This window comes from Podarcis cretensis (assembly GCF_951804945.1).
Source record: "Podarcis cretensis genome assembly, chromosome: 8".
Classification (NCBI taxonomy): Eukaryota; Metazoa; Chordata; class Lepidosauria; order Squamata; family Lacertidae; genus Podarcis; species Podarcis cretensis.
In genome coordinates, this window is record NC_137177.1 from 12757880 (window position 1) to 12812151 (window position 54272).

At 44.3% G+C, this 54272-nt stretch overlaps 1 protein-coding gene across 1 annotated transcript; it reads right to left on the reverse strand.

Moving 5' to 3' along the window:
• Positions 1–247: 247 nt before the first annotated feature.
• On the reverse strand, positions 248–31594 carry LOC307223399 (phospholipase A2 inhibitor NAI-like; the record flags this gene model as incomplete). The annotated part of the gene is made up of 5 exons (XM_079989369.1): positions 31394–31594; positions 23127–23249; positions 15830–15982; positions 1042–1188; positions 248–405 (listed from the first exon to the last, which is right to left on the reverse strand). Exons 1-5 carry the CDS (start codon positions 31443–31445, stop codon positions 248–250), a joined length of 633 nt encoding a protein of 210 aa, XP_079845495.1. The 5' UTR covers positions 31446–31594.
• Between the last annotated feature and the right edge of the window lie 22678 nt (positions 31595–54272).

The window sequence follows — 54272 nt, forward strand, 5'->3', positions numbered from 1 at the left end:
AAATGTTGCATTTGGATAAATGATACAACACACATTACTTGCCATATATATTTATTTTGGACATGATTCAATGACTTCATTTGCACATGAAAGTCAAATACAGCCTGTCTTTGAGGAGGAGCTTCTAGACTTCTAGAAAGAAAGCCTGGGAGTCCTCAGGTTGAGACCTCCCCTGCTTCAACTACTAGGCCGCCAATTTCCATTAATGGTGGGTTCTTTTGGGCGGTGGAGGTTTGCCTTCCCTCAGCTACAGCTCATTGGCATCATTGTCCGTTGCTTCAGTGCACTCTAATTGAGTGATCTCATATCCCAATGATTTAAGATAAGTCACCAGCATCCCCTGACCGTAGTCACACATACTAGCTGTTGCACAGCCTCGGAGAGCACCCGTCAGCGTGGTTTCCCCTGTTGGAAAAAAAAAAACACATACATATTTTTGAATTCCAAAACCCTCTCCCTCAAACAGAAGGGCCAGAGAAAGAGAGAGAGTCCTAGAGGAATGCCTTTGGCTCCTGGGCCTGTGGGTCTCCATCCTGCCCCCTCCAATTTAAAGTGCAAATTTTAAGATGTATTTTTATTTAACAAAATCTATATACCGCTTGCTTGCAGTAAAAACTGCTAAGGGTTTACAAGAAATATTTACATTAGCAATAAAAGCAGCTAAAATCATTAAAACATTTAAAACTCAATCGAATGAACAGCAAAAGGGAATAGAGCATGTCCCTATCTGAATAGGCATTTAAGGTTCTGCTGGGGAAAAAATGGAATAAAGTGGTGCAGGGTTCCAGGCAAGAACCCCAGAAATCACTAGCCCTTCCCTGTATTCTCCTCCTCCCACCTCCCTGTCCACACATCCCTCCTCCTTGGGCTCTTGCCCATCCCAGACAGTCTGTGAGGGCAACGTGGATCTCCTAATAACTTTCAGCACCCTTAATAAACAAAGTATCCTAGCGTCTTTTAGCAGAAACCATGACTGCTCAAAGTAGCATGATACTTCCTCAAAGATGGGGCCCTAGCTGCACTCCATCATACAAGACTCACCGAACTTCACGAGACCCCCAGCGTAGAAGCATTGATCCTCCTCATTTCTGCAGCTGACGGTCTTATTGCCCTCACACTCATCTGTCAAGATGGTGAGGCAACTCGGGCACTTCAGCCCATTGAGCTCCCTCATTTCACTCTCAGGCACTGGAAAACAATCACCACACCACACCAACATTGCAATTAGTTAATGTATTTCTTTTGCAGATGCAAACCACAACTTGCTGTATGTGAGGGGTGGGAATTATGCTTCCCCTTCCAAGATGGATGCGTAGCACCTTCCAACACTTCTCTAAGCGGTGTGCTTCAGCCATGCTCCACTCATCCAGGGCTACATTAAGGCATGGTGCAAGAGATTTCTGACTGGGGCCACATTCACAGCATACATTTCAAGCACAGGGATACCACTTTAAGCAATTTGGCTTAGCACTGAGCAGCATTGGGGCATTCTGAGAGATAAAATGGTAGCTACGAATGGACACAAATGATGATAAAAGTCTACAAAATGGCCCTCTTCATGAGAGCGGGAAAGAGAAATAAAGCTTTTAGTAGTTTTATCCTTAAAAACTCACTTCTGGAAAATATGTGCTTAGTTTTGGCAAAAGAATGATTTCACCTAAGAAGAAATGGTAGCTAATAAGAACTATTGTGTGGGGTTTGTTTGTTAATCCATAGCTCTGTGAGGGGAATTGGGGTTTCCCAATTAACTCTCAGCACCCTTAAGAAACTACCACTCCCAGAATTCTTGGTCCTAGTGTTGCTATAGTGTTTACAATAAAAACATACCCCAGGGTGTTGGGAATACTAAGGCGAACCACAAAATGGTGCCGCCTCCCATCAAGAAGCGACGGGTGAGTGAAGGTCTACATCAGGAACAAGGGAATGTGAATGTCTACATCAGGAACAAGGGTGGGAGGAGACCAGAGTTCAAATCTATACTTGAGCCATGACACTTTCTGGGTGACCTGGGGCTAGACACTGCCCCTTAGCCTGACTTATTTCACACGGGTGTTTGAGGCTAAAATGGTGAGCAGGAGAGCCAGAAATTCCACCTCAAGCTCTTTGGACAAAAGAGTAGGGTTGTAAATATCAGAAGCTGCTGCAGGAGAGGGGCTGTGAGTAACATCATGTGAGGAATGTTTCTAGGACTAAGGTAAAACTGTGAAGCTCCCTTGTAATTTTTGCTCATGAATGCTGCATGTTGTTCAAGTAATCTTGTTATTGATACATGGTTTTTGGTTTTGTTCTATGTGCAGTTTTTCTTTTACTATGTTATTAAATAATGCAGATATCCTCTTAGAAAGCACTGTTCTGTTGGCGAAGGCAGGAGCCCACGTTGCAGATGTTTGTGTGAGGAGAATCAGAACTTACAGGGTTAAACGGTTCTGTGTGACACCTCAGATTCTGAGGCGTGGTTATGTTCACATACGGGAATCTTTGTGTGTGAGTTCCTTTCGTTTTTGGCTGAGAGAGGAAAGAATGCCTGCTCTCTCGCCGGGCTGATTTATGATGTTTGTCTTCTCATTAAAGGCTGTTAGAGATTAGCAAGAAGCCTGCAAACAGTCTGATTTATTATCCACACACAAGGCAACATTTTCTGCCGCTGCAGATCTCTGCTAAGAGCTGCAAAGAGAGCTCAAGTTTTTTCTATCGGCACAGGCGTCCATCGGCACAGGGGAAGTGTGCCGGGCACCATCTTATCTCAGCAGGTCATGGAACCAGCCAAGCTTTGGAAGCTGTTGCCACGTCGTGCCTGTGTGTGTGGGAGAAGCCAGCTGGAGCTCCTGCCTAACGTTTGAGGCAGCGAAGCTTGCTGGGGAGGATCTCATCTTCAGGACCGGGTGCCAAGAGGAGCTGCTGGTGACGTGAGTAGGCTCAGCCCCTGGGGAGAAGATGGCAGATGGCCAGGGGTCATTCTCAGTCCCTTTTGAAAAATTAAATGGGAGCAACTGGGAGGAGTGGTCAAGGAAGCTGAAGGTCTGGCTGGTAGCCAAGGGTCTGTGGGAGCTGACCCAAGGGCCCCCACTGCAAGCTCCAGCTGGAACTGCAGCAGCGGTTGTTGCAGCTGCCCATGCCTCACAGAGGAAAGACCAGAAAGCCCTAGGAGCTATAGTGCTCAGTTTGGAGGGCTCACAGCTACCTTTGGTGGAGGGTCTTGAGACTGCCCAGGAGGCCTACCAGGCACTAGAGAGAGTGCACCACAGGACCACAGCTGGGGCAAAGATCCACACCACCAGAAGCTTGTTTGAGCTGAAGCTGCGTCCTGGTGATAGCATCAGACAGCATGTGACTAAGATGTTCTCTGTTTTCAACAAGCTGAGACTGTTGCAAGTCAACTTTACTGAGGAACTGAAAGTTTATATTTTGCTCAGCTCTCTGGACAAAAGTTATGACAATTTGTGTCTAACTTTGGAATCGATGAATCCATCGGATCTTACTCTGCAGTATGTGACTGGGCATTTATGTGATGAGGAAGAACGCCGTCTCAGAGAGGGCCGAGCTGGCGCAGGGTGCCCTGCCGGTAGCAGAGGGGGGGATTCACTATTTTTTGGTGTTGAAAAATTAGTCCTTTCGCTCCGAAGCGAAGTGGGGTGAGCAGCGCGGTGCTGTGAATCGACTGCTTTTTTCACGGAGCGAAGCCGCACAGCCGTTGCCGGAGAGCGCTGAATTTTTCCTGTGGACAATTTGATTCTAAAAGCAACTACCCATGAGTAGAACAAATTGGAAACTTTTAAAGAAAAAAAAAAAGACTTAATTTGGTACTGAAGCAGGGAGGCATAAACAGGAAGTCCACCTTCCGCTTTTGTAAATAGATCAAAGCAAAGAGGCTGCAAGCTAAAGTCTTGGAAAGCCAATCGGAAAGGACTAATTTTTCAACACCAAAAAATAGTGAATCCCCCCCTTGGAAGCAGGAGAAGGGGGGGGAGTTTTGGACCATATATACCTGCAAGAGAGAGGGAAAGAAGCTAAAATTCCACCGCTCAGAACCTGGGAACAGGCTGCCAATAGGACAATAAGACTGCCGTACTTTGAAATGTGCATTGACTGTGAATAGACCATCCACTGACAGCTAGCTGAGTAAGAGAGATACATTGTTTTTAGCTGTCCCCCTCTGATCTTAAAAAGGAGGAAAAGTAACTGAAAATTGAAACTAACTTTCTTGCTCGAGCTGTGTTTTAAAAGGTGCCATTTTGGATTAATACAAGTACAGATAGCAACTGTTTCCCCCTAGAGGAAGTTTCTGAAACTGTTACAAGAGTTGGATCAGGGGAATTTTCCACTTGTAAGATAAAACTGTGTGACTGTGGGACTGACCTTGGACTTTTTAAGTGTTATGGCAGATGGGAAAAAAAAAGTAGATTGGTCACTCCCAGACAAAACAACAAGATCTGGGAAGTCTTGGCAGTGAAGAGCATCAGCATCTGGTCCTTCTGCCTCACCTGCGGCTGTACCAACACAATCCAAACCAAGAGGAATGTCATCAGAAGAAGCTCTAGCGCTTGCATTAAGTAAGATAAATGAATCTTTGGAGCAGCTTAATAAGAAGGTAGATGTGACAAATGTGAAAGTGGATGCTCCAAGTACTAAAATTGATTTAAATACAGACTTCCTGTCCCCAAGAGATGCCCAATTGCTGTCACTCCAGCATGTAAGCCGTGCGTCACCTTCAGCTGACAACGTGAGGCAAAACTCTTTGGTATCCTGCAAATACCTCAACACTCTCTTGATGCCTTGCCAGGTGTTCACACTGGGCTTTGTAGCCTCCCTGCTGAGCAGATTCACAGCAAATGCTATGTCTAGTCTGCTCCACTGAGAGAGATACAACAGACTCCCTAGCGCTGACTGAAACACCTCAGGGTTTTGGAACTCAGAACGCTCCCCAAGCTGACAGTCCTTCACGAGGTTGGTCTCCATGGGCGTTCTGACCCCTGCACAGTCAGACATCCGGAACTTCTCAAGCAACTGCTCAATCTTGCCTTTCTGACTGAGCAAGAAACCCCCATTCTCAGACCTAATGCCTAGATAAACTTGAATGGGACCAAGTTTTTTGAGCTTAAACTTCTTACCAAGCTCTTTGGCAAAACCTTGCACCTTTCTACCTGTCTGTGCCACGTACAGAATAGCATCTATGAACACCAGAATTGCTTCTTGTGTCTCTCCTGACCCCTTCAGGTACAGGCAACTGTCTGCAAGACTCTTCCGGAAACCCAAACTTTCCAGAGCTTCATTCAGGCACATGTTCCAATTTCTGGCTGACTGTTTCAAACCATAAATTGACTTGTGTAGCTTCCACACAACACCTGGCTTATTGCCCTCAAACCCTGGAGGAGGTAACATGTACAGATCCTCCTTCAGATCCGAGTTCAAATAAGTCACATCCACATCAAAGTGGTGCACTTGGTGCCCTCTTTGAGCAGCTACTGCTAAAAGCACGCGCAGAGTCTCACTCCAGCACAGGGGAAGTGTGCCGGGCACCATCTTATCTCAGCAGTTTGTAGAAGGCCTGGCCAATCCAGAGGTATCATACTGCCTTATCACCCACTGGATCACCACCTTGTTCTGGTGAGTGGGTTTGCATGTTCCTATGACTTGAGTGAGTGAAGCCGTCAGGAATCTCGTACTCCCAGCAGGAATCCTGTACTCCTAACAGGGTCACCCAAGGCGGTAAGGTTAAAGGGAAGGAGCTAGACAAAGAATGATCCCAAAAGTCCTCAACGGCAGAACAGGCGGGTGATAACAAGCGGTATGTTACAACAGCTGTGAAGGTGGATAAGGGCTGCAGCAGACAGGAATCTACCGGTTCATTGTGACTACTCATGCCATCAGAACAGAGCCCTACTGCGAAGATTGTGCCTTGGTCAGCATGCACTGATCTACACACATAAAACAAAGTCACGTACTGGTGTCTTCCAAAAACCCATTCCAAACCCAAACCGCAAAAGTCACCTGGCAATCGGCAAATGGTAACGGGGGCAGGATCATGAAATCTGGAAGCCCCTACTCATGAACCAGCACGTGGGCGGTGCATACTGATTCAGTCACTCTGACCCAAGGAATGAGGCAGTTGAGCAGCTCAGAAGCTGTATCCATGACTGAGCAGCCCTTTTTAGGATCCACTCTGCTCACCCTGGAAAGGAGCAGGGGCTAGAACAGGTGCCCTAAACATAGTCTGCCTCCCTTTCCCCCTGACTGGATGACCTCGCCCAGTGGGGTCACCACCTAGCGGTTGTAAAACACAATTGAATTTTGGAACATTGAATATACAGACTTTGTCAGATAACACAGATAGTGAATGTTCTGAATGCAGAACATTGCAAGAGAGCTGCAACGTTTTAACATCAATATTGCAGCGCTTCAAGAGACTCAAGGAGCAGGCGAGGGACAACTGAAGGAAGAAAAAGGAGACTACACTTTCTTCTGGAAAGGTCTATCTGAACAAGAACTTTGGGTACATAGGGTATGCTTCGCTATAAAAAATGATCTTCTGAAGCTCCCGTCAGAAGACCCTACTGGCATTAATGAGTGACTCTTAACCCCCCAAATAAAGCTTACCAAAAACCAACAGGCTACTCTTATAAGTGCTTATGCACCAACACTGGATGCCGATGAAGACATTAAAGAATTTTTTTTACTCTCAGCTGGAGATGCCTACGGAAGATAAACTCATCTTCCTGGGTGATTTTAATGCAGGAGTTGGGTGAGATTTCGATCGGTGGCCTGGGACTATTGGGAAAGAAGGAATTGGCAACAGCAACCAGAACGGAATCTTACTTTTGACGATATGTGCAGCGCACAACCTTGTTACTACCAACACACTCTTTTGACAGAAAAATAAATTTAAAACAAGAAAAAAGTTACAAGACGATAAACAAAAAACACAAGAAAAATACAAAAACCAAAATTTAACATAGAAAGAAAAATAAAAAATAAAAAATAAAAATCCCTCTTTTTAATTTCTCATCGTTCATTTACTTATTTTCCTGACTTCCTCACACCTCCCTTTTTTTGTATTCCATTTAAAAATTGGTTCAGGAAATTCATACCCTCTTAGTTTACCCTTAATTATTTATCCTCACATATTGTAGCTTCAAATTTTCGTTTAATATCAATCCATTCTTGCATATTCTTATTTTACCTTATTACTAGAACCACTTCATTTCATTTCAATGTCATTAACATTCAAAAATTTTACAGTGTTTCTGTAGATAGATTTTAAATTTCTTCCAATCTTCTTCCACCAACTCTTCTCCCTGGTCTCGGATTCTGCCAGTCATTTCCGCCATTTCCATATAGTCCATTACTTGCATCTGCCATTCTTCCAAGGTGGGTAGGTCTTGTGTCTTCCAATGCTTTGCGATGAGTATTCTTGCTGCTGCTATAGCGTACATAAAGAAAGTTCTATCCTTCTTTGGCACCAATTGGCCGACCATGCCCAGGAGAAAGGCCTCTGGTTTCTTCAGGAAAGTATACTTAAATACCTTTTTCATTTCATTATAGATCATCCCCCAGAAAGCTTTAATCCTTGGGCACGTCCACCAAAGGTGAAAGAATGTACCTTCAGTTTCTTTACATTTCCAGCATTTATTATTGGGCAAATGATAAATTTTTGCAAGCTTGACTGGGGTCATGTACCACCTGTACATCATTTTCATAATATTCTCTCTTAGGGCATTACATGTCGTAAATTTCACACCTGTGGTCCACAACTGCTCCCAGTCAGCAAACATAATGTTATGTCCAATATCTTGTGCCCATTTAATCATAGCAGATTTTATCGTTTCATCCTCAGTATTCCATTTCAACAGCAAGTTATACATTCTTGATAGTGTCTTAGCTTTGGGTTATAAAAGTTCTGTTTCTAATTTTGATTTTTCCACCTGGAAGCCAATTTTTTTATCCAAATTGTAAGCCTCCCTTATTTGAAAATAATGAAGCCAGTCTCGCACCTTATCTTTAAGCTTCTCATAACTCTGCAATTTCAGTTTGTCACCCTCCTGTTCCAGAATTTCCCAATATTTTGGCCAGTTGGCCTCCATATTGAGTTTTTTCAGAGCCTTCGCTTCCATAGGTGATAGCCACCTTGGGGTTTTATTTTCAAGTAAGTCTTTGTATTTTATCCAGACATTAAACAGTGCTTTTCTGACAATATGATTTTTAAATGCCTTATGTGTTTTAACCTTGCCATACCACAGATATGCATGCCACCCAAAAACATTATCAAAACCTTCTATGTCTAAAATGTCTGTGTTCTCAAGAAGCAGCCATTCTTTCAGCTGGCAAAAAGCTGCTGATTCATAATACAACTTAAGGTCTGGCAGGGCAAATCCACCTCTATGTTTTACATCAGTTAATATCTTAAATTTTATTCTAGGCTTCTTGCCCTTCCAGACAAATCTAGAAATGTCTCTTTGCCACTTCTTGAAACAGTCCATCTTGTCTATAATTTGCAATGATTGAAACAAAAACAGCATTCTTGGCAATACATTCATCTTGATAACAGCAATTCGGCCAAGCAAGGAAAGCTTCAGGCTTGACCATATTTCAAGATCTTTTTTCACTTCTGACCAGCATTTCTCATAGTTATCTTTAAACAAATTCACATTCTTAGCAGTCATGTTCACCCCCAGGTATTTTACTTTCTTTACCAATGTTAAACATGTCTCCTTCTGAAACCTCTCTCTCTCAATTGGTGTTAAATTTTTCTCCAAAACCTTGGTTTTTAACTTATTCAACTTAAAACCTGCCACCTGACCAAATTCCTGGATTAATTCCAAAACCCTTTTAGTACTAGTTTCTAGCTCCTGTAATGTCAATACGAAGTCATCTGCGAAAGCTTTAAGTTTGTATTGTTTAGCTCCAACCTGAATACCTTTAATCAGATGGTCCCTTCTAATCATATTTAACAGGACCTCCAGGACCGAAATAAAAAGCAATGGGGAAATTGGGCAGCCTTGTCGTGTCCCTTTCTCCATCTTAAATTCTTCTGTCACCACATTATTGACTATCAGTTTAGCCTTTTGTTCTGAGTAGATTGCACCTATACCATTTTCGAAACCTTGACCAACCCCCATCCCCTGAAGATTTTTCTTCATGAAACTCCAAGAAATATTATCGAAGGCTTTCTCCGCGTCTACAAATATCAAAACTGCTTTGGTATTGATATTCATTTGAAGCTTTTCTAAAATGTTAATTATATTCCTCGTATTATCAGACAAATGTTCTACCCAGGAGAAAGCCAGCTTGGTCTTTATGTATCTCCTCCGTTAATACTTTTTTTCAATCTTTTAGCCAAAATATCTGCAAAAAATTTATAATCCACATTAAGCAGAGATATGGGGCGGTAGTTCTTAAGTTGTGTCTTTTCAGACTCAGTTTTCGGTATAAGTGTAATGTAGGCTTCTTTCCACGACTCTGGCGCTTTCCCCCCCTCCAAAATTTCATTACAAACCTCCTTTAGTGGTTGAATTAACCAATCTTTCAAAGATCTATAATACTTAGAGGTTAAACCGTCCGACCCTGGAGATTTACCCAACTGCATGTTCTGAATGGCACCTTCCACCTCCTGTTCAGATATTTTATAATTCAGCAATAACTTATTTTCTTGAGAAATTTTTTGTAATCCATTGGTTTTCAAAAAGTGGTCTATTTCAGTCTCTTTCTGTGGCCCTTGTGTATACAGTTGTTCGAAGTATCTCTGGAAGCAATTTCTAATCTCCTGTGGATTCTGTATGTTCTTACCTTCCACTTCGAGATTTATAACAGTGTTTAACTTTTGTCTTTTCTTCATCTGCCACACTAGCAGTTTCCCACATTTATTATCCGATTCAAAAGTCTTTTGTCTCATCTGTTTAATTTTCCATTCTATGTCCTGATTTATCATTTTCATATATTGTACTTGATATAGCTTTATTTCTCTCAGAATCTCCTGCGACTTTGGTTTCACTCTAAGTTTCTTCTCACCTTCTCTTATTTTCTCCAAGATCTTTTCTTTTTTCTCATTTTGGGTTCTCCTTTTTATTGCATTCTGTTGAATCAGAAACCCTCTCATTACGGCTTTGCTTGCATCCCAGATTACTCTTTTTTCAATGGTGGTTTTCATATTTATCTCAAAATAGTCTTTCATGATTTTTTGGGCCTTCTTGGTGATTTCTGAATCTCTAAACAAGGTGTCATTCATCCTCCATCTGAAGGAACCAGTCGGTATTAGTTACCACTGGCACCTCTTAGACCAGGGGTCAGCCACCTTTTTCAGCCATGGGTTGGTCCACCATCCCTCAGAGCATGTGGTGGGCCAGACTATATTTTGATAAAAAATATGACCGGATTCCTATGCTCCACAAATAACCCAGAGATGCATTTTAAATAAAAGGACACATTCTACTCATGTAAAAACATGCTGGTTTCTGGACCGTCCATGGGCCGGATTGAGAAGGTGATTGGGCCACATCCGGCCCATGGTCCTTAGGTTGCCTGCCGCTGACTTAGACTATGTTATTGTCTGTGCTAAAGATCGCCGTGATCTGCTCCTTACCAGAACTATGACGAGTGCCGACGACTGCTGGACAGATCACTGACTAATATGCTCCACAATGGCTATCAATATTATACCTTAACGCAGGCTTCAAGGAAGGAAAACAAGGCACAAAATGAACACCCAAGCCCTTCAAGATCCCGTTAAGTGGGATTGCTCCCAAATGACTCTTAAGGGCCATCTGCTTTCAGAATTCCCTGAAAACATCGAGGAACACCGGACCAAGCTAAAAACATCCATTATTGCAGCCTGTGAACCAAGCCACAAAGACCATCTATGGGCGAATAAATCATGGCATATGCCCCCTACGCTCAGCAGATAGTATCACACGTCTAAAAGATAAAGAAGCTATTGCACTGTGCTGGAAAGAACATTACCAACATCTCCTTAAGTGCAACTCCCCCGTAGCTGCTGAGGTCCTCTCACAAATTGTTACACAATATCTTCACAAGCTCATAAAAAAAATCCGGGAAAGAGAAGAGATCCCAGCAGACTTTAAGGATGCCAAAATTATCAATTTTTTTTTAAAAAAGGTGACAGAACTGATTGCGGAAACTATCAAGGCACCTCTCTATTAGCTGCAGGTGGCAAAATTTTTGCAAGGATCTTAGCAAACCATCTCTTAACAATATCCGAGGTGACTCTTCCTGAATCCTAAAATGGTTTTTGGCCTTCTAGGGGGACAGTGGACATGATTTTCACTGCTCAACAGCTTCAAGAAAAATGCAGAGATCAAAACCAACCCCCGTATATGTTGTTTTTTGACCTAAGGCTTTAGACACTGTAAATCATAATGGACTGCCCTTCTGAGAATTGGCTGCCCAGATAAATTTGTAAACATCATCCGACTCCTCCATGATAATATGACAGCAACAATCACAGATAACAATGGCTTTCAAAGTGAACCATTCACAGTGGGATCAGGTGTTAAACAGGGTTGTGTTATTGCCCCAACTCTAGTCATTATTTTCATTGCCATGATCCTACACTTTGTCAAAGGAAAACTGCCCACCGGAGTAGAAATCATATATTGAACAGATGGAAAGTTCTTCAATCTGAGCAGGCTGAAAGCAAAGAGTAAGGTTACAGTAACTTTCATCATAGAGCTTCAGTATGCTAATGACAACGTAGTGTGTGCACACTCATGGGATGACCTCCAAACCATCCTAAATATCTTCCCAGAAGCTTACGAAAAGTTTGGCCTGTCGCTCAACATCCAAAAAAACCAAAGTACTGCACCAACAAGTACAAAATAACCCCTCTGCAGCTCCACAAATCCAACTCAATGGTGTAACGTTGGAAAATGTCAATCACTTCTCCTACCTAGGCAGTTATCTTTCCACAAGGGCTAACACTTATGCCAAAATCCAGCATCCCTGAGCTCTGCGAGTGCAGCTTTCTGTCGATTGAAGTGCAGAGTGTTTGAGGACTGGGACATTCACAGGGAAACAAAAATGCTTGTTTACAAAGCTATTGTACTAACATCCTTACTGTATGCTTGTGAAACATGCACCACTTATAAACACCATTTCTAACTCCTCGAAAGATTTCATCAACGGTGTCTCTGAAAATTTTTACACATCACTTGGGAAGACAGGCGAACTAATATCAGTGTACTAGAAGAAGCAAATATCACCAGTGTTGAAGCAATGATTCTTCAACATAATCTTCGTTGGACTGGTCATGTTGTGCTGATGCCTGATGATCGTCTTCCAAAGTAACTACTCTATTCTGAACTTAAAAATGGAAAGCGTAATGCTGGTGGTCAACAAAAGAGGGTTAAAGACTGTCTCAAGGCAAATCTTTTAAAATGAAGTTTAAACACCGACAACAGGGAAACCCTGGCCTGCGAGCACTTCAATTGAAGAACAGCCTTTACCAAAGGTGTCATGGGCTTTGAAGAGACTCAAACTCAGGATATAAGGGAGAAACGTGCTAAGAGGAAGGCATGGTTGGCAAATCCACACCATGATCAACTCCCGCCCAGAAACCAATGTCCCCACTGTGGAAGGACGTGTGGTTCCAGAATTGGCCTCCACAGTCACTTACAGACTGATTGTTAAAACTGTGTTTATGAAAGACAATCTTAATTGGCTACGAGTGATCACGAAAGAAGAAGAATAATGATACTGCATTACCAGTCGCACTGCCTGGTGTGCTGTTATTCCTATCTTCCTCTCCACCTGAGGGTCTCAGTATGCAATTCATGGTAGCTCACCAAGCCACGCTCCAGCTGAGTGCAGCTTTCAGGTTTGGGGTTCTTGGTTCAAATCCCAACCCCAGCTTCTGTCTCTAGTTTGAAAAGGATGGTGGTACAGGCCTGTATCAGCAGCTGGTGTACGCCAGGAGCCTAGCCGGGACTTAAAGATGGAACGTTCATATTAATTGTTTCAGTGACGGCCACATTTCCTTCTAGGCAAGTTTCTCCGGGACACATGCCAGTGGTAGGGCCTGTTGCGAAAGTGAGTGGAGCAACAAATGTAATTTTTTTAACCTTTTTTTTTTTTTAGCTAATGGGGCCTCCTGCTGCCGCTGTGCTGCCGGAGCACGATTTCTGTTCTCATCCTGAAGCAAAGTTCTTAAACTGAAGCGCTATTTCTGGGTTAGCGGAGTATGTAACCTGAAGCGTATGTAACCTGAAGTGTAAGTAACCCGAGGTACCACTGTTAGAATCATAGAATCGTAGAATCATAGAGTTGGAAGAGACCACAAGGGCCATCGACTCCAACTCCCTGCCAAGCAGGAAACACCATCAGAGCACTCCTGACATATGGTTGTCAAGCCTCTGCTTAAAGACCTCCAAAGAAGGAGACTCCACCACACTCCTTGGCAGCAAATTCCACTGTCGAACAGCTCTTACTGTCAGGAAGTTCTTCCTAATGTTTAGGTGGAATCTTCTTTCTTGTAGTTTGGAACCATTGCTCCGTGTCCACTTCTCTGGAGCAGCAGAAAACAACCTTTCTTCCTCCTCTGTGTGACATCCTTTTATATATTTGAACATGGCTATCATATCACCCCTTAACCTTCTCTTCTCCAGGCTAAACATGCCCAGCTCCCTTAGCCGTTCCTCATAAGGCATCGTTTCCAGGCCTTTGACCATTTTGGTTGCCCTCCTCTGGACACGTTCCAGTTTGTCAGTGTCCTTCTTGAACTGTGGTGCCCAGAACTGGACACAGGTGAGGTCTGACCAGAGCAGAATACAGTGGCACTATTACTTCCCTTGATCTAGATGCTATACTCCTATTGATGCAGCCCAGAATTGCATTGGCTTTTTTAGCTGCCGTGTCACACTGTTGGCTCATGTCAAGTTTGTGGTCAACCAAGACTCCTAGATCCTTTTCACGTGTACTGCTCTCAAGCCAGGTGTCACCCATCTTGTATTTGTGCCTCTCATTTTTTTTGCCCAAGTGCAATACTTTACATTTCTCCCTGTTAAAATTCATCTTGTTTGTTTTGGCCCAGTTCTCTAATCTGTCAAGGTCGTTTTGAAGTGTGATCCTGTCCTCTGGGGTGTTAGCCACCCCTCCCAGTTTGGTGTCATTTGCAAATTTGATCAGGATGCCCTTGAGTCCATCATCCAAGTCGATGATAAAGATGTTGAATAAGACTGGGCCCAAGACAGAACCCTGTGGCACCCCACTAGTCACTCTTCTCCAGGATGAAGAGGAACCATTGATGAGCACCCTTTGGGTTCGGTCAGTCAGCCAGTTACAAATGCACTGAGTGGTAGCATAGTCAAGACCGCATTTTACCAGCTTCTTTACAAGAATATCATGGGGCACCTTGTCAAATGCCTTGCTGAAATCAAGGCAGGCTACATCCACTGCGTTCCCTTCATCTACCAGGCTTGTAATTCTGTCAAAAAATGAGATCAGGTTAGTCTGACATGACTTATTTTTCAGAAATCCATGCTGACTATTGGTGATCACAGTATTCCTTTCTAGGTGCTCACAGACTGTTTGCTTAATGATCTGCTCCGGAATCTTCCCTGGTATTGATGTCAGACTGACTGGGCGGTAATTATTTGGGTCCTCTCTTTTCCCCTTTTTGAAAATAGGGACAACATTTGCCCTCCTCCAGTCTGCCGGGACTTCGCCAGTTCTCCAGGAATTCTCAAAGATGACTGCCAGTGGTTCTGAGATCACATCTGCCAGTTCTTTTAATACTCTTGGATGCAGTTCATCTGGCCCTGGAGACTTGAATACATCTAAACTAGCCAAGTATTCTTGTACTATCTCCTTAGTTATTCTGTGCTGTGTTACCTCTGCTGAATCATTTGCTCCAAATTCTTCAGGTCGGGCATTGTTTTCCTTATCGGCAGAGAAGGCATTGAGGAGTTCAGCCCTTTCTGTGTCCCCTGTTTGCATTTCACCATCTTCTCCTCTGAGTTAGTGTTCCTCTATAATATGTAATTAAGCATCACTGGAGTCCATTGCATCTAATAGATCTTTATTAGCATTTGCTATAACCTGAAGATATCAATTCCCTGAATGCAAACCTCAAAGAAATCAATTCCCTCCCACACAAGAAGGACAGATGCCTCTCCCGCTAAAAATATCTCTACAAATGCAAATACATCAAAGAAAGTTGGTTGGTCTAGGTTTGGGGGCTAGAACTCTGGGAAAGCAATGAGCCAGTGATGTGTAGTGGTTAGGGGGCTGGACTAGAATCTAGGAGACCAGGGTTCAAATTCCACTGTAGCCATGACACTTGCTGAGTGGCCTGGGGCCAGGAACCATCTCTCAACATAACCTATTTTACTGGATTTTTTTTAGGCTAAAATGGTGAGCGGGAGCTCAAGCTTTTTGGAGGAAAGCAAAGGAAGTAAATACCAGAAGCTGCTGCAGGAGAGGAACTGTGAGTAACATTATGGGAGGGGTGTTTCTAGGACTAAGGTAAAACTGTGATGCTTCCTTGTAATTTTTTCTAATAGATGCTGTGTGTTGTTGAGGTAATCTTATTGTGATTTTGGGTTTTGTTCTATTAGTTCCCGCCAGCCCCATACTATGGCTCCAATGCTTCCCTGCTCGTTCCCTCTGTCAATGGTTCCTCCCTGTCCCACCAGTCTGAATCAGGTTTGAAATGTTCTTTCTTAGCGTCACCCTCAGGCACCTCCTGGAGTGACTGGCTGCCACCACTCCTCCTTGTCTAGCCAGTCCCAGACATCAGGATACTGCCCAAAACTTGTTTGTCTTTCTTTGACCTCTCTCATTACTTGAGTTTTGTGAGACCATATTTCCTGAAGATGATACTTACTTTCAGGAGGTCCACTGTTGCACATATCTGTCTTGCAGCAGGAGATCTTGCTCTGGATGTACAGTGATGAGGTTATGGAGGCACTGGAATAGTCTGCATCACACAACTCTGTATCGATGCAGGACTTGAGAACCATATTTGACCCCAAAAGTGCTATAAAAGAAAGAAATGAAAAAGGAAATAACTAGACCTGGAGATAGGGCTGGCCCACCCACCAGGAAAGGATTGATGGTCATCTTATTTGGCAGGATCCAGAGGGGCAGGGGATCTGACCATCAAGAAAAGCATTGCCTGATGCTGCTGCCTTCGGTATGAGGGGCAGACCATGATGACAGCTTCACTCAGCAGGAAATCGGTGGTCGAAACCCCTCCTATCCTGAGTACTTCTGCCTCCAGTACCCAGCACACTGAGTCTCTCATACCGGCAGTCCATGTCCTTGTTTCTCGTGGTAGGGACCTTGGAGCTCGTTTCTTTCTTTTTTTTAAATATAATGTTTATTAAAATTTCTTTTTTCCTTTATAACAACCAAATAAAATGTCTTCATCATATATATCTTTGCTCAAATTGAGCTTTGACTTCCTCCCGCCCCCCTCCCTGACTTTCATATGCAATCACTTTTATCTTCACATCTCTAAATCACCCTACTTACCTTATCTCCATACTTAAAAGACAGGTATCAAATCATAACCTGTCTTTTTCAAACAGTTCGTTGTGCTGGTTTCGGATTTCCCCCGTCAGTCTCGCCAGCTCAGCGTATTCAATCATCTTTGTCTGTCATTCTTCCAACGTTGGAAGTTCCTGCTGCTTCCATTTCTGGGCTAAAAGTATCCTTGATGTCGAAAATCAAGGCTTTATCAGTAGAAACTGGCAACTCTCCCAGGCACCCGGCATGATTCCCTGTTGACCTCCCTGGCTGCATTCCCCAGCAAGATCCAGGCGAGGTCTCGATAGGCGATTCTTCTCGAACGTGAGAAGAACACCCCCCCCCTTTCCTGCCCCCTGGCAGGGGAAAGAGATAGACAGAAACGTATTTGCATGCCTTTATTTCTGTCTTTGCAGCATTACAAAAAAATGTGACTGCTCTCTTCAAGCTCCAGCAGTGTAGAGACAAACACTTCCTGCACTTCCTGGACAGGAATAAATGGAAGAGCTCAAATTACACTCTGAGCTAATTCCGGTGCTTCACACTGTGAATTGACTGTCCCTCTGTTTCCCATGGGCAGTCCCAACATTCCCATGTTGTTTACTTTTCAAGCTAGCACTTTGCAGCTGCATTGCATCCATATCGTAACAGACTCCCCCATATGAATCAATGTGCGCTGCGAAAATAGCTTGATTCAGAGAAGAAACAAACAGTTGTTATGCATATAACACTCCCCTGTTGTTTCAGTTCCATCCTTGGAACTACCTGCCACTGGTTTCCCCAGTGTACCTCTCTGGTTGTCTGACTTCCAAGGAACGAGTGCATCTGCATTACCTTGGCTAGGGAATGTAGTGTTATGCTTAGCAACTCCCTGTTGTGTCTTTGTCTCTGACTTAGACACAGCTTCAACCTGTCTTGAGTTGTCAACAATAGTAACACATGCAACAGCTGAGTTAGCAAACTCTTTTGAATACCTCTTGGGTGGTACACCCTTTGTAACTCTCTCGGACCTGCGTATGAGGTGCTGATCCTCTCTGCTCACTGGTTCAGTCTCAGGACTCTTTGGAGAACCAGTTCCAATAGTAAACAGTGGTTCATCCTCCACCTGTGAAGGTCTAGCCATTGTGTGAGATTTCCTCTCAATGACTGTGTCAACTGAACTCTTTGAGCTATCACTGTCATTCTCAGTACCACTGTAATCAGTAAAATCATCATCATCATCTGAATTGTCCTCAGTGGGAAATGTGTGAACAATTTCTCTCTCCTGTTCAGGAGCACTCTCTAGAAATTTTGTGAGAATCACCTGACCAGATTCAGACAAATTTTCATAACCCACAAAAATGCCTCTGGCATTCTTTACTCCACCTGGAGCTTCAGTCAAAACATGAGACCCAAAAACCTTATAATGGGCTACAGAAGGTTTTCTGTGAAATAGCTTTTCAAAAGGAGAACATCCCAAACCTTTTGAAACCTTTCTCAACCAAGAGTAACAAAAACACAATAACGATTCCGCCCAATACTCATGTGGCAAATGTGAACTCAGTAATTGCGCCTTCATCCCATTTTGCAATTCTTTGTTCACTTGCACACAGACACTTTTGTTCCATGCTCCTGCAGAAACAGCAGTCTTGTGCCTTATGCCTTTCTTATCCAGGAAATCCTGAAAATCCTGCAAAAGAAAAACTGGCTTTTCATCTGTGAAAAGACAATCAATGTTAGCATCATGAACAGTTTTAACCTTGTCACAAAACTCTTTAAACCTTTCTAAGGCTTCTTGTGGTTTCTGCAATATGTATATCCACACATAATGAGTGAAATAATCCACACACACAAGATAATATCTTGCATTGCCTCTAGATGGTGCTAGAGGACCAATCACATCAGCATACACTCGCTGAAATGCACTGTTAACTTTGGTCGCTTTCTGGACGTCCTTCGCCATACCTGCCAGAGAAATCATGTCAGATTCAGATGCATTACAATTTTTGCAATCACTTTGATCAAAAGTCAACAAATACAGTCCATCTTTCTCTCTGGCGGAAAGATACAGCTCTCCATCTTTGAAGATTTTGCAGCTTTCTCTATCATAGGACAAAGTCAGTCCTTTCTTTGCGATCTGCGAAACACTCAGCAGATTGAACTTTAAATCAGGAACCAAATACACATTGTTAATAGTCAAGTTCAGACTTTCAAGATACACAGTTCCAAACCCGGTTGCTTCCAGCTCCTGGCCATTGGCCTGTTTCACAGTGCAGCTTTGCTTCTTATACGTTGAAAACAGTCCTCGGCGCGACGTCATGTGTTGCGTCACTCCAGTGTCCAAAACAAAAGCGTTTTCCATTGAAAATGCGGCTTTTGTTGACTGCAATGCCTTTGCAGGTTTCATCTGGGACTTGGTACGACTTTTGCCTGACACCTCAGGCTTTGCAGAGCTCCCCTTAGCTCCTTTCTGTTGACGTGGCTTCTTACAATTCCCCTGAAGATGCCCAGTCTGTCCACAATTGTAACAACAAACAATGTTCAGAGCTTCAGCTTGCTCTTTCCTTGCAATGGCAGTGGGGGCGCTATAACTCTGAGCCTCACTCCCCCTGTCAGCAACATCAATTGCAGCAAGAACAGGAACATCAACAGCAGCAACAGTTCCTTCACTCCCCCTTTTGGGGTCAAAGCTCTCCTCAGCTTTCGATAAGCTTTCAGGAATTTGGCCAGCGTCATCTTGGCTCTCCCCTTCTGGGGTAGTCAACCTTCGGCTCTTGCTTCTCACTCCAGCTTCACAAGCTTTTCGGAGCTTCTGAGAGAACAAAGCCATCTCAATCTCAAGCCTCAGCTCTCACTCTCGAGCCTGTAAATTCCAATAGCTGGCTGTTTACTCTTTGCACCTGGCAGCTAAATGCAGGCTGCTTTGGAAGTCCCTCCAAGAGCAGTGAGATAGCAGACAAAACAAATGCTGTTTTCCCAGTGTTTTTCCAGCCTCTAACACTGTCAGCCGTGTTGGCTAGTAACTTTCCACTTTCTTTTCAAGCTAACTATCTCCAAAGTAGCTGAAAAGACTGATGTCTCATTGCTTAGCAACTGGACATTCCAGGTTTGAAGCAAACCGTTATCAGTCCCAAGAATGCGAAGAATGTGGCTCTCTCACAGTGTTTTTCTATCCAAAAAAATCAGCTTTTGTGAACCAGAGAAGAATCAATCTGCGTTCACTCTTTTAGCCCATAAATCAGCATACCTTGGGGTTCTGTTGCTCCTTGCTTATCAGCAAAAACGTCTGCTTCGGTGTTCAGCCGTTCATTGTAGCCTCCATCCGCACGCTACCACAAACTCCTTTATCTCCTTGCAGAGGATGAATACGATCCATCAACCTCTTTAGCTGCTCTCCCAGGCACCCGGCATGATTCCCTGTTGACCTCCCTGGCTGCATTCCCCAGCAAGATCTAGGCGAGGTCTCGATAGGCGATTCTTTTCAAACGTGAGAAGAACACCCCCCCTCTTTCCTGCCCCCTGGCAGGGGAAAGAGATAGACAGAAACGTATTTACATGCCTTTATTTCTGTCTTTGCAGCATTACAAAAAAATGTGACCACTCTCTTCAAGCTCCAGCAGTGTAGAGACAAACACTTCCTGCACTTCCTGGACAGGAATAAACGGAAGAGCTCAAATTACACTCTGAGCTAATTCCGGTGCTTTGTACTGGGAATTGACTGTCCCTCTGTTTCCCACGGGCAGTCCCAACATTCCCATCATGTTTACTTTTCAAGCTAGCACTTTGCAGCTGCATTGCATCCATATCGTAACACTTTCTGCCATGGTAGCATACATAAATATATTTATGTCTTTTGGGGGGGAATTTCTTCACCTATGATTGCTAATAAGAAAGCCTCTGGTTTTTTTTTACTAAAAGTATTTTATATATCATATCCCAGTAGACTTTAATCTTAGGACACATCCACCACATTTGAAAGAAATTCCCTTCCTTCTCCTTACAGTTCCAAAATACCTTATCTTAAGTTCTATACATTTTAGCAAATATCACCTTGGAGCTCCTTTCTGAGGCTCCCTCCGCCTCGCTGGTGCCCATGCAGGCACACTGCCTCTTTCCTTGTGGGGTGGTCATTTGCAAAGCGCAGGCTGCAAAGCCACCCTAATTATCCCTTGCAGGGCTGCCTGCACTGCCTGGCAGCCTTTGACTGGCAGAGTGGGCTCCATCTTTTCTCCTGTGCTGAAAAAGGCAGCCAGGTGGCAGCCAAGGCTGTCTCCGCCCGGAGCCTGCACTCCACTGTCGACTCACGCAAGGTGGGGGCTCCTTCAAACTTCTCCATTGAGAGGTGGGCAGCCGTGCCCCCTCGACAGGAAAGGGTGACATGGCTCGCAGTTCCCCTGCTTAGCAGCTGAGATACCGCTTCTACTTGTGTGCAAGCAGGAGCGAGGGTGGGGCTCTTGCAGCTAGGGAGGGGGAGCACTTTAACAGAGTCCCTGCCCCACTACTTGCTCATGTGAGCCAGTGGCAGGTTGGGGTTTCTGCAAAACTGCTTGGCTGAGGTGAGGGCAGCAGTGTGCTCTTAACCCAAGCAGTTTAAGGAGGGAGGGAGGGAGGGAGGGAGGGAGGGAGGGAGGGAGGGAGGGAGGAACAAGATGTATAAGCCTTGTCCATGCAGCTTTTTTCTCCCAGTGCAAGTATATGGCACAGACCACGATGATGATTTCACATCGTTGATGAAACTGCCACCCCTCCTGAGTCCCTCAGCCTCCAGCTCCAGGCTGCAGCTTGTTTTGTTTTTCCTCAGCGTGCTGGTTGCTGGAGGCAGAGGGACTCAGAATAGGCAGGGTTTCGCCCACTGATTTACTGCTGAGTGAAGCTGTCATCACGGTCTGCCCCTCATACCGGTCCTGGGGTGATATATCAATAAATCGCCCAGGCCTAATCTTCAGTCACCCTTTCTTCCGGGTCTGCGGGGTGGGGAACATTTCATGGTTTGCCTCAGGTATCCAATTGTGTTGAGCAGGCCCTGCTTGGAGCAGAAAGAGATTTCTCCAGTTTTATCTATTTGTTGAATGTGAGTCAGGAATGGAGAACCTTTGGCTGTCCAGAGGTTTCTACCACCCTTCTCCTTATTGAGTGGGATCAGTTCAGGAGGCTTCATGGGAAGCAATTAATGAATGAAATAAGTTTTGTGGCTGCCATGGTGGATGAGAGAGTGGATAAAAATCAATTAAAAAAAAGTAAAATAATCAGATTAAATTTAAATCAGAATTTTTTTATCTAAATCAGATTTTTTTAATTTAAATTGGTTTTTTGGAGGATTCCCCCCCCCAAAAAAGATAGTTTTCTATTTAAGTTATATTATAGTCCAAAGACTATCCTCATCAGGAAATAAGGATTTGTTTTAAGCTTTTCATGTGTGCTATAACTCCCTCTAAGGTTTTTCTTAAAAAATCGTTTAATCACATCAGTTAACAAACATGGATGCATATGCTATAATGTTATTGTTTTAGTTAAATAAATTATTTAAATTGCTATTAATGAAAGGATTATTTTTTCTCCTTCCAATAAAATACAGCAGAAAAGAAGTCCAAATATAAACAGTTAATTTATTAAACCTCACAAAAAATTTATAATTATCTGTCAATGTTTTTCTAATAGTATAACCAAATCAGTAATTTTTGATATAACTTTAAAAACTACTCTGAAAATTTATTATTCCAAAAACGAAACCTTCATCTAGTTGTAAATATTAGGATTATACCAGCAAGAATGAGTTTTTATGTAAAAAAAAGTTTTAAATCAAGTTTTACTGACTGTTTTTACTGATTTAAAGTAAATCCTCCCTGTAAGTTGACCAATAAGAGTCGATGCTGGAGCTCATAAAGGGAGCATGTACCACAGGCAATTAGGAAGGGGCAATATGTCAGTATCAGTTTCTCTTGGTTTCTTATTTGAAGTTCATTTCTCCACATTTTCATATCAGTTTTTCCAACTCTCCCCCCCACCCCATCAACATTTAGTGTGAATGTTATTTTCACTCTTAGGCCCTATCTGCAGGGTCATACTGATTTAAGCAGTCATGGTTTTCCCCGTGGGGGTGGGGGGGGAGGGCGGGGGGGATATTTGTTGACCATCTTGGCTGTGAATCCTGGCGGACTAGCTCTCTCTCTTGCAGGTCATTTTTCACTTGGCCTGGGAGATGGGAACCTGATAGACTGACTCCAACTAAAAAAGCTGAGGCTGCTGAACCGACACTTGGGTTGGGGTATTGTTTGGCTTGTTTTGTTGCTGTTACTTATATCCATCTTTTCTATCTTTATTTTTAGCTCTCCTTATGAATTAGGTGACTGTTGATTGACTTGGTTTAGGTTCTTATATGCACACTTTACCCTAGTATGTGCATTTGTCTACTGATTTGGACAACTGGATTGCAAAAATGGGAGAAGGGCAGATTCTGAAGGATGGCTTTGTTTTGCTCTGCCAATTGAGTAAATGCACCTTTAAATATGAACTGACTTGAATTTCTTCCTTGCTCCTACAGGCAATGCAGAGGCTAGAATACTACTTTATTAAAAGGCATGTTCCATGGCTTGTGGCTAAGATATGGCCTTAGAAAGTGAGTCTGGGGGTTTACGTTTTGGTGATCAAAGAGGCTGAAAGTTCTCTTCACTTACACAGTTTGCCAACTCCAAGGGCAGACATGCAGGACTGGTCACTGGATTCGTCACACTCCTCAGTGATGGAATTTCTGCAATCTTTTCCTTCATTGAAACAAGACTCACATGTCAGAGATGCCACTGCAAACAGGGGGAAAATGGGTTTAGAAATCTTTAGTAACTGTGTAGGAAGAATAGGTCTGCGTCAAGGTACATGAACACAACACTTTCTACTACAAACTCCATCTTACAAGAGTCAGCAAAGTCCACTGACTTAGAATCATAGAATCATAGAATCATAGAGTTGGAAGAGACCACAAGGGCCATCGAGTCCAACCCCCTGCCAAGCAGGAAACACCATCAGAGCACTCCTGACATATGGTTGTCAAGCCTCTGCTTAAAGACCTCCAAAGAAGGAGACTCCACCACACTCCTTGGCAGCAAATTCCACTGTCGAACAGCTCTTACTGTCAGGAAGTTCTTCCTAATGTTTAGGTGGAATCTTCTTTCTTGTAGTTTGGAACCATTGCTCCATGTCCGCTTCTCTGGAGCAGCAGAAAACAACCTTTCTCCCTCCTCTATGTGACATCCTTTAATATATTTGAACATGGCTATCATATCACCCCTTAACCTTCTCTTCTCCAGGCTAAACATGCCCAGCTCCCTTAGCCGTTCCTCATAAGGCATCGTTTCCAGGCCTTTGACCATTTTGGTTGCCCTCCTCTGGACACGTTCCAGTTTGTCAGTGTCCTTCTTGAACTGTGGTGCCCAGAACTGGACACAGTACTCCAGGTGAGGTCTGACCAGAGCAGAATACAGTGGCACTATTACTTCCCTTCATCTAGATGCTATACTCCTATTGATGCAGCCCAGAATTGGATTGGCTTTTTTAGCTGCCGCATCACACTGTTGGCTCATGTCTAGTTTGTGGTCAACCAAGACTCCTAGATCCTTTTCACATGTACTGCTTGAGACTTGGATAGCTTCAAAAGTGAACTTGATAAATACATGGTTACCATCCTCAATTGATATATTTTTTCTGCAACATTGGAAGCATTATTTGAATACTAGTTTCTGGAAACTAGTATATATTCCTTCTGTAGTTCTTAAACTCTGTGAATAGGGGTGGGCCTTGCATAGACCAGAGAATGATTGTTGATGGTGACTCCTGCAGTCTGAGGGAGAGGACCAGTAGAGAAGATGTGGGGTAACCTTTAACCCTCCTGAAGTTGTTGTACTACAACTCCCATCAGCACCAGCAAACATGACAGACTCTGGTAAGCACATCTGGTACCCCTGGAACCTGACTCCATTCAGAGATTGGGGTGGTGTGTAATACCAGCAAACTAAAAGATTGCATGGGGTGGGGGCAGGATAATTCTGCTCCGAAATATGAGAAAATTTGTGCCTATACATTGTCTCCTATCCTATCATAAGTTTCTACAAATGTAAGCAACTTACTCTTTGCTTTAAATCAGGCATGGCCAAAGTCCATTTCAGGGGCCCACTGGTCAGTTTAATCCGGCCCCTGTGGCAGTTTATTTTCCTGGGGTAAAATCCTGAAAAAACCTCAACAACTTCAGTCCTAAAAAATGCTAGGACTCTGGTTTATTGAAGAGTGAACTACTGCCTCTTTTGCTCCCCCAATGTACTTGGGGATGTCACACCTCTGTATGCATTTGGTAAAATAAAGATTTAATATTGAGAACAATGTTTCAGGAGGAAAGGGCAGAATTTGAGTGGACGATGAGGTAAGCAAACAGGAAAGAAGTTCAAGAAACATACTCTTTGTTGTAGATGAAACCTAGGATTCTGGTTTACCCAAGAGTGGGCGACTGCCCCCATTGCTCCCCCAATGGAGTTGGGGATACTACACCTCTCAGTATGGATTTGGTTAAATAAAAACAAATATAAACATTGGGATGAAACTGTCAGGGAACTGACATCAGAGCGAGAGGCAGAGGCAGGGCTCCAGAGCGATGCCGGAGAGGGGACCAGCAGGGGGGAAGGAATTCAGCGTAACACCAGTAGAGAAGAGAGGGAGATGGAGGAATTGGAGACAGGTCTCCAAGACCCTTCACCAGAGACTAGTGGAGAGAGCGCTGGCACGCCCCTGCCTTCCCCTTACTTGCACAGACGAGTTCCACGCAGGGAAAGTAGGAGGAGACTTGGCGTCAAACAGATCTTATGTTGGAAGAGGTTCAAGAAACGCCCACTGACGGATTCTGCAAGTGACTAGCAGGTCACGGAGGGTGAGCTGTCAGCCATGGTTGGCCAAGCAATTTAACTAAACTGAAGGCAATTTATGCACAAGTAACCCCCTTACAACCATTACAGAAACTATCTATGATTGAAGATCCCTTGTAGCTTGACCATATGCTTTATTCCTCTCCCTTTCAAAGGAAGCACAAGTCCTTCTTCCTTTCTTCTCCTGCTTTATTTTTTTTTATATAATATTTATTAATAGTTTTTTTAAAAATTATAACATAATAAACAAAACATACAAAAAACATCACATTTCATAACATATTTTCTTATCCTTTTTGGACTTCCTCACATCTCCCTCTCCTACGTTCCAAAATATAAAAATTAATTCTGCAATTTATCACCTTGTCCCCACCTTATCTAATTTTCCAATGTTATATCTTAAATTTTAGATATATTCATTTGACTTTTTAAAACTTTTTAGTTTAGCCTATTCATTATCTAAAAGTTGATTTTTTCCTAAATTTAGCTTATCTTCATAGTTCAGTTTATCTAATTCAATGGTGCCAAGTTGTTTGTGATCAAGCATCCTCCTTAACATTCATACAGTTTACAATATTTTTGCAAATAGTCCTTAAATTTCTTCCAATCTTCTTCCACCGTCTCCTCTCCCAGGTCTCGAATTCTGCCAGTCATCTCAGCCAGTTCCATATAGTCTATCAGTTGCATCTGCCATTCTTCCAGTGTGGGTAGATCTTGGGTTTTCCAATGCTTAGCAACGAGTATCCTTGCTGCTATTGTTGCATACATAAAAAATGTTCGGTCATTCCTTAGCACCCTCTGGTCAACGATGCCCAAAAGGAAGGCCTCTGGTTTCTTAGGGAAGGTATACTTAAATACCTTTTTCAGCTCATTGTATATCATTTCCCAGAAGGCCTTAACCCCAGGGCAAGTCCACCAGAGGTGAAAGAACGTTCCTTCACTTTCCCTGCATTTCCAACACTTATTATCAGACAAGTGGTATATTTTTGCAAGTTTGACTGGGGTCATGTACCATCTATATATCATTTTCATTACATTTTCTTTCAAAGCATTACATGCAGTGAAATTCAGCCCAATGGTCCATAACTTTTCCCAGTCCTCAAACATAATATTATACCCAATGTCCTGTGCCCACTTTATCATAGCCGATTTAACCATTTCATCTTGTTTGTTCCATTTTAACAGCAAGTTATACATTCTTGAGAGTACCTTAGTCTTAGGCTCTAACAGTTCCGTTTCTAACTTCGATTTTTCCACCTGGAATCCTAACTTTTTATCAAGTTTAAAAACTTCTTTAATCTGAGCATAATATAACCAATCTCGCACTTTGTCTTTCATTTTCTCCTGACTCTGCAATTTCCAATTATCTCCATCTTTTTCTAATATTTCCCAATACTTCGGCCATTTGGCCTCCATATTGAGTCTTTTCCGGGCCTTAGCTTCCAATGGTGAAAGCCACCTTGGAGTTTTGTTTTCCAATAAGTCTTTGTATTTTGTCCAGACATTAAACACTGCTTTTCTGACAATATGGTTCTTGAAATTCTTATTGATCTTAACCTTGTCATACCATAAATATGCATGCCAACCAAACGCATTGTCAAAACCTTCCAGATCTAGTACATCAGTGTCTTCGAGAAGCAGCCAATCTTTCAACCAGCAAAAAGCTGCTGATTCATAGTACAGCCTTAAGTCTGGCAGGGCAAAGCCCCCTCTCTCTTTCGCATCAGTTAATATCTTAAACTTAATTCTGGGCTTTTTGCCCTGCCAGACAAATTTAGAAATATCTCTCTGCCACTTCCGGAAACACTCTGTTTTGTCCACAATCTGTAATGTTTGAAATAAGAAAAGCATTTTCGGCAATACATTCATCTTTACAGCAGCAATTCGGCCTAACAAGGAAAGTTTCAATCTTGTCCAACTTTCTAAGTCTCTCTTAATTTCTGCCCAGCATTTCTCATAATTATCTTTAAATAGACTCAGATTTTTTGCTGTTATATTTACCCCTAGGTATTTTACTTTTTTAACCACGTTCAACTCTGTCTCTTTCTGAAACCGTTCTGACTCTGTAACTGTCAAGTTTTTCCCCAATACCTTAGTTTTCTGCTTATTTAACTTAAATCCCGCTACCCGACCAAACTCTTGAATTAATTGTAATACTTTTTTCGTGCTAGATTCTGGCTCCTGAAGGGTCAAAACTAGATCATCTGCAAACGCTTTAAGTTTATATTGTTTCGCTCCGACCTGAATACCTTCCACCAGCCGGTCCCCTCTGATCATGTTCAAGAGCACCTCCAGAACAGAGATAAATAACAGTGGGGAAATCGGGCAGCCTTGTCATGTTCCTTTTTCAATTTTGAACTCTTCAGTAATCACATTGTTAACTATCAGTTTAGCCTTTTGTTCTGAATAAATTGCGTCAATCCTGTTCCCAAAACTCCGTCCCACCCCCATCCCTTCCAAATTTCCCTTCATAAATTTCCAAGAAATATTATCAAAGGCTTTCTCCGCATCTATAAAAATTAAAACTGCTTTTGTGTGGATATTTGTTTGCAAAAGTTCCAAAATGTCAATTATGTTCCTTGTGTTAGCAAACAAATGTCTTCCTGGGAGAAAGCCTGCCTGGTCTTTGTGAATTACCTGATTCAAGACTTTTTTAAATCTACTTGCTAATATGTCTGCAAATATTTTGTAATCCACGTTTAGGAGGGAGATGGGGCGGTAGTTCTTAAGTTGAGTCTTTTCAGTTTCCGATTTTGGTATCAATGTGATAAAAGCTTCTTTCCACAATTCCAGCGCCTTTTTCCCCTCCAAAATTTCGTTGCTAACCTCCAGCATTGGTTGTATCAAATAATCTTTCAATGTCTTATAATACTTGGAGGTTAGTCCATCTGGCCCTGGAGATTTGCCCAATTGCATATTCTGAATAGCTTGTTCAATCTCTTGTCGTGTTATTTTAGAGTTCAAGATTACTCTATTTTCTTGTGACAATTTTGGTAATCCATTCTTTTTCAAAAATTGTTTTATCTCGTCCTCATCTTGCAGCCCTTGAGTATATAATTTTTTGAAGTATCTCTGGAAACACTTTCTAATGTCCACAGGGTTCTGAATGTTTCTTCCTTCAATCTCTAAATTTGTAACTGTGTTTAGTTTCGGTCTCTTTTTCAACTGCCATGCTAGCAGTTTCCCACATTTATTCGCCGAATCAAATGATCTTTGTTTCATTAATTTGAGTTTCCACTCTATTTCCTGGTTTATCAATTTAGAATACTGTGTTTGATGGAGTTTAATTTCTCTAAGAATCGGCTGTGACTTCGGATTAGATCTTAGCTTCTTCTCAAGTTCTTTGATTTTCTCCAAAATCTTATCTTTTTTCTCATTTTGTGTCCTTTTCTTTACAGCATTCTGTTGTATCAGGAACCCCCTCATCACGGCCTTACTTGCATCCCAGATGATTCTTTTTTCCACCGTAGTGTTCAAATTTATCTCAAAATAGTCCTTCAAAACTTTTTGGGCCTTCTTGATAATCTCCTGATCGCTAAACAAATTGTCATTCATCTTCCATCTAAAGGAGCCGGCTGGTAGTAGTGTTATGTTCATCTTTACAGCATTATGGTCGGAGCAGGTCTTTGGGCAGATTTCCACCTTTCCAGTCTTAGGTGCCAGACCTCTAGATATCCATATTTGGTCGATTCTCGTCCATGTCAGTTGGACTTCAGAAAAGAATGTTCCTTCTCTTCCCAGGGGGTTCTTTGTCCTCCAAATGTCAATCAAGTCCATGTTGTCAGTTAGTTCAAAAAAGGTCTTTGGTAGTCTTCCATCTTTTGTAAGATTTTGATTTTGTGACTTATCCATGTTGGTTGATACCACGCCATTCATATCTCCCATCATAATGATGTTGTCATAGTCCAGATAGTCCAGGACATTCTCATGCAACTTCTTATAAAATTCCGATTTCCCTTCATTTGGTGCATAAATTCCTAGTATCAAAAACTTCTCTCCTTGATAATGTATCTCTATTGCCAAAATTCTTCCTTGCTCATCTTTAAATAAAAATTTAGGTGATAGGCTCTCCTTTGCATAGATCGCCACTCCTCTTTTCTTCACTCGGTCCGAAGATATAAATTCTTGGCCTAATCTTTTATTTATTAGCACTTTTCTATGGAGCCTTGTCACATGTGTTTCTTGCAGACAGATAATGTCCAATTGTTCTTTTTTCAATATATGAAATAATTTCCTCCTTTATTCAGGAGAGTTGCACCCATTAATATTCCAGCTCAACAGTTGCAGAGACATCCTGAGCAAATCTGTTATTTCTCAAGGGGTGGTATCTTTTTCTCTGGATCTTCAGGTTCCAAGGGGGTAGGTACAGCAGATGCTCCAGGCCCCAAGGGTGTTTCGATTCCTTTCTGAAGGTCCTCTCCGTAAGCAATCAAAAATTTATCTCTATCTTCAAATGTTTTAATCTTGACTTTCTTCCCTCTGAAGGTGAAGGATAATCCCTGAGGAAATTCCCACCTGAAAATGATTGAATTACTCCTTAACAGTCTCACCAATTCAAGATAGGCGGATCTAAGGTCCAGCAATTGTTTCGGGATATCTTTGTAAATTTCTGCTCTTTTATCCAAAATGTCCAGTGACTTTTCGTAGTGTAATCCCAAAATCTTGTCCCTTTCCTCCCTCGATCTCAAAGTTATCAAGCAATCTCTGGGCTTATCTTTCTTTGCAAATCTTCCAAGTCTGAAAGCCGATACAATTTTAAAATCCTTTTCTTCCTGTATAGACCAGAACTTGGAAAATTCTTTGGTCAGGAACTCAGCTAGGTTTTCTTCTTCAGCTTCTGGTATTGACCTTAATCTTAAATTATTTTCCCGGTTCCGCAGTTCTATCATAGACAAATACATCTGATGTTCTCCAACTTGTTTACATAATGGTTTTACCTCTTGTTCTAATTTTTCAACTTTTTGGCTGGTAGCCTCAACCAATTTACGATTCTCTTCAGAGGCCTCAGTTAACTGCCCAATTGCTTGTACGTTCTGTGCCACCTGTCCAGTTATTCTGTTTAGACAAGCTGTATTTTGATCAATTTTAGCTGTTTGTTCATCCGCTTTCTTGTCCAGAGATTCTACTCTTTTATCCAAGGATTCCAATTTTTCATAAATTTTCTCTAGGATTGAAGCAGTTGCTCCTGAGGCCATATCTTCCAACTGTAACTGCTCAGTTTCTTCTTCTTCCCCTGCCAACGGCAGAGTAGATACAATTTCTTCCTCCCCTGCTACCGGCAGAGTAGGTAGAGATGATCTACGTGTCTGTAATGCTGAGGTTAAAGTTGTTTGTCTAGTTCTTACTCCCTTTTTTCTTGTGCCACTCATTCCAACTTTATCTAACAGTCAAGGTCAAGCTGAGTTGTTCCCATGAGAATTCCACAGCCCAAGAGTAAACAATCGTATAGGAGGAAAGGAAAGAGAAAGTAGAATAATGTCACTGCTGTAAGTCCAGAATCCTCTAGGGGGAGCTTGCAATGTCTTGAGAGAAGAAGTCAAATCAAATAAAATCAATAAAGTCAAATTTAATGTCCATAGACCTTCAGTAGCTAGTGCTTAGCAGAGTTAGAATTGACAGCAAAACATTGTTTCTGACAAGTGTCAACTGGTGTTTCAAAGCAGCAAGTCTTAAAATGCTCTAAATGTTGCAAGTCCAAATCCACAATAGCCAAGTCTGCAAACTGACAGTTTTACTGTTCAGGCAGCTCAAGTACCTGGGCTTCTCAGTCAAAATCTATAGTTCCCATAGCAGAAGATTATCACAGTCCAAGTAAAGGTTAAATCCAGTAATTAAGTTAAATCTTTACTTTGTCTCAAAGCAGCTTCAGTGGGTGCTCAAATCAGATGGTTTAAAAAACCTCTACAGTGGCTCCACTCCTCCAGCTCTTTTTGCTTTGAAATTTAAATAGCAGCGGAAGACTGCTTTAATGGCTGACCCCCCACTTAATTCCTTCCTGGAAACATGATGAACAGCACAGCAGCTGTGGTTCTGCTCACCTGGATTCAGAAGGGTCAAGAGGAGGCAGGAGATCAGGAGTGTCTTCATCATTCTTGAGAGCTGAATAGCCAAGAAGGAGTTCGAGAATAAGCAAGGAACTAAAGCTTAGTTGGAGGAATTTGTAGAGGATTGCAAGGAGCACTTTGCCAGCACCCAGGAACAATGGGTTCAGGACAGTGTCACAAATTTTTAGAATTCTGATCGTGCTATACTATAATGTAAAGCACAGTGTTGAAAACTAATTAAATCTCTTCCCCCTTCCCAGAAATCCAAGGACACGTCCCTCCTAATCTATTGCAGCCTCAATTTCTCAACCCTGGATGTGGGGAAATGAGTCCCATCAGGTTACAGCACTGAAATTGGATTAGGTTAGCACTGGGCCAAGCAAGGAACTGAGGTTTAGTTGAAGGAATTTATAGAAGATTGCAAGAATCACTTTGACAGCACCCAGGAACAATGGGTTCAGGACAGTGTCACAAATTTTTGGATTTCTAATCATGCTATACTATAATTTAAAGCACATTGTTGAAAACCAATCTCTTCCCCCTTCCAATAACTCCAAGGACACGTCCCTCCTAATCTGTGCCAGCATCAATTTCACCATCCTGGATGTGGGGAAATGAGTCCCATCAGGTTACAGCACTGAAATTGGATTAGGTTTCTGGAAGCCAAGGCATTTTCTCTGACAGCATGAACTTTTCTGAAAGGGGGACAAATGTCTGTCCACAGTTTCCCTTGTGGTACAGTCATAAAATGCACGGTGACTCGGATCCCCTCACTCCCATTAAATGCAGTTGCATTTGGGGTAAATCAATCTCTCCCCCCTCCAAGAGCTCAAATGACATGTCCCCCCCCCTTTAACCTGTGGCACCCTCAATTTCACCACCCAGGAAGTGAAGCCCCATCAGGTGACTCCAGAATTCAAAGCTCAGCAGTGAAATTGGATTAGATTTCCAGAAGTCCAGTCAAATTTGCCAGATTTCTCTGATAGTCAGAATCACAAACTTATTAATTTTTGGTAAGGGGAGACAAGTGTCTGTCCAGTTTCCTTTGTTGTACAGTAATAAAATGCACAGTGACTCATGATCTAGATTTCCTCTGTCCCATTAAATGCACTTGTTTGGGGTACAGAATTGGTCCACTTCCTCTTTAAAATAAGTTGGTTGGAGTTAAGAGAGTCCCATGGACTGCAAAAAGATCAAACCTATCCATTCTGAAGAAATCAGCCCTGAGTTCTCACTGGAAGGACAGATCGTGAAGCTGAGGCTCCAATACTTTGGCCACCTCATGAGAAGAGAAGACTCCCTGGAAAAGACCCTGATGCTGGGAAAGTTTAGGGCACAAGGAGAAGGGGATGACAGAGGATGATATGGTTGGACAGTGTTCTCGAAACTAGCAGCATGAGTTTGACCAAACTGTGGGAGGCAGTAGATGAGAGGAGTGCCTGGGTGCTCTGGTCCAGGGGGTCACAAAGAGTCAAACACAACTAAACAACAACACAGTTAAGAGCAGGTGGGGGGGGGATTGCAGGTCTGTGTCCAGAGGAGCTTGCAGATTTAAGGGACTATCTTTTACTGGGACTGGATATACACAAGCACAGCTCCACGTTCTTTGCTTTTGCTTCACTTGTGATGCTGATGAAAGTCAAAGATAGAAAGTCAAATTTGGGGGGGGGGATCAAACTGAATTTTCCAAGAGTCCAGAACCCTTCTGGCAGGCGATATTGGTCAGCAAAATTCCAAACTGTGTTTATATATGCAGCTGTATTCATGTATGCAGGTACAGTGGCAAAGGATCTTTATGCTCAGAGGTGGAAAGTTGTGAGAATACCCTGAAAGGAAGAATGAATGGTGAAAGCCTTAGAATTGTGTGGCTATTCCCTCCCCCCCACAGGTGGAATAAATGAAGACAACGGACACAGAGTTTTAGGTTAATGGGCGAAAAATGGCCACAACTTTATTGATTACAGGAAAGAAGGGTATTGGCTTTAGGCATTGGCCCTAACCGACTATCCGGTCTGACCGGGAAGGGTTAAACACCAACAGGGGGAGCCACCCGAGATGCATATCCCTAGGCGCTCCCCAAGGGGTTACCGCTCGGGGGCGCGCTTTAGGCCCTAGCCTCCGTAGGTTTCGGACGAGGCGTCGCCCCTCGGAGTCCTTTAACGAACTACCCTTCAAGCATTGGGGGAGGTGATGGCGTTCCTCCCCCCCAACCTCATCTGCATGATAATACCCCGGCCAATGCCTACCGCCAAAACCGAGGGAGTTGTGACGATTTGCTACGAGGTAGGCGAAAAAACCAAGTGGCTCACAAAACCAGCCAATTAGCCAAATGGAAAAACTCCTACCAGGCCCCTTGCGGCGACCAGCTGAAGCCCATAGCAAGGTCAGTGGCAAAACCTAAAGGGCGGGTGGGTGGGAAACTGCGTCGTCTCCAGGGAAGAAAGGGGGTGAGCCAGGGGCTGCCCTGACCTTAAGTGGCCCTAGGAAGGCCCGCCCCTGCCGCCAGCCAATTGGCTGGCGCCACAGGGTATGCTAATTGGGTGAATCCCTGTCTCCTGCGAGGCTGACGCCAGCCTCGCAGAGTGTGGGCGGGGTCGTGATCCCACAACCCCCCCTCCTCCTGAAGGTCGGAAGGGGCATTGTGTGGCTATTCCCTCCCCCCCACAGGTGGAATAAATGAAGACAACGGACACAGAGTTTTAGGTTAATGGGCGAAAAATGGCCACAACTTTATTGATTACAGGAAAGAAGGGTATTGGCTTTAGGCATTGGCCCTAACCGACTATCCGGTCTGACCGGGAAGGGTTAAACACCAACAGGGGGAGCCACCCGAGATGCATATCCCTAGGCGCTCCCCAAGGGGTTACCGCTCGGGGGCGCGCTTTAGGCCCTAGCCTCCGTAGGTTTCGGACGAGGCGTCGCCCCTCGGAGTCCTTTAACGAACTACCCTTCAAGCATTGGGGGAGGTGATGGCGTTCCTCCCCCCCAACCTCATCTGCATGATAATACCCCGGCCAATGCCTACCGCCACCGAGCCGCAAGCCGGCTCGCTGCCAATACCCTCAGACCTGTAACCAATCCCTAACGCCTTGAAAATTATCTGCCAACCAAATAACATTGCCAGCATCAGATAGATGCACGCCATCCCAGTGATAAAGCATTTCCTTGTCAAACCGTATGCACGCCATCCCAGTGATAAAGCATTTCCTTGTCAAACCGTATGCATGGGTGCTGAATGACCCGACCGCCCCATGCGGCCACTCTACGAGCCACCGTGCGCTCCACAATCCTCCTAGCTTTGTTCACAGCCACGGGTTTTTCTGCATCCCTTTACAACATCGCCTTTCCAGCAAAGATGACCAGATTATTGTAATGTTTTCATGGGATGCCCTCAACAATTCCAAGTCATTGATAATGTTCCATATCAAGTCCACCCCTTTCCTATACGCCAAGTCGTTCTCGCTAAGCTGTATGACCATGGCACTGGGTGGGCCCTCAATGCCACACCCACCCAGGGCTGCCACTCTACGCACCACCGCCCAATGCCAGGCTTTCCTAGCCCTGTTTATGGCTATCGGGCACCTGCAATCTCTCCAAACCCGCCTCTCCATCCACGAGGCCCCAAATAAACTAGTAGTGACGTTTGGGTAAGAGGCCTTAAGTTCCTCCAAGTCACTAAAGATATGCCACATCAAGTCGACTGCCTTTCTGTAAGCTAACACTTTTCGCCTAATTGGATAACTAAAGCATCTGGGGGCCCCTCCGCCGCCTCTCTGGCCCTAATAGCGGGCAACATTTTTTGGCCCAGCGCATTCTCCTTCGAGAGATCCAAGATATATTTATGTAGCTAAGGTGCGGCCCGAGACCGGAATTGATGGCGCGGACCCTGGCCCAATGCACCATGCTGTGCCCGATTATCCAGATGCGCGCCCTCGTAGCTCCTGCACCCTAGGTCCCCATTAGCGGCATGGTTTATATCCCAGTGGACGGTGCAGGGCCTATACTCCAAATATGCATCACAACGTCACCTGAAAGCAAAAGAAGGTAACAAAGCCAGGTCAGGTATACTGTGAACAATCACAAGGTCTTATGAATATATCCTTTATATGCATCAGACTTCCCTTAATGCATCAGACTTCCACTGCCCCCAAGTCCTTCATCCTTTCAGATGAGAGTCCCAAATGCACTGCTGTGGTGGCGGCCCCAATCCGAAAGGAGTTAACCGTGAATTTAGCTGAGGGTAAACCTCAGGCAGCAATCGCCCTTCGCATAACGTGCATGGACTGATGCCGTGCAAGGCCGGAGCCATCCCAATGTTCGAGGAATGGACCTGAGACGGTTGGTCCCATGTACATGAATTGTTTAGTGTCCTTTACTGCTGATCGGTTTTGGAACATTGGACATGCAGGACTAAATTGGATCTGAACAAGGTCAGGTCTCTCAAACTACCTCGGGCAATGGAATCTGGTTGGCCCTTACAAACCACTTCGCCACTGCGCATAGCGCCAAAGGCAATGGAGTATGCAGCTGTAAATAACTGGGCCTTGTCCTCGGACCAACAGATACTTCTTAATTTTCTTCCTTCTTGTTTTTTTTTATGGTTTATTATTATTATTATTATTATTATTATTATTATTATTATTATTTTACATTTATTTATTTATTTATGAATTAGCATAGAATGTCATAAGTTAAGGGCCTTCTACCATCACTTTTAGGAGGCTGCGGCCTGCGCCAGGCCCACAGTGCCCTTCACACTAAGAAGGCCACACCAGGGTCTCTGGATTAAACAACCTTACAGAAAAAAGAGATTGCCGCCTACTGGATGTTTAAGAGTCTTTGCTGCACGACCCAGCACTCTCCAATGTACCAAGTATTGCAGAGCTTCAGCCTTGGTAGGAGGCGTGTGAAGCTTAGGATTTTTTAATTTACCTTGAGGTGTGTCAAGCGTAGGTTTTTTTTTGTTTGTTTGTTTGTTTGTTTTTTGTTTTTTTGTTTTTTTACTATTATTATTATTGTCATTATTATTATTATCATTATCATATTTTATTATTATTATTTTATAAGTTTGCCTTGAAACTCCATAAAGTCCACCCAAGCCCTTTTAAAAGATCTAAGCGTGGGCTTGGCTCCTGAAGCTAATACTCCCTTCAGGACATCATGTTCCCAAGGCTCCAAAGGTGCTCCCGGAATGGCTGTGGCAATTCGCTGCACCTGTGCATCCGTGATGCCCTTGTTAACCCCAGGGGTAAATTTGTTAGAGAAGTAGATGTTTATTTCTAAGCACTAAAGGTCAAAGGTCCGGGACAGGTTTGCCACTCTAGGAGTGCGATAATTGTTTAGACGGGACACTTCCCGAACTGATTCTTTGGTTTGGGGGGGGGGGTTTCCCCGAGTTAGGGGGTAATGAAATGAGGATCCTGAGGCCATAAGAGAAACTCTTTGCTGCCTCTATTTTTAGGGTATCTATCGAGAAGGGTTCTAAGAGGTGAGGGCTCAACAGAAGAGAACATGCCAGTCAAGGGCCAAATTCATACCAGTTTCTGGCTGTTCTTTTTGGCGGGTCTGTGAGCTTTTCAAGACCCCTGATGGAAATGCCCCCTGCTGCCCGGAAAAGGCTGTTTACCTTTAAAACATGAAGACGTTGGGTGGTTACCTAGGCACTTCTCACATTCATGCACATACTTACAATTTGGCCCTTGGCACACACCCGTGTTGTACTCCCAGCAAACCTCATGGTGAGGGACTCGCTTGGCTTCAAATTTTCCGACTTTCCTTTTTCCACATAGGGACCCATGTGCTCCATCCAGTAATTCTGGTCGCTCGGAACACAGCAGGTGGTGGGCAGCAGGAAGCTTTTCTGAATCGTCCTCGGCATCAGAAGGCTTACTTCTTTTGCTCTTCTTGGCCGAATGCTTCTTCTTACTTAGACTTCTTTCTCCCTTCCACAGTATTCCCTGTAGAATACTGGGAAAGTCTGGGGTATACTGAGAGGCAGAAAGGTTATAATTGTAAGCATGAGCCCTACCTCCCGAGGATCTGTCATTGGAAACCCAAGGACATGTAGACTGTAATTATGTGTGAGGATGCATAAATGGATTGCTACCCGAATGTGGAACCCTAAATAAGGAGGCCAAAGTGCAAAGGAGCTCCTCACTATTTCGGAAGAGGCCGTAGTGACCATGGGCCTGAATTGTTGGTAAAAGGTTTCCAAAACAGAGGAAACACTGACTAGGCCTGTGGGTTGCAGGGCACAGGAGGCTACCCAGACCCATCTTGGACACAGGACCCACTGTTGAATCATTGGCTGCTCTCAGCACTGCTGCGGTGGCCGCGGAGGTGCCAGGGCGGTCCACAACGTTAGGTGGCGTATCCGGGATGCATTTATTAATATTTTATATTTATTAATAATTAATAATTTATTAATTTATTAATATATTAATTTATTAATATATATATAAAGATGCTTCCTACTTCATATTATAATATCTCATTCAAACCCCTGCAATGCAGAATATGCTGCGGTCCCGTACAGGGATCAAACCAGCAACCTTGGCATTATAGGCACCATGCTCTAACCAATGAGCTATCCAGGCTCTCTAGAATTGTGTGGGACCCCAAGGGTCATTTAGTCCAACCCCTTGCAAAGCAGGAATATGTAATTGTTCCATACAGGGATCAAACCTGCAACCTTGGCATTATTGTCGCCACGCTCTAACCAACTGACGGTTCCGAAATATATGTAAATTATTTATTATTAATGAATTTTATTTTATTTTATTTGTTTATTTATATATTTATCTATAGATTTGTTCAATTAATTAATCAATTTAATCTTGGTATGTGACATCATTCCACTTATTCTCTTTTATTATTATAATGTATATTATCATTATTAATTTTTATTTATTATAATATTTTTTTAAAAAAAAATTATTAAATTTAAATCCACTTATTTTATTTATTATTAGTAGTCTTTCTTTTTTTATTATTCTATAATTTATCTATTCATTTTTATTTATTTATTTGTTGTTGTTATTATTCTATTATTTATTGTTATTGTTATTTATTACGATCTATGCCAGTATTTTTTGTTCAATTAATTACCACTGTAAGTAGAATTAATTGATGATGCTATAAATTGTCTACCATAACTAATGATGATATGCTATAAATTGTCTACCATAACTAATGATGATATGAAATAATTATTCTTCACTTGACTGTTTGGTTTGTATTTGCCTATAAATTTATTTATTTGCCTCCTAACAAAGGGTCAGGCAGATAGACACAGCTAAATAACTCACAAGCATATAGGGATGGAACAATAGGCAGCCCCACCTGCAATCAAATGGAATCAAAGAAAATCGCTCTCTGGGAATTGTCCCTTTAACTAACACTTTGAAAAACAAAAGGTTATGCTGGAGGCCCAGCAGAAGGAAAATGCTGCCAAAGACAATGTATCCTTGATTGGCCATCCACCAGGTACCTGAATTAACAATGTAGGACGAACTGCCTGTCTTTAAGCGACAATGTATACTGCCTGGAAGCCGGGACAATTGTGATGGGATTTCTTAAACCAGGCAGCAGAATGAGTCAGACTGAAAGAAGGAAATAAAATGTAAGAGTAAAGGACTACACGAAGGGGAAACTTAAGGAGGGGGGAATAAATCAGGAAATAAGGCTCAACACCAGAAACAGAAAGTGGGTAAAAGGCTGCTGACTATAAGGCACACGGCAGGCTAACAAGGAGATAGCTACTAGACCAGCTGCCCGTTATAACTCACTAAACGCAGCCCACATGTTGAGTCAAAATCGGCAGGGAAAGGCTCATGCTTTAGCACGACTCAAAAGGGGGCGGCATTCTTATTTAAGACAATAAGGGACGTCGTCTTCCGCCCGCAGAAGGCTCAGGCGTAACTCCTAGGGCTATCTGCTTTAGCGAGATTCACAAAGATTTGCTTATATGCTTCTATCCCCCAAAGCAAGCCCCTGGATTATTGAAACAAGTTGGAAACAATAACAAAACAAAACAAACAAACAAACAAAAAAAAAAACACTAGTTGGGACTTGAAGCTTTCTCCCGAATACTAACGCTGATTAGTCAATTGGGGGAGGAGCAGAAACCAAAATGCAGCAGCTGCAAGCCAAGAAATGGCAGAACAGAAAAAACGGAAGGCAGGGACTTTTTAAAGAGGCAGCTACAGGCACAAAGAATGGCAAGCAGGGACTTATAAAGAGCGCAGTCTTCAGCTGTACCACCAGCCTTAGATATATGTTTTAGGCAGTAGCCCAGTGGCTCTCACAAAATACAATTTAAAAGAAAAAGAGAGGCTGGTGGAAATTCGCTACGCTCTGAATCGCACTTATCCTCAGCCACAGATGAGGCAAGCGCTGAATACAGCTTCAGTACCGAGAGTATAAAACCACTAAGACAGACTCATAAAATTTCACGGGTGGGGGTTAGACGACCTGAACGGCAAGAATATAGATAGGCTGCCCAGCACGTGCTCCCACAACACTCCCCGCGCTCTTACTGCTTTGTTAAAGCCACTGCGGGGAGGGGGAGAAGCAAGCATTTTGTTTTGTATTTTAAATCACTGACGCAGGAGGAGCGAATGGGGGGGGAACCCCCTGGGGAGCTCCAACAAATGTCCCGCTGTCTACAGCAACTCTGGAGAATTACTACCAAAACAGCTGTGTAAATTGCTCCATCAGCTGTTTGGCGGGAGGCTTAAAAGTAGCTGTGGATAAACGGAAGCGGCCACGGCCACGTGGGCTGAGGCAAAGGGGGGGGGCGAAATAAAAGCAGGGGTTAAGCCAGTTTTGTGGTAATATTAGTAACTCTGCTGCAGCGGGGCGCAGGGGATCACACATAGATGCACACTCCCCCAGCACACACAGCGGCGAAACCAAATTCAGACTGCTTGCACTTGCGCCCGAAATGAGTGGGGGTAGCCAGAAAAGGATACTTTGTGTGTGTGAGCGCGCGTGCGTGTGTGTAACCAGGCACTAGGAATGGGGGAAAGACAGCAGACCAGCAGATTTGGATTTAGAAAATTAGGAACCCCCTACTTAACAACCCTGAAATTAAACCGAACACCAGAAATGGGGGGAAATAGGGAAGTTAGCTCAACGAAAAGTAAACTGAAGCAATTTACATCCAAGCAAAGATCCAAACTCTCCCAGTACTCTAATCACAAGGAATTAGCTCCAATAGCAATAAACAGCCCCCCCCCCCACTCTAGGCCTTGCGAAATACTTCCCTGGCTTCTGCAGACAGTAAGGAGGTTAGACCTGTTGACTCCCCACGGGACGACGATGAGGACTGCGTCGTCTCCAGGGAAGAAAGGGGGTGAGCCAGGGGCTGCCCTGACCTTAAGTGGCCCTAGGAAGGCCCGCCCCTGCCGCCAGCCAATTGGCTGGCGCCACAGGGTATGCTAATTGGGTGAATCCCTGTCTCCTGCGAGGCTGACGCCAGCCTCGCAGAGTGTGGGCGGGGTCGTGATCCCACAACCCCCCCTCCTCCTGAAGGTCGGAAGGGGCATTGTATTTTAATATTCTGCTGGAAGCCACCCAGAGTGGCTGGGGAAACCCAGCCAAATGGACGGGGTATCAATAATATATTTATTATTAAATTATTATTATTATAATTTGCAGAGATGGCAAAGGTAAAGGAGGAGAGGCTGCTACAACCGAGGCCCTTCCCCACATAATGCATTGCATCTGAGGGGCAAGCAGAGGGCAAGGCCTCCCTGGGAGGCATGGAGGGGGAGTGCAAAGAGTCTAGATTTCGCTTCTACCCCAAAAATCTTTTATGTTGGTGTCTAATGTTGCCACTTTCTAAACTTTATTTATTGGTGCATGCTTTTCTCTCGTAAATGTACCAAACATGAAATAAAATAAAACTGGGATTATGGGGTATTCTCAGGTCAGTGTAGGATATACATGCTGTGTCTTGTTCGTGATGTGGCTGTGGAACTTCCCATTCTTCTGATAGAAAATGTTGTGGGGGCTCATGTGGGGACCAAAATGGGGTGTTTGTCAGTTGTGTGGAGTGAGAAATGTCCATGTTTTCATCTGAGGAATGTTGGAGGGTGTGCAGTGGCTCTTGAACATCAATATGAAGCTGTTGGGAAGAGTCAATTGGAGTTTTGGAGTGAAACTCTGGATTGGTGCCTGGATACCATGGAGTGAAACTCTGGATTGGTGCCTGGATGCCAACAAACTGAGCTTGAACCTTGAAAAACTGGAGGCCTTATGAATGAGTGATTTCTGGGTCTTGAAGATAGGTCAATTGCTTGGCAGCCTGGTCACAGGGGTTCATGCACTGGTAACTTCAAGACTTGATTATGGCAGCATGCAGTGGGGCTGTCTTTGTATTAGGTCCAGAAGCTGCAGTTGGTGCAGAACACAACAGCCAGAGTGCTCATAGCAGCAGGCTACTGGCTACATTTCACTCTGTTTCTGAGATAGTGTCGGTATCTTATGTTAGGAGATGTTTTTTTTTCTCCTTTTTTATTATTATTATTTCTCTTTTTTATGTATTTCTTTTTTGTGCGTATGTATTATGTATGTTCCTTTCGTTTGTTTTAATGTTTGATGTAGCAAAATGAATTAAAATCAATTTTTAAAAAAACAAAAAGCATCCCTCTGTTGCTGAGATAGTGGCACTGGTTGCCAATTTTCTTCCAGGTCACATTCAAGGTGCTTAAGTTTATTTCCACAGATACCTGAGCAATGTGAGCCCAAAGTGCCTCGAGGAGTGCACAAACCCTTATGCTACACCTCAAGCAGTGAGATCCTTTGATTGGGGCAATTCTTGTAGCTCCCTACACATCTGAGGTTTAGTCAGCCTTCAATTCACAGGAAGCCTTTAGTGCAACAGGAGAGAGAAAAGCTGTTACAGTGGTGCCCCGCAAGACGAACGCCTCACAAGACGGAAAACCCGCTAGACGAAAGGGTTTTCCGTTTTGGAGGCGCTTCGCAAAACGAATTTCCTTATGGGCTTGCTTCGCAAGACGAAATGTCTTGCGAGTTCCTGCGGGTTTTTTCCCTCCCCCCCTTTTCCTAAGCCGCTAAGCCGCTTATCAGCTGATCCGCTAAAAGCCGCTAAACTGCTAATAGCGCTAATCCGCTAAACTGTCAATGGGCTTGCTTCGCAAGACGAAAAAAACGCTATACGAAGAGCCTCACGGAACGGATTAATTTCGTCTTGCGAGGCACCACTGTATTCCTTTCTCACAGTACTAGAATTTGTGGGCAGCCAATGGCAGTGAATGTTGGAAGATCTGAGAAAGATGGAAGAAAGTGGTGCTTGAAATAGCACATAGTTAAACTCTGGAATTTGCTCTCAGGAAGTAAAGATGGGCAGCAACGTGGATGTGTTTGATTGAGGATTAGAAGAAAATAATGGAGGATAAGGCTAACAATGGCTACTAACCAAGTTGGCCATGTTCTTCCTCAAGTGTTGGAGAGAGTATTCCTGTGAATGTCAGTTGGTGGGAATCACAAGCGGGGGGACAGGATGGGACCACCTGGTGTTGCTGTCCAGTCCTGCTTTGGGGCTTTGCACAGGCATCATCCTGGCCATTTCGACAACAGGGTTCTGGAACAGCTGGACTGGTTCAGCAGGCGGATGCAAGCAGTGCCAGTTGAAGCTTGTGGGAAATCTAACATTAGCCCAAATTTTGATTGCCTCAAAGTGGAAAGGGATGCTTTGGTGGGGGTTACGGAGCATGGCTGCTGTGGTGAAATGGGATGCACTACCCCTGACAACAAGGGAGCCCAAAGTGGACACAATTAAATTTGACATGGAAGGCTGGCCAGGGATTTCAAACCTGAAATCTAGCTCCCATCCCCAAGCACTATTATTTCCCCCAACAAATGTTGCATTTGGATAAATGATACAACACACATTATTTGCCATATATATTTATTTTGGACATGATTCAATGACTTCATTTGCACATGAAAGTCAAATACAGCCTGTCTTTGAGGAGGAGCTTCTAGACTTCTGGAAAGAAAGCCTGGGAGTCCTCAGGCTGAGACCTCTCCTGCTTCAACCACTAGGCCGCCAATTTCCATAAATGGTGGGCTTTTCTGGGCGGTGGAGGTTTGCCTTCCCTCAGCAACAGCTCACTGGCATCGTCATCCATTGCTTCAGTGCACTCTGCTTGAGTGACCTCAACTCCTAATGATTCAAGACCAGTCTCCATCATCCCCTCACCGTAGTCACACATACTAGCTGTTGCACAGCCTCGGACAGCACCCATCATGGTGATTCCCCCTGTTGGAAAAAAAAAACATACATATTTTTGAATTCCAAAAAATACATACGCTCTCCCTCAAACAGAAGGGTGGGGAACTTTTTTCAGACCAAGAGCCTTTTTCCAGTCTGGGTGACCTTCTGGGAGGTCCACATGCCAATGGAAATATATGTAAAATTCACCTTTACACGGCAGGCTATTTCCTAGATACATTCAAACCCCCCTCTTTGTCCTCTTTCCAGGTAACCAAGAGTCCAGGGGCAACAATCCAGCCAGGCCAAAGCATACAGGTAGGGTATGAAGTGGGGCTTGTGAAGGCTGTGGCTTAGGGAGTGGTGGTGTGGCTAAGGAGGATCCGAAGGGCCAGAGAGAGAGAGTCCTAGAGCCTTTGACCCCTGGGCCTGTGAGTCTCCATCCTGTCCCCCCAATGAAAAGTGCCATTTTAAGATGTATTTTTATTTAACAAAATCTATAAATCGCTTGATTGCTGTAAAAACTGCTAGGGGTTTACAAGAAATACTTACATTAGCAATAAAAGCAGTTAAAACCATTAAAACATTTAAAACTCAATTGAATGAACAGCAAAAGGGAATAGAGCATGTCCCTATCTGAATAGGATTTTAAGGTATTTCTGGGGGGAAATGGAATAAACTGGCACAGGGTTCCAGACAAGAACTGCAGAAATCACTATCCTCTTCCCTGTATTCTCCTCCTCCCACCTCCCTGTGCACACATCCCTCCTCCTTGGGCTCCTGCCCATCCCAGACACACTGTGAGGGCAACGTGGGTCTCCTAATAACTTTCAGCACCCTTAATAAACAAAGTATCCCAGCATCTTTTAGCAGAAGCCATGACTGCTCAAAGTAGCATGATACGTCCATAAAGATGGGGCCCTAGCTGCACTCCATTATACAAGACTCACCGAACTTCATGTGACCCCCAGCGTAGAAGCATTGATCCTCCTCATTTCTGCAGCTAATGGTCTTCCAGCCCTCGCACTCGTCTGATAAGGTGGAGAAGCAACTCGGGCACTTCAGCCCATTGGGCTCCCTCGTCTCATACTCAGGCACTGGAAACCAATCACCACACCACACCAACATTGCATTTACTCAATGTATTGCTTTTGCATATGCAAACCACAACTTGCTGTATTTGATGGGTGGGAATTGTACTCCTCCTTCAAAGAGTGATGCCTACCACCTTCCAGCACTTCTCCAAGTGGAGTGCTTCAGCCATGCTCCATTCATCCAGGACTACATTAAGGCATGGTGCAAGAGATTTCTGACTGGGGCCACATTCACAGCATACATTTCAAGCACAGGGATACCACTTTAAGCAATTGGCAGCCACAGATGCACACAAATGATGATAAAATTCTACAAAATGGCCCTCTTCCCGAGAGGGGGAAAGAGAAAGAAAGCTCTTAACAGATTTATCCTTTAAAAATCACTTCTGGGAAAACATGTGCTTAGTTTTGGTAAAATAATGATTTCACCTAAGAAAAAATGCCAGCTAATATGAACTATTGTGTGGGGTTTGTTTGTTAATTCATAGCTCTGTGAGGGGAATCGGGGTTTCCCAATTAACTCTCAGCACCCTTAAGAAACTGCCACTCCCAGAATTCTTGGTCCTAGTGTTGTTATAGTGTTTACAATAAAAAGATACACCAGGGTGTTGGGAATACTAAGGCGAACCACAAAATGGTGCTGCCTCCCACCAAGAAGCGACGGGTGAGTGAAGGTCTACATCAGGGACAAGGGAATGTGAACATCTACATCAGGAACAAGGGTGGGAGGAGACCAGAGTTCAAATCTGTACTTGAGCCACAACACTTGCTGGGTGACCTGGGGCCAGACATGCCCCTTAGCCTGACTAATTTCACACGGGTGTTTGAGGCTAAAATGGTGAGCAGGAGAGCCAGACACACCACCTTAAGCTCTTTGAAGGAAAGAGTAGGGTTGTAAATATCAGAAGCTGCTGCAGGAGAGGGGCTATGAGTAACATCATGTGAGGAATGTTTCTAGGACTAAGGTAAAACTGTGAAGCTCCCTTGTAATTTTTGCTCATGAATGCTGCATGTTGTTCAAGTAATCTTGTTATTGATACATGGTTTTTGGTTTTGTTCTATGTGCAGTTTTTCTTTTACTATGCTATGTTATTAAATAATGCAGATATCCTCTTAGAAAGCCCTGTTCTGTTGGCGAAGGCAGAAGCCCACGTTGCAGATGTTTGTTGAAGGCCTGGCCAATCCAGAGGTATCATACTGCCTTCTCACTTGCTGGATCACCACCTTGTTGTGGTGAGTGGGTTTGCACGTTCTTATGACCCGTGTGAGCGAAGCCATCAGGAATCCTGTACTCCTAACAGGGTCACCCAAGGTGGTAAGGTCAAAGGGAAGGAGCTAGACAAAGAATGATCCAAAAAGTTCTCAACGGCAGAACAGGCGGATGATAACAAGCAGTATGTTACAACGGCTGTGAAGGTGGATAAGGGCTGCAGCAGATAGGAATCTACCGGTTCATTGTGACTACTCATGCCATCGGAACAGAGTCCTACTGCGAATATTGTGCCTTGGTCAGCATGCACTGATCTACACACATAAAAGAAATTCACGTACTGGTGCCTTCCAAAAACCCATCCCAAACATAAAAAGTCACCTGGCAATCGGCAAATGGTAACTGGGGCAGGATCATGAAATCTGGAAGCCCCTAGTCTTGAACCAGCAAATGGGTGGTTTATACAGATTCAGTCGTTTCAAATTAGGGAATGAGGCAGTTGAGCAGATCGGCAGCTGTATCCATGACTGAGCAGCCCTTTTTAGGATCCACTCTGCTCACCCTGGAAAGGAGCAGGGGCTAGAACAGGTGCCCTAAACATAGTCTGCCTCCCTTTTCCCCTGAATGGATGACCGCTCCCAGTGGGGTCACCGCCTAGTGGTTGTAAAACACAATTGGATTTTGGAACATGGAATATACAGACTTTGTCAGATAACACAGATAGCGAGCGCTCTGAATGCAGAACTGCCATCATTGCAAGAGAGCTGCAACATTTTAACATCAATATTGCAGCGCTTCAAGAGACTCAAAGAGCAGGCGAGGGGCAACTGAAGGAAGAAAAAGGAGCCTACACTTTCTTCTGGAAATTTCTATCTGAACAAGAACTTTGGGTACATGGGGTAGTCTTCGCTATAAAAAACGATCTTGTGAAGCTCCTGTCAGAAGTCCCTACCGGCATTAATGAGTGACTCTCAACCCTTCAAATAAAGCACACCAAAAACCAACAGGCTACTCTTATAAGTGCTTATGCACCAACACTGGATGCCGATGAAGACATTAAAGAATTTTTTTACTCTCAGCTGGATACCGCTCTATCATAGATGCCTACGGAAGATAAACTCATCTTCCTGGGTGATTTTAATGTAGGAGTTGGGTGAGATTTCGATCGGTGGCCTGGGACTATTGGGAAAGAAGGAATTGGCAACAGCAACCAGAACGGAATCTTACTTCTGACGATATGTGCAGCGCACAACCTTGTTACTACCAACACACTCTTTTGACAGAAAAATAAATTTAAAACTCCCTGAAGGCATCCTGGGTCAAACCACTAGCACCTCTTAGACCAGGGGTCAGCAACCTTTTTCCAGCCATGGGCTGGTCCACCATCCCTCAGACTATATTTTGAAAAAACCAAGAGATGCACTTTAAATAAAGGAATACATTCTGCTCATGTCAAAACACCAGGCAGGCCCCACAAATAACCCAGAGGTGCATTTTAAATAAAAGGACACATTCTACTCATGTAAAAACATGCTGATTCCTGGACCGTTCATGGGCTGGACTGAGAAGGTGATTGGTCCACATCCGGCCCATGGTCCTTAGGTTGCCTGCTGCTGTCTTAGACTATGTTATTGTCTGTGCTAAAGATCGCCGTGATCTGCTCCTTACCAGAGCTATGACTAATGCCGACGACTGCTGGACAGATCACTGACTAATATGCTCCACAATGGCTATCAATATTATACCTTAACGCAGGCTTCAAGGAAGGAAAACAAGGTGCAAAATGAACACCCAAGCCCTTCAAGATCCCATTAAGTGGGATTGCTTCCTAATAATAATAATAATACTACTACTAATAATAATAATAATTTATTATTTATACCCCGCCCATCTGGCTGGGCCTCCCCAGCCACTCTGGGCGGCTTTCATAGAAAGCAAAAATACAGTAAAATATCACACGTCAAAAACTTCCCTGAACAGGGCTGCCTTAAGATGTCTTCTGAATGTCAGGTAGTTGTTTATCGCTTTGACAGCTGCTGGAAGGGTGTTCCACAGGGCGGGCGCCACTACCGAGGCCCTCTGCCTGGTTCCCTGTAGCTTTGCTTCTCGCAATGAGGGAACCTCCAGAAGGCCCTCGGCGCTGGACCTCAGTGTCCGGGCAGAATGATGAGGGTGGAGACGCTCCTTCAGGTATACTGGACCGAGGCCGTTTAGGGCTTTAAAGGTCAGCACCAACACTTTGAATTGTGCTCGGAAACGTACTGGGAGCCAATGTAGGTCTTTCAAGACCGGTGTTATATGGTCTTGGCGGCCGCCCCCTGTCACCAGTCTAGCTGCCGCATTCTGGATTAGTTGTAGTTTCCGAGTCACCTTCAAAGGTAACCCCACGTAGAGTGCATTGCAGTAGTCCAAGCGGGAGATAACCAGAGCATGCACCACTCTGGCGAGACAGTCCACAGGCAAACATGGTCTCAGCCTACGTACCAGATGGAGCTGGTAAACAGCTGCCCTGGACACAGATTTGACCTGTGCCTCCATGGACAGCTGTGAGTCCAAAATGACTCCCAGGCTGCGCACCTGGTCCTTCAGGGGGCACAGTTACCCCATTCAGGACCAGGGAATCCTCCACACCTGCCCGCCTCCTGTCCCCCGAAAGCAGCACTTCTGTCTTGTCAGGTTTCAACCTCAATCTGTTAGCCGCCATCCATCCTCCAACCGCCTCCAGACACTCACACAGGACCTTCACCGCCTTCACTGGTTCTGTTTTAAAAGAGAGGTAGAGCTGGGTATCATCCGCATACTGATGAACACCCAGCCCAAACCTCCTGATGATCTCTCCCAGCGGCTGCATGTAAATGTTGAAAAGCATGGGGGAGAGGACAGAACCCTGAGGCACCCCACAAGTGAGAGCCCAGAGGTCTGAACACTCATCCCCCACCACCACTTTCTGAACACGGCCCAGGAGGAAGGAGCGGAACCACTGTATGACAGTGCCCCCAGCTCCCAGCCCCTCAAGACGGTCCAGAAGGATGTTATGGTCGATGGTATCAAACGCCGCTGAGAGATCCAGCAGAACTAGGAAACAGCTCTCACCTTTGTCCCTAGCCCGCCGGAGATTATCAACCAGTGCGACCAAGGCAGTTTCAGTCCCATGATGAGGCCTGAATCCCGACTGGAAGGGATCCAAATGGTCCGCTTCTTCCAGGCGTGCCTGGAGTTGTTCGGCCACCGCTCGCTCAATCACCTTGCCCAAGAATGGAAGATTTGAGACTGGGCGATAGTTGGCCATCGTGGCCGCATCTAAAGATGGTTTTTTAAGAAGCAGTTTAATAACCGCCTCTTTCAGCGGGTCTGGGAAGGCTCCCTCATGGAGGGAAGCATTCACCACCCCACGAAGCCCATCGCCCAGTCCTTCCTGGCTAGCTTTTATAAGCCAGAATGGGCAAGGATCCAGGAGAAAGGTGGTTGGCTTCACTCGTCCAAGCAGCCTGTCCACATCCTCGGAGGTAACAGATTGGAATTGATCCCACTCAACTTGACTAGACAGAACTCTAGCACTCTCCCGCCCCGGCCCTGCTCCCATGGTGGAGTCTACTTCTTCCCGAATCTGAGCGATTTTATCTGCAAAAAACTTTGCGAAATCAATGCAGGAGAACATGTGGCCTGTACTGGGCCCCGATGTTGCAGGTGGTTCCACTAAATTGTGAACCACCTGAAAAAGTCTCCTGCTGCTGTTTTCTGCAGATGCAATAGAGGCGGTGAAGAAATTCTTCTTCGCCGTCGCTATCGCCACTTGGTAGGCTCGACGTTGAACTCTAACCTGTGTCCGGTCAGATTCGGAATGAGTTATCCGCCACCGGAGCTCTAGCCATCTCAACGATTGTTTCATTGCCCTCAGATCCGTGGAAAACCACAGGGCTGTCCGGGCTCCATGCAATCGGAGAGGGCGCTTTGGAGCCAAACAGTCAATAGCCCTGGTTAACTCCACATTCCAACGGGCCACCAGGGAATCGGCTGAAAGGCCATCAACATGGGATAAAGCATCCCCTACCACTCTCTGGAAACCATTTGGATCCATTAAGTGGCAGGGGCGGACCATCTGAATTGATCCCACCTCCCTGCAGAGGGGATGGGTCGCAGAGAAGTCCAGTTGCACCAGGAACTGATCTGACCATGGCACTTCTTTCGTTTCGCTTTTACTTAGTGTCAGATCACCAACATCCATAGAGGTAAACACCAGGTCCAAGGCATGTCCGCGGCTATGGGTTGGGCCAGACTTATTCAGGGACAGCCCCATGGAGGCCATGTACTGCCCCTATTGCCCAACTTCCAGAACATGCACTCGGAAAACTGGGTCTTCCCAATAGGATGCCTGGTGCAAACTAATGACTTCCTAAAAATCACTGCAACCCCCCCCTCCCCGCCCACATGACCTGGGTTGCTGTGCGTAAGAGAAACCCGGTGGACAAGCAGTGGCAAGGACAGGCCCATCTGCTTCATCCAACTAAGTCTCTGTTACACATGCCAGGTCAAGTCCTCCATCCATGATCAAGTCATGGATGGCAGTGGTCTTATGAATCATTGACCTGGCATTGCACAGCAGCACCTTCAGGTCATGTGGGTATCCCTTGCTGATTCTAGTATCCATCTGGTCAGGACCAGACCCGGAGGCAGGGATAGTCCTCAGACAACGACTAAACCTGCCCCCTCTGTAATGACATGGTCTAGTCTTAGCGTAACTCCTCCTCCTACCCGTGATCACTGAGATCGGTTGTCCCAGTGCATCCCCCCCTGTGGAACATGCCCCAGCCATTTTGTGGGCTGGGGCCCACTCCCCGGCAGCCCTGACCCCTCCCCCTAAAAACAAAATAACACCTTAAACAAACAAAACCAATAAAACAACACAAACAAAAAATGTAAAAAATTCAAAACATCAAAATAATAATTAAAAAAAAATCCCCAAGCCCAACCAAACATCCATCCCACCACCACCCCCCACATACAATTTTTTTTAAAAAAAACATTTTAAAAACACTCTGCCCCTCCGGCAGTAACAACAACTGTCCTAGTGAGGCCTGTCAGGCCCCGCCTCAGGCCAGGTGGTAAGTGGGAGGAAGGAGCAGGGCCCTCAGGCACTCAGGGGAGTCCTCCTGGGCAGCAGGCAGCAGGCAGCAAGCAGTCCTTGTGAGGCTTCAGGCCCCGCCCCAGGCCAGATGGCAAGTGGCAAGAGCAGGGCCCTCAAGCACTCACTCAGGGCAGCCCTCCTGGGCAGCAGGCAGCAAGCAGTCCTTGTGAGGCTTCAGGCCCTGCCCCAGGCCAGATGGCAAGTGGCAAGAGCAGGGCTGTCAAGCACTCACTCAGGGGAGTCCTCCTGGGCAGCAGGCAGCAAGCAGTCCTTGTGAGGCTTCAGGCCCCGCCCCAGGCCAGATGGCAAGTGGCAAGAGCAGGGCCGTCAAGCACTCACTCAGGGGAGTCCTCCATCTGCTTTCAGAATTCCCTGATAACATCGAGGAACACTGGACCAAGCTAACAACATCCATCATTGCAGCCTGTGAACCAAGCCACAAAGATCATCTATGGGCCAATAAATCATGACATATGCCCCCTACGCTCAGCAGATAGTATCACACTTCTAAAGATAAAGAAGCTATTGCACCATGCTGGAAAGAACATTACCAACATCTCCTTAACTGCAACTCCCCCGTAGCTGCTGAGGTCCTCTCACAAATTCTGCAAAAACAAGTTAGAGATGAGCTTGCAGTATCTCCAAATCTGGGAGAGTTGTGTACAGCTATTAACCATATGAAAAACAAAACAAAAAAAAAACAAAAACAAAACCCAGCAGACCTGAGGGGATACCTGCCGAAGTCTTCAAAGTGGGTGGAATTGAACTTACACAACAACTTCACAAGCTCATCAAAAAAATCCAGGAGAGAGAAGAGATCACAGCAGACTTTAAGGATGCCAAAATTATCATTTTTTAAAAAAAAATGTGACAGAACTGATTGCGGAAACTATCAAGGCATCTATTAGCTGCAGGTGGCAAAATTCTTGCAAGGATCTTATCAAACCATCTCTTAACAATATCCGAGGTGACTTTTCCTGAATCCCAAAATGGTTTTTGGCCTTCTAGGGGGACAGTGGACATGATTTCCACCGCTCAACAGCTTCAAGAAAAATGCAGAGATCTAAACCAAACCCCCGTATATGTCGTTTTTTGATGTAAGGCTTTCGACACTGTAAATCGTAATGGACTGTCCTTCTGAGAATTGGCTGCCCAGATAAATTTGTAAACATCATCCGACTCCTCCATGATAATATGACAGCAACAATTGCAGATAACAATGGCTCTCAAAGTGAACCATTCATAGTGGGATCAGGGGTTAAACAGGGTTGTGTTATTGCCCCAACTCTAGTCATTATTTTCATTGCCATGATCCTACACTTTGTCAAAGGGAAACTCCCCACCGGAGTAGAAATCATATATTGAACAGATGGAAAGTTCTTCAATCTGAGCAGGCTGAAAGCAAAGAGTAAGGTTACAGTAACTTTCATCATAGAGCTTCAGTATGCTAATGACAACGTAGTGTGTGCACACTCACGGGATGACCTCCAAACCATCCTAAATATCTTCCCAGAAGCTGACGAAAAGTTTGGCCTGTGATTCAACATCCGAAAACAACAACAGCAAAGTACTGCACCAGCAAGTACAAAATAAACCCTCTGCAGCTCCACAAATCCAACTCAATGGTGTAACGTTGGAAAATGTCAATTACTTCTCCTACCACAAGGGCTAACACTTATGCCAAAATCCAGCATCCCTGAGCTCTGCGAGTGCAGCTTTCTGTCGATTGAAGTGCAGAGTGTTTGAGGACCAGGACATTCACAGGGAAACCAAAATGCTTGTTTACAAAGCTATTGTACTGCCAACCTTACTGTATGCTTGTGAAACATGCACTACTTATAAACACCATCTCCAACTCCTCGAAAGATTTCATCAACGGTTTCTCTGAAAATTTTTACACTTCACTTGGGAAGACAGGCGAACTGATATCAGTGTACTGGAAGAAGCAAATATCACCAGTGTTGAAGCAATGATTCTTCAACATCATCTTCATTGGACTGGTCATGTTGTGCAGATGCCTGATTAACTTAAAAATGGAGAGCATAATGCTGGTGGTCAGCAAAAGAGGTTTAAAGACTGTCTCAAGGCAAATCTTTAAAAATGAAGTATAAACACTGACAACTGGGAAACCCTGGCCTGCGAGTGCTTCAATTGGAGTACAGCCTTTACCAAAGATGTCATGGGCTTTGAAGACACTCGAACTGAAGATGTAAGGAAGAAACGTGATAAGAGGAAGGTATGGTTGGCAAATCCACACCGTGGTAAACTCCCGCCCAGAAACCAATGTCCCCACTGTGGAAGGACGTGTGGTTCCAGAATTGGCCTCCACAGTCACTTACAGACTCATTGTTAAAACCGTTTTTATAAAAGACAATCTTACTTGGCTACGAGTGATCGCCAAAGAAGAAGAGGAATGATACTGCTTTACCAGTCACACTGCCTGGTGTGCTGTGCTGTTATTCCTATCTTTCTCTGCACCTGAGGGTCTCAGCATGCAATTCATGGTAGCTCACTAAGCCAATCTCCAGCTCAGCGCAGCTTCCAGCTTTGGGGTTCTTGGTTCAAATCCCACCCCCAGCTTCTGTCTCTAGTTTGAAAAGGATGGTGATACAGGCCTCCATGAGCAGCTGGTGTACGCCAGGAGCATAGCCGGGGCTTAAAGATGGAACCTTCGTATTAATTGCTTCAGTGAGGGCCACATTTCCTTCTAGGCAAGCTACTCAGGGCCACATGCCAGTGGCAGGGCCTGTTGCGAAAGTGAGTGGAGCAACAAATGTAATTTTTTTTTACTTTTTATTTTTTGCACCACCTGCTTGTTCTTCCCTTTGTCTATACAGTGGTACCTCTGGTTACATACTTAATTTGTTCCGGAGGTCTGTTCTTAACCTGAAACTGTTCTTAACCTGAAGCACCACTTTAGCTAATGGGGCCTCCCACTGCTGCCGCGCTGCCAGAGCATGATTTCTGTTCTCATCCTGAAGCAAAGTTCTTAACCTTAAGCACTGTTTCTGGGTTAGCGGTGTGTGTAACCTGAAGCGTATTTAACCTGAAGTGTATGGAACCCGAGGTACCACTGTATAGTGTTCCTCTATAATATGTAATTAAGCATCACTGGAGTCAATTGCGTCTAATAGATCTTTATTAGCATTTGCTTTAAGCTGAAGATATCAATTCCCTGAATGCAAACCTCAAAGAAATCAATT